The 70,149-nt window shown below is 43.9% G+C and overlaps 6 protein-coding genes across 8 annotated transcripts; 2 read left to right on the plus strand and 4 right to left on the minus strand.

Annotated features, from left to right (window-relative positions):
• Positions 1-14,799: 14,799 nt before the first annotated feature.
• LOC126373931 (uncharacterized) lies at positions 14,800-17,135 on the plus strand. Of its 2 annotated transcripts, none has more exons than XM_050020285.1 (4): positions 14,800-15,030; positions 15,254-15,552; positions 16,357-16,513; positions 16,671-17,135. In XM_050020285.1, the coding sequence occupies exons 1-4, from the start codon at positions 14,954-14,956 to the stop codon at positions 17,032-17,034; spliced, it is 897 nt and encodes a 298-aa protein (XP_049876242.1). In that variant the 5' UTR covers positions 14,800-14,953; the 3' UTR covers positions 17,035-17,135. The 2 variants fall into 2 exon arrangements, with proteins under 2 accessions (XP_049876242.1, XP_049876243.1); XM_050020286.1 differs by having other exon boundaries at positions 14,915-15,030; positions 15,316-15,552.
• LOC126373932 (uncharacterized) lies at positions 17,126-18,886 on the minus strand. Its single transcript, XM_050020287.1, has 3 exons — positions 18,348-18,886; positions 18,100-18,259; positions 17,126-18,006 (listed from the first exon to the last, which is right to left on the minus strand). Exons 1-3 carry the CDS (start codon positions 18,616-18,618, stop codon positions 17,571-17,573), a joined length of 867 nt encoding a protein of 288 aa, XP_049876244.1. The 5' UTR covers positions 18,619-18,886; the 3' UTR covers positions 17,126-17,570.
• A 3,748-nt stretch (positions 18,887-22,634) lies between these two features.
• On the minus strand, positions 22,635-25,962 carry LOC126373744 (uncharacterized). Its single transcript, XM_050019982.1, has 2 exons — positions 25,759-25,962; positions 22,635-23,877 (listed from the first exon to the last, which is right to left on the minus strand). Exons 1-2 carry the CDS (start codon positions 25,886-25,888, stop codon positions 23,255-23,257), a joined length of 753 nt encoding a protein of 250 aa, XP_049875939.1. The 5' UTR covers positions 25,889-25,962; the 3' UTR covers positions 22,635-23,254.
• Positions 25,963-28,201: 2,239 nt separating this feature from the next.
• Positions 28,202-28,804, minus strand: LOC126373745 (uncharacterized). The gene is made up of 3 exons (XM_050019984.1): positions 28,764-28,804; positions 28,545-28,715; positions 28,202-28,496 (listed from the first exon to the last, which is right to left on the minus strand). Exons 1-3 carry the CDS (start codon positions 28,802-28,804, stop codon positions 28,202-28,204), a joined length of 507 nt encoding a protein of 168 aa, XP_049875941.1.
• On the minus strand, positions 28,652-32,579 carry LOC126374061 (kelch-like protein 3). Of its 2 annotated transcripts, XM_050020503.1 has the most exons (4): positions 32,473-32,579; positions 32,215-32,322; positions 29,611-30,969; positions 28,655-29,462 (listed from the first exon to the last, which is right to left on the minus strand). In XM_050020503.1, the coding sequence occupies exons 2-4, from the start codon at positions 32,301-32,303 to the stop codon at positions 28,892-28,894; spliced, it is 2,019 nt and encodes a 672-aa protein (XP_049876460.1). In that variant the 5' UTR covers positions 32,304-32,322; positions 32,473-32,579; the 3' UTR covers positions 28,655-28,891. The 2 variants fall into 2 exon arrangements, with proteins under 2 accessions (XP_049876461.1, XP_049876460.1); XM_050020504.1 differs by lacking the exon at positions 32,215-32,322 and having other exon boundaries at positions 28,652-29,462.
• A 624-nt stretch (positions 32,580-33,203) lies between these two features.
• On the plus strand, positions 33,204-39,460 carry LOC126373746 (microsomal triacylglycerol transfer protein). Its single transcript, XM_050019985.1, has 7 exons — positions 33,204-33,593; positions 35,773-35,967; positions 36,046-36,444; positions 36,664-36,875; positions 37,058-37,821; positions 38,373-38,746; positions 38,777-39,460. The coding sequence occupies exons 1-7, from the start codon at positions 33,348-33,350 to the stop codon at positions 39,218-39,220; spliced, it is 2,634 nt and encodes an 877-aa protein (XP_049875942.1). The 5' UTR covers positions 33,204-33,347; the 3' UTR covers positions 39,221-39,460.
• Positions 39,461-70,149: the final 30,689 nt, after the last annotated feature.

Raw genomic sequence — 70,149 nt, forward strand, 5'->3', positions numbered from 1 at the left:
TAACACCTAACACCTGATCAAAACGTATTCTCTATTCTGATGGAGGAAGGTAGAGTTCTGTTTAACAATGCGCATGAATATCTGAGAGAGTCAGCTTCAATCTAACCACACTGACTTATCTAGCATGTGTAAACCAAAATGTTTAAGTTGTACACAGAGAAGATAACAGAATGTATTTAGTGTTGCGGGGCGCAGGCGCAGGACCGGTCGCGACCGGTTCCGACCGGTTACGACTGGATGCGACCGGCTGTGGCCGCGTGCGTCTGCGCATCTCGGCACGTCGGAGATGCTCTCTGTCGTGCATACAGCGCAGCCGCAAACAGATAAGTTCTAGGTGACTAGCGGAACATTATTGATCGCCAATAAACACCCTTATAGATGGCTGGCAAGGCAACACAATTGTACTATTAAAAATGCAGTTTGTAACGGTGATTTCCTTTTGTTCTTCAATCGAGAAGGAACGAGCTGCCTCAAACACCCTCTCAAGGAGGGTGTCTTTTTCTTAAAAGTGGATGTAGTCAATAATACATTCAGGTACCTAATGGTTCAACTAATGCAGAACTTTCATACAGTTCGTAAAACTTACTCAACGGAATCGAATATTATTCACGTGAAACTCAATTCCGAAGTAATATCACAGGACACAGTCATATACGTATACTTAGTAGCTACCACGTAGTGATATAACATGACATTACCAGCATCAACGTCCGGGGTTGTCTCGTCACCAGCAGCGGCATGTCCGCACCGGAGTAGGCCGGCTCTACATATAGACATTATTAGCGATAGCTTCCTGGCGGGCAGGAAGTGAAGGCTTCCTACTGGCGCCGGCATCAACTATGTCGATGATTCCTTCCCGGTACAGCGCGGACGCACGCTTGCATCTATTGATTGCACTTTATCTCATACATCACCAGTAGTTTGAAATGCTGCTGTTTATACAGTGACGAATGTTTTGTTTTTCTTTTTTAATGGCATTGCTAAAGCAGGAATCGAATGATAAGACGTCGGTAAGCAGGTAAGTATTAAATTGTATCAGGTACGTAGGATATTCTTCTTGTTGAACTTACCCCGTGATATTAATTTAATTAGTATTTGTTCATAGTATAGCCTGTACTGCAATGTGTTGAACCACGACAACCGATAGTAACTAATTAATTAATCAGCTGCTACATTTAGATCTACATCACATAAAATGCCTAATTTACTTTTTGAGACGACAAAAGAGTACCCGCGTAGTGAAAGTTATTTTAAGAAAAAGGATTTCAAATAATGTAAAGGGCTGGCTTAGTATAGTCAACGTTTGAGGATGAAGGCTGTGGGCGCGGGGGCGGGGGTGCGGCGCGGGGGAGGGGTGGAGGGACTTTTAATCAAATCCGGATAGCGAGCTCTGCACTGCTCCATCATTATCCTCCTGCTCCATAATAAACGAACAAGTTACGAGTGGAACCACATCATGTCCTTGTAACGCAAGGAGGTGTTCCAACGCTAACAACCGAAATTGTACAGTGCGTGCCGAGGGTATGGAAGTTCATTTACTTAACATGTATAACAACTGCATCACGCCTGTGTCTCGAAGGGGTAGATAGAAATATACAGAACCCACATATAGGTATATCCGCTCCTTGCCAATTATGTAAGTCCCATGTAATAGGTGTTGTTCATTTGATTCAATGTGAAAAACAGCTGAATACTGAAGTTGTAAACCTTGTAACATGAGCTGTGAACACCACACAAGAATCCAGACACTACTCACTTACTACAGAACATCAGCATTTGTTGATGCAAGTGGCGGTTTATTTAATATCTAAGAACACTTAATTATTCCGTTAAAATAACAAAGTTTGCTTAAACAGCCTCACAATTGCCAAAAAAGGTCAAAGCCCTCACAAAGGAGTCACAATCCAACCGCAGTGAACAAAGACCCCCGACACCAGCAGGCCGCCAGGCATGGAGCAGCACCAACCACACGCAGAACAAAAGTATTTTCCAACAAAAACCTGCGGCCGCCGGGACACGTCGGCCGACGAATACAACTTCCCCGTGATTACAGCCAACAATAAAAAGAATAGCCCCAACGATTAATTCCTTTGTTGAGAACTTTCCCTGCGATGTAACTTGCTGAACCACTGCCGAGGAAGTAATGTTGTCAAATAATGACCACAGCATCATTTACCTTGCCACAGGAGCGAGAGACGTGCGTCGTAGACTCAGGACTCTCTGAGATGTTGTACACCAAAGCATGTTCATAATATTGATACTGACAAGAATACCTTTAAAAGAATGATAAAGTCAGATATTAATGGATGTATCCACTGCTTATACCACGAAAAATGCCTCTCTAACCGAGTTATCCCCGTAATATTGACACGAAGCTTATCTACCCCACGTTACCCAACGTAGGTATATAAAGATATGCTATACATAACGTATAATACGAGCGTTGTTTAAACGTGTGGATTACATTATTATAAAAGTGTCGCCCCCCGCGCGGGCGCAATTACGTGAATTTATGAACAATAAATTGTTTCGCCCAAAAAACGAAGGGCCCGTTTTTGTTCTCGCCGTGAAACTCGCCGTTACTGCTTGGTAATAAGGTCGCGGTGGTATAATTGCCGGATTATGCGGAGCTATGCAGCTGGCTACATGTGGCTTGCCCAAATTTATGGACAAGTGAGGACCCTTTCACATGGAAATTATTAGAGGACTGTGGCAGTTGCTGTTGCTAGGTGAGTGTTTCAGGTCACTGGCCCGACCGCGGGGCATTACAGAACCCTTTACCGACTACTTACACAATAATCCAAGAAGCCATACAACTAATACTAAGTAGCCTAATCCCGAATTCTCGCCGAACAACTGAAATACGTAAGATAGCGAAATAAATAAGCACCTAGGTACTTCTAGCAATTATGGGCAAAGCCCTAAACTACGCCAATATACCTAATTTCATTATTTATTACAATGTAATTGATGGAATCACTTCTGTAATAGTGTGTGTGGGCAGGGTTAGGTGATATTGTGCTCAGGTAATGAGTGTGTAGTGACCCGTGCTGCGATTATTTCGGGCAGCGACCGGCGAAGGTGCCGCGCTTGTTGGCACGGCACACCAGCCACACCTTCGTCAAGACCATCTACGTAGCATACATAGCTACGTACTTACAAGTAATAATACGAAACAACTGCCTTTTACATTGATTACAAAACTACGTAAGAAAAAAGTAATTTATTTATAGGGTAATAATATTTTTTTCAATAAAGAGACAATAATATGAGAATTGATTAAGGAAGCGGCGATGATCGAACCATCTTTATTGTTAAATACGGAGACAATATAAGTTAGAATGCGGGGCGTTCCCGGCGCAATAAGTCGCGCAACGCTGCCGGCCCGGGCGGTCGGGACGTGTTTATTTATCGTCCCGGGACCGCCGGCCGCGACCCCGGGACACATTTCACGGAGCCTGGAAAAAACTAAGGACTCAATGCGATATGGTGATTTTACGAGCACATCACAAAAGTAAAAGCCGAGCGGCTCGGGGCTATTACCCTTATCGCCGCCGTCAAGTTAAAATTGAAATTTCTCTCCGCGCGAGATATCGCCACATCTAGCCGGTCGGCGGAGTCGGCGCGGACGGGGGATCCGTCCTTCAAATTAACTCTAACATAAAGCATTTTCCGTCAGTGAGCTGTGCCCGCAGTTGAAACTTCGCTGAAAATTTGCATTAAATGGCGGAGGGCGGCGGCGACCACACCGCGATCATGGTCGCAGCTTTGATATTTTATATTAACGGCCTCGCTAGGTGTAGATAACTCTGTTGAATATAATGAACGAACATACCACAGTACGCATACAGTTTCAACTCAAAAATGTATTTATTCATTTATTTGAATTTGAGTATTTTTGTTTGGTGGTTATTAACGACTGCTAATGCAACCGGGACCAACGGCTTAACGTGCCCTCCGAAGCACGAAATCATCTTAATTTTTCGGACAATCAGGTGATTCAAGTCCTTGTTTGGTAAGGACTTTTCAGGCTTAAATACAAAGCATGCAAATAAAGAATATTGAACATTAAATCTACTACAGCTTCACAACCTATATAAAGCCGAGGAAAAGTAACTTCAAGATAAACCTCGGCACAGGGCCCTAGGTTCCATATTGCTACTCTGTAATCTTGCTGGGCTTGTAAGAATTACATATATTATAGCAAGTATAGATTTAGCGCCTACCTACTTACTACAGTTCACTATTCCGAAATCAATCTCTTACAAGATATACGTTGTATACTTAGTGCAGTGGAAATAGGCGTCACCCTCCCCGCGTCGTGAGGGGGGGGGGGGTCCGCTAAGCTGATTACTGCGACGTCCTTCGTTAATGTGCTCGCTAAGTAATGAGGAGTCTACAGAGGATCACAGCAAATCCCTCGCTGCAGCCTCCAACACTACAGCTGTAAACACCGAGAGTGGAGTGGCCTCTTTGAAGCCCGGACTTGTTGTCATCTGTCAAGGAAACGTAATTCTTTAATTAATAATTCTTATTTAAGAAGTGTACAGGTTTAGTATTAGGCAAAATAGGGAAGTAAGTTACATGCACAACTACTCGTGAAAATCAAACGGCTGAAGAGCTGCTGTTTCTACACCCACAGGATGGTTAACTTGACAAATAATAAAAAGCGTATAGAGTACGATAATACTTGGTATTTGAGGAGGAAATAAGTGATATGTATGTAGGTATGTACATGTAGATCTGATTATTATAAATTGGAGATAAATTGGAGATGTCCTCAGAAAACGTTCAATACGATCTACTCTGAACCGGCGCACGTATGTGAAGCGATTGATGAATGTGGAGGAATGAAGAGAAGTGTGTCAGAATCGAAGCAAATGGAATACCATAGCTTCTGCTTAACCCGGTGGGATATAGGCGTGAGTTTATGTATGTATGTAGGTATGTTAGTTGCGTATTTGTTGTCTTGTGACAGCAGCCAGGTCCCGCGAGGCGGCAGCCGCCGGCGGCCCCCGCTGAACACCTGCCGCCGCACACGGTGACGTCATACGTTGCTCGTAGGTATATATGTACAGTCATGAGCAATATAATGTACCCACTTTAGGACTCTGTCGCACTAACATATCTGACATTTAGTGAGACTTACAGTTCAATTTGTCAAAAAAGTTAATGTGACATGGTGCCAAAGTGTATACATATTAATGCTCGTGACCGTACATGTCGTCTGGATTTTCTTTATACCAAAATGTACATAAAATGAGCTGTGCAGCAGTGTCCACAGGTCTCCCTCGTGTCGATACATTGCTCACAACACGCTGATAACTTCTTTAAGAATTTTGACTGCTTTCTCGCTCTTTTAACTTTGTTGAGCGTTTGGTATATATAAGATATCAAAATCGCTTTGAAATGGTGTAAGCTTTAGCCGTTAATCTTATTAGGTACGTAAGTACACATTATATTTTTTCGAATAGCTTTGCCTATTACCTTGATAAAATCAAGATAAAGCCTCCGCTATGTGTTTACTGCTCCCGCGAAAGCTGGAGGGTTACCTCATTAGATGCGGTCCTTATCGATACGTGCTACCGTAATCTGAGAGGCTCCATACAAAACATGTGTGTTGTATGGAGTGCTGGCAACACACACCCCCCCCCCCCTCTCCCTCCCCGCGCCCCCGGCTTCTCCCCCGCCCCCTCACATCAGCTGAGCTCACTGGCCTTACACAAGCGACCCGCCAGCCAAACCAAACTCTTTTCTAACAAGTCAAAGTTTCATTTCATTTACACAATCCACACCATTTTTTACTAAGTTAATTTAAACGCATACTTCTTTTGAATATTCAACCATAACTTTAGAGAGAAAGATTTGATGTTGGTTTGAAAACCGATACGCATGTTGTGATGCGTGGGCGCAGGTAGCGTGATAACCGCTGGAGGCAAAAACTGTTGATTTATGTTTGTTTTTGTGAAGAGAAAGAAAAAATGGGCTAAGTGTTTATATTGAAGGTTTTTGTGGAGTTAACATGTGTAACCGGAGATGTGATTGTTTTTGTGATGGCCTCATGCAGCCAGCTCGCGACCTGGCCTGCTCGTCACCTACAGCTTCAATATTCTACTATTGTCATTACTGTGTCATCTATCTGTAAAGCTCCTCCGACATCTCATTTTTCTAATTGCAGAGATAGAATAATAATATACCTACGTTGGTTGGTTCACTTTATTAATTTAAGTGACCGACAGTTTAGTGACCATTACATGGGAACTAAGATAATAAACCGCACTTAAGTCAATTCTCACGTAATTACTTAAACCCACCTTGCAAATAGGTATCTTCTAATCTTGGTGTCGCGTCAACAAAGTTTGTACACAAATATTTACAGCGTTTGTTGCTCTTTTCCTTTACAAAGCTGAAAAAAGTGAAGCGTGAAACTTACCCGAAGGAAAGAAGAAAGTTTCCGTAGTGTTAGGTGAGGAGGAGCTGTGGAGTGGAAACTAGCTGCGCGCCGCCATAGTGGGGTGGTGACGTGGAAGATCAAAGACTCGGCAGGGACCGCGGGCGGGGGGCGCGCGGGCGGGGGCGGGGCGGGGCCCGGAAGATGGTCGCTCGCCCTTCACCCGGCTGCTAACCACACCTCGGGCACAGATTACATACAAAATGTAGTACAAAACAACTTTTAAAGTAAACAAACGGGTATCCGTCATCTGCTTGGCTAAATGTACCTATCTCATCCCCGGTGTGCTGGGATGATAGAAATCAAGCGTTTGTCGATATGTCCTGTAGTCTATTTGTCTTTATTTTCAGCCATGTGTACAATAAACTATTAACATAAATAACCAAATAAATAAACGAAATTAAACTAATCTCCATACAAAGCTATAAGTTTAAGCTCTTTACTACAAAAGGTAGTAATGAGAACTTAGGACCAAGTACGGCAAAGCGGGCCCCTGTCGCTGTGATGTCGTAAAGTAGATAGCAAGTCAGTCAAAGGTTTACGATGCGACCCAAACTTGCCCAATCAAATTCTCTACTGACCCGTTGGAGAAGCTTCTCCTTCTGATAGCCCAGGGGTGAGGTGCCATATCTCTAAAGTCACGTTCTAGAAGAGACTGCAGTCGTCACATTGGTCGCATCTTGCTACGTTTATGTACATCTATGAACTTGCCAATTTTGTTAAAACACATAGAGAAATATTTAAAACTTCGAGAGAAACACATGATCGAAATCTTAGAAATCCTAGCAAATTTGTTTATGAAATAGTGCCTAGAACAGCTGTGTTTTATAAAAATTGTTACTCAGTATGTGTGAGGACGTACAATGCCCTCCCCAGCCATTTAAGAGAACTTCCTTTAAAACATTTCCGTATAAAGCTAAAGCTGTGGCTAAGAGAGAAGGTCTTTTATTCTTTGAACGAGTTATTGCACCCTAATAATGTTATGTTAATTTGATGTAAATATAACTAGTTAATTTAGAGTAAGATTAGGTTAATAATATAATAATTACCTATTGTATGTCAGAATATGACTGAATGTGCTGAACCATAACATTTACTTCCATCACTATGTATGACCACATTTACTACAATAAATTTCAGTTCATTTCATTTCAATTCCTCTGCTGTAGAGGTTTGAGATGTTCAACAACAAATGCAAAATGAGGATACAATGGCCGTGATTCCTGCAGACACCTCTAAATTTATTTATAAGTTATACCCGTCATTTTCTTATCCGCCGAAAAGGAAAGGGACGGATGATTGACAATTATTAATTTTAAAATGAATTTTTTTGCTGTCAACTTAATTCTGTCGGGTTATTGACCAATGTAAAATTTTTAAAGGGTTGTTTTAGATTTCTGCCTAAAATTTACGTGTGTTCCATAAATTTCATGCCTGTCGATTACTCGTCCCTTTCCCTTTCGGTGGATAAGAAAACGACAGGTATAAGTTAAAATAAAATTAGATGGTTTTTGCAGGAATCAACACCAATGTTGAAGTTGGTCTAAGAGAAAGCTCGGCAAGGTGTAGGTACATAGTTCATTTTGCGAAAAACGTACCTCTGACTACCCCATTGGGATGTAGTCGAGAGCTTATGTTGATTCAAAGTTTACTACTGATTAAATATATTTTTGAGTTTGTGTTCGACGCGGTTGCATGTAGCGTCCAGTATAACTCAATGTGATGGCCAAAAATAAAAGCCGCGAACAAAGGAGGGCTCGCCTGTTGTACATTTCCATCGGAGAGCGAGAAGGCGGCAGCCGTCCCGCTCACTGCATGCAATGATGACGCCACAACGACAAGAAACAACTGATGACATGACGTGGTGACGGCCGCAAGAGCACTAGCAGACAGGTGATTAAAAAAAACACCACTTAAAAAGATGTTACTGAAAAGTACATGAGCTTCTATGCTGGGCTGGGGGCGAATAAAACACATAGAACACATTCAGCTGCTTGTCTTCCCGGGAGTCACGTAAAAATCCGACAGAGGAATTATGTCTAATGATATGGGCGTCGGCTGATCTTGACATCATAAGGTTTAACATATCCACCTTAGGTCTTCGTATCAACAGTGGCATGTCGTCTTTACTTGTGACTCTACCCATCCCGTTAGGAATTACAGGCGTGAGTTATTGTTTGTTTGTTGTAATTGTTTATAAATGTGTAGTGTTATTTGTATGTAACATGAAAGAATGCTGAAACATACACCTACCACTCGCTCTACTTACATCGTACAGTATGTAACACGTAATGTAGGCAGGTGTAACTGGAAAAAATCTCGCGTAAATACAGCTCGATTGTGCCCATAACGTTGAATTATGTGCTCTTTCAGGAAATATCTCTGTACAGGGTGGCCCAAAGGTTCACGTTCAAAATGAAAGAGAACAGAGAGGCTCATTGGCTACCAGAAACACCCCCACGTATGTTCAGCGATTATTTACGGTTTATGAGATAATATGTATGACCAATTTTGTGCCTTTTTCAAGATTTTTTGCCATACTTCGGAAATCATTATTTTCTATATCTTTATTTTATTTTACTTCATACCTATTCCCAAGGGAGTGGATCACTAGCTGAAAGAATAAAAACAGCCAAATCAAAGATACAAAAAGCCATTGGAAGTCAAAGTGAGAATTTGATCTAAATTGTTACAGTTACTAATTAAATAAACACATGGCAGTATTTTTTTAAACTGCTCTATTTAATAAGCTTTTAGAAACATCCTACAAAAAGTACTCTTAATAACATAGTAGACATAGCAATAGTCTGAATACAAAACTTGCAGTCACTTTTGGTATTTGTCAGTAAGTACTTCAAACTTGAATAAGTCTTACCTTACATTGACACAAAGTACTTCTACGATACACCAAGGAGGATCGGCAACGTGGTATATTCTACATCTTAATTTTGTACATCAATGCAATTCTCATAAGTATAAATAAGATCCAAACTGCTACCAGTAGCGCCATCTGTTAACATCGTGTGAAACTACAGCCAATAACAAAGTATTGCTAGAGTCTCACGAAAATAACTCGCAATTCACAATGGAATACAATAAAACATTCGTTTATCATTTCTACTTGTTCTAATTGTAATAGAAATAATGACATTTATGTTGGTACATCTCATATATTACACGTTACATGCTTTTTAAACCTATTTCATTGCTTCCAACGTTATACATAAATATAAAAGCAATGGTTGTGCGAACAATGAAGAACAATTTTAAACAGAACAGCGTTCCGTCGTAATCTAGCACGGTACACAGATAGGGTCCCCTTGCTGCCCTCTAATCTTAGGGGCACGAGTTACGGCCCATTCTGTCGGAACGATGCGTGGGTGCACAATACACTCCACGATGTATGTCCATGTTAATGAAACGTTTCTTGGCCGGGCGCGTAATGTGGCCGCCGCAACCGCGCGGCGGTGATGCTGCTCGCGTTACGAGGCAGAATACCAATAGACGATAACTTGTGATTGTAATAATTAGTAAGGGAAGCGTAGAAATAGTCGAAACTCGTTCGAGGGAGAAAGAACATAATGTAGGTAATTACTTGCCGCTTTGTTAGAATTCAACGATGAAACTTTAGATTTATATCTTGTTGGAAGGAATTATTGCGTTGACAGCGAGTCCCGAACGGCGATTCCCGGTACGGTGAGTATCTTTACGGCGAATGGCTTGACGTCGCGCGATTTTTTTATTCCTTACCTAATTCAGACAATGTAAGTAAATATACAGTTAATCTATCATTATTAATCATAAAATCTATAGTGAGATGAACCATCTATGGAGGCCAATAATACGCATCTTGCGGTCTAGCGTGTGGTGGCTCTGCCCCCCCAAATACAGATTGCGGATGTGAGTCGATGGCAGCAAAAGTGAAGGCAAAATCATGAAAGATAATCATAATTCAGATACAAACTGCAGCGCGCAACACCGGGGGCCCTGCGAGCAGCACACGTCGGGCGACAGCTCGGCTGACGGCGGCGACTAGTCGCCCGACTGGTCGACAGGGCCCACTGGGCACCCGGTATGAATGCGGGCTATTGTTGCTGTTATGCTATTGGATCTGTATCGAGTTATATTCAAGACAGGTATCCAGCAACCTGACTTGAGAAGCTTGAATATCACTATTTTTATGTCTTATTAGTTACAGACGCTTCCTGTACGCTGAAAATAACATTATAAGTAGGCAATATGTAGGTATAGGTAATTACTTACATCTTACATAAGTTACCTGAGGTTTCCCAGATATTGCTTACGCAATAAAGCCTAGTGCATACCTTATTGTAAGGCACTTATGTTTGGATTTAAACTGTGCAATGAAGAGTTAGTACATGTATTATGTTTGTATGTTTCTTCAGAACTACTCACTTGTCTCATAGAGTATACTAGTGTTATGTTCTAGCAATGTTCCTTCATTTTAAACAGAGTGTAGGGTCGAGCCCGGCGAGTCAACTCTACATCTACGTAATCTAGGTAACTGCCAACTTCACCATTTTATAGCAAATTTATTGTATGTAAGGTACCGCGTGTACATGACTAATGGGTTATAATTATATGAATCGTATTTAAAAAAAACTTAATTCAAAGTGTGGGTTGTAAAGTGGACGACCAGCCCTATTTTCATTTTATCTTCATATACAAAATAATAAATTGGTAGTTGAACAAGTTTGCATGTTATGTTTTGAGTGGATAATGTATTAATGACCACTGAAGGCTGAGTGTAGTGTAAGTACTTCCAATCCGACTAGGTAAGCGGTCCAATAACAAACAAAGCCTCAACCCGGGCGTAACGACTCCAACAGGCGCTGGAGTTATGTACCTACTATGATAACGATATATATATACATAATATATAGGTAGGTATTATATTTTCAGGACAATATATACATTATTTTAGTTCACTGTCATGCCATGCCAATAAATTTTGTTTTTGCATTGTAATGCAATTTAGGTTTATCTTTGAATTTATTTCTACTCTGAACCGAGTAATAGAATTATGCTAGAATCGAAGCAAATGGAATTCCATAATCTCTGTTTACCCCGGCAGGGACTAGGCGTACCTTTATGTTCTTTGAATTTGCTGGCAATAGGTAACAGAAGTAAAAGTGTTACACCTGCTTAATAGATACATTATTGTAGATGTTAGGCTCCAATTGCTTTAGTTCGGCAGCTCCAAGCTTAAACTGTGATGCGATGTAAATAAAGCAAAGGCAAACTTTCGCAGCTCGCCGGCAATCAATCCTAGCCCCCCCCCCCCCCTCGCGCGCGCTCTCCCCACCCCCCGCTCAACCCGCCGCGCCGCTCGCACAGCTGATGCGATCTGTTGCTATGTGCACTTGCACCACAGAGACGCGGACATTTTCTATGTAACTTTGCTATGTCAACATTTAAATACCTACTACTATAGTAAGTTTGTGTCCGCATTCTAATAGGTGTCGGTACTTCTCTAAGCTTGCTTTACAAACTTAAAAACATAACGTGCGTGTGCCTATCTTTACATACCTACTTAACCATTAAAAGCATTAAATCCAATCATTAATGATCATAAATTTGTAATCCAACATTTTAAACTTCTCAAACAAAGAACTGAAGCGTACCAAAATGTCCTGAAACCTGTTGTGTGTAGTGCTGCTAACCGAGCCTACGTGACCGCGCGGCGAGGCGCGAGGCACACGCGCGCAGGCGCACTTACACGCCTCACACACACACGCTCGCCCGCGGACGCGCCGCGCGGAAGGACGTAACTGCCTTCGACCTTCACAAAGAAAACTCTGTACCCGTCAACCTTATGGGCTCACGAATAAAGCCTGTTTCGTTCCCTCCAAGTTTGCACCGTTTACGTCAGTTCGACATGGAGAGCCGTAATAGCTCCGTTGCGCTAGAGAGTGCATTTATGGCAGCGCACTTGAGTTGTAAACCGTTTTTTGTCGACTGAAGTTTTTGTAAAAATAACTGTAGCGTTGAGAGCAATAAGTTCGGCATTTGATTGACGACGCTTGTCGCTGCAGGCCGCCCCTAGACCAGGGACACTTTCCACTACGCCACCACGTCCCTGCGATCAGCTGTTATCTTGAAGTACCTGTCGCGGCTATAAAATGTCGTTGCTTTGTATGTTATGTTGGTACTTACACCCACGTAACACGTACGGCGCAAACACGCAGTCTGATGCGATGGTTGTATACATAGGACGGGTCGAGAGGGTCCGATTTTTACCCGACTGCAGCGAAGCAAAATAAAGGGTTATGTGTTTGCCCGCTATGTATGTATCCTGTATACAGCCATACCCACTTGTAAGGCTACCTGTATGTACTTGTACGGGGTGTTAGTGACATCGTAACGAATACTGACGGTGATGATTCAGCTCATTATTCTGAGTTAATATCAAATGGAATCCTCCGTCGCAAAATTCATGACATTTTTGTGTTTTTTTAAATTATTTTCAATTCTATACTTTTGTGATGGAAAATTCCACTTGATATTTACTCAGAATAATGAGCTGAATCGCCCCCCTCAGTATTCGTTACGATGTCACTTACACCCCGTACAAGTACGTACAGGTAGCCTGCCAATCGAGCGAATTGGCATACGACCGAGCGCGATTTTTCCGTAGGGGGGTTTCCGTTCTTATTTTTCTTGATTGTTAACTTGCTAACATAGGTATAATATTCTATTACACCCTCTAAGAAACGCACCGTGAAGATAAAAGTAGAGATAAGAAGGAACCTGGTTTGTTTTTATCTCCCGTATGTTTAAGTCATGTCATTGTTTTCAAGCTTTTGCCAGATGCCTGACAGTGATACGAGATAACATTTATGTCTTCAATTGGTTCAACTCCGAATTGTAAGCTTATCAAACCGCCTCAATATGTATAGTAGGTAGGTATATACTCACAACGTTAAGAAGAGGCAGGTAGGTACCTACTACATAGTCAAGATACCTACCTACTTAGCCAAAGTTCTGCGAAGATAAGCTTACCAACTTCCTGTTCAATTCCATTTTAGAAAGGCTTCAAACAATTTGGAATTATATCCTAGAAATTGAATTCAGTGAATAATTCTGTAATAATTTTAGAAATATTTTTTCTGTGGAATTTATTTTTTATTTATATTGACATATTTTAAAACTGAAAACGTATTTAATATTTAAGTTATAATGGTTAGTTCTAATAAAAAAAATCACAATATCGGTGGGAATTTTTCATTCCATAAGCTCACTATTTTTCAAGAGCTTTCAAATTCAAAAATAACTCTATTCAGTAAGCAACATAGGTACCTAGTTAAACTTTGAATCGTTTTTTTTACATAACGTACATCTCATCCGCCTTAAATATATTCTTACCTACAAACAACAAACTGGCGTGCAACGTTGCCTTTTGCAAACATTGTTATTCTTTGAATATTGGTAGGTAGTATCTATTTTCAGGTCGGTAAGGAGTCTGGAAAACATCCTGAGAAAACCCACAACCCAGCAAAACATTTTCAAGTAAAATGTTGCCAAGATTGAATTGAAAAAATTCTACACACTTCAAAAAGTTGCGTGTAGAATTTGTAAACTTAAGGTTTCCAAAGTTGGCCTGTGTAGAGTGAGATGCTTGGCTCTACATGAGATCTGATGACTTTTTGAAATTGCGATCGATATCATCTCGTCTTGGCAACATTTTACATGAACATGTTTTTGTTGAGATTTCACTTCTTTTTGTTCGATGCTTAGACACAGCAACCGCGCCGCGCGCGCTAGCGCGACATATATCGAGGGTTTTGACCAATAGACCAAGCGTATGCTAATGCATATAAACGTCTCTACTCCAAGTGAAACCACTGCACAATTCTTAATCAGTAAGTAAAATTGTAAATACTGCTAAATAGATGGTTTCTCCATTACCCTAAACGCTAGGACGAATTCGAGCGGCTAGCAAGCAATTGTTCGACCCTCTAAACGCCTAAAGTGTATGCGAGCATGCAACAAGCAAATTTTGCTTAACTGCGTACCCTTTTAACATCCTGGGCGTGTAAATCAGCAATTTACTAAAAGAAGGTTCGACTTTTTCTAAGCACTGTCAACCAAACTATGACGCGACAAACTTATATTTTCATTTCGTCTATTGTATTCGTCCATACAATATGTTTGAAACAAATACTCGTACCCGAGAAATGTGTTTTGGATATGTCCTAACCTAGGCAGGCTGGTTTACTAACTGGGTTTACTTGAGTATAATAGGTAAATAGGTATGTTAGTTTAGTAAGTACAGTCGTAGTTTGCACTGCACCTTGCTGTGCTGTGGTGTGGCGATACCGAGCGATGTCACGTGCACTGCTTGGCAACGTCGCGCGACCTGTATGCGATGTTCCGCTACCGGAGCGGCAACACCGCGCGAGTGCGAGCGCTATGTTTGCGCTATACTCGCCATACCGGCACCGACCGGCGTCCTGCGCGCCGCGACCCAGCGCTAACTGAATGCTGACATTTATCGTGATCGCTCGCTCGTTGGCTACACACTGCACTCGATTACCACAGGGAAAGTTACTTAAAAGGTAGGTAGGAATTTGATTGGCATTTAAATTCATAAAGAAGGAGAGGAAAATATTATACATATAGCTACCTACCTACATCTAATAATCTTATTATAGGTTATTGTATTATACCTACTTACGTAAGCACTTCCGTATGCGGTTAGTTACACTTATTGATAAATATTTATTACCTATGCAAATGAACATAGTATGTTTAAAATAAAAATAAGAATTAAATTCGTAGATATTCGTGCGTGACATTCGGTTATGTAAACCTGTTGGTATCGGTACGGCGGCATGCGCTAGCCTCGCTTCGTGTAGCGCGGGATAGCTCGCGTCGCGCCAGTGTCGCGCGGCCCCGGCCCGCCTCTCGCAGCGGCCCCGGCTCGGCTGGCGCCATGGCGACGCGCGAAGACCGCGAGCGGCTCATCGACGAGGTGAAGAAGTTCCCGGTGCTGTACGACACGCGGCACGAGCACCACCGCGACATCGACGTACGCGACCGCTGCTGGACCGAGATCGCCACCAAGCTCGGCGCCAACAGTCAGTAATCTTACATACAATACTAGACCAAAACAGATGCCAACTTTTCATTAAAATTTTTACCCGACTAAACAAGGTTATAAATTTTTCCCGTAGTATTTTTGGAATCGCATAATATTTGTAGGGTATATGTATATTACCTATGTGGGCTCTGAACACTGTGTATGTATATTATGTTCGTCCACGTATTTCTCGGTAACTCAAAATCGTATTGCATTTTTTTCTGTGTTGTATTAAGTATCGTTCAACTAAGGGAATAAATAGTGCAAGTTTCATCAAAATCGGCCGAGTAATTTTAAAGTTATGGTCAAAAATTATTATTATGGAACTATTACAATGAACCCGTTGATGTCTTTTGTATCCAGAAAGTCCTTATCAGTGTTAGTAGGCAACGTGAAGGCGTTAGAAGTAATTTATCTATTGCAATATATTTTTTAACATCTTGTAACAACCATGTATCCAAGCAAATAAAATTATTCTATTCTATTTAATTAGGTAAGTATTTTTAACAAATTTAAATATTCTTGGTAGGTAAAGTTCCCAATGCAATGGAGATCGTTACTTGTTACATACCTACATACATACATAAACTCGCGCCTATTTGCCACCGGGGTAAGCAGAGACTATAGAATTCCATTTACTTCGATCCTGACACACTTCTCTTGCTTCCTCCACATTCATCAATCGCTTCATACACGTACGCCGGTTAAGAGTAGATCGTATTAAACCTTTTCTAAGGACATCTCCAATTTGGTTACTTGTTCCTATTTCTAATAGCAGCACTGATAATTGTGTTTATTTCAGGCGAGGTTCTAAAGCGCGAATGGAAGATCCTGCGCGACTCGCTGCGGCAGTCGCTGAAGAAGGCGCGCGGCGGCGCCACCACCAAGGCCGGCGTGCCCTGCAAGAAGTGGCGCTTCCAGGCGCGCATGGCCTTCGTGCTGCCGTACATGACGCGCCGGTATACACGTCGCCTCCACTCTACCACTACCTGGGGCGTAGTGCTTTCAAACTTCGCTAATCATTATATTATTATTATCGTCCCAATAGACAAATGAAAAGATGCGAAAGAACGCTTGAGCCGGTTTTGCATTAAGATTTTACGTGGTAATCGGCAGGAGCCAGCAGGCACTCAGGCAGGATGACATCAAGTCGGACGCGGACGCCGAGAGCGGCCTAGCGGGCGAGGCGGGCGAGGTGGGCGAGCCAGGCGACGCGGGCGAGTACCAGCTGAGCGGCGGCGGGGGCGGGGGCGGCGGCGCGGGCGCGGTGGGGGGCGCGGCGCCGGACGCGCTGGAGCTGTTCTTCGCGTCGGTGTGCGCCAGCGCGCGGCGCCTGCCGCGGCCGCTGCAGCGCGCGCTCAAGCGGCAGGTGCTGGACGCGCTGCTGCACGCCGAGCAGCGCGCCGACGACGCCGACCTCGCGCCCCTCGCGCCCGACCACGCGAGAGACTCCAAACCCGTGCTCTACAATGACTTTTAATATCCACTTGCGACCGATTTTTGTATCGATAAATTACAGATCCAACATATAACATTATAGACGTTTTCATAAATTAATAAATAAACATACGTACGTTTTAATATTGTTTTTATTATAATATGTTCATCGACTCTCTCTCTCTCTCTATAATGTCATACCCTTCCTACCGAAAGAAAAAGATACCTACCTACCTACCTACTAGGTAACCTGAACCTTCGTAGGTAGGTATTATTCCCTTTAAGCTTTTAGGTAGGGTGGAAGAAGTTTTCCAAACTAGTAGATTTAACACTAGGTACCCAATAACGAAGTAGTAACTAAACAGTTAAGTAGGTAAATCTCTTACGCGAAAATTCTACAAAAAAAAAATAGGATTTACGAAAAGAAGTGGCATCTATAACCTCATAATTCTGTTTTTAGCACCTATCTATTGGTTGCGCAGGTGAAGAGACAGAATATAGGTTGTCTTTATTTAATTTTTATAAGCACTTTGTTCTGGATACTTGAAATAAGAACGTTGTAATATATATAATACATAATCAGTCGTTGGGTAAAATACTGTCCGCGGATAAGGGGGTGGCATGGGGCGACTGAGGTGGACCGGCCAAGTGGGGCGTGAGTGCGTGGGTTTCCTCGCCGGTGGGGCTCGCGTCACCGCCGGCCGCGTCCTGCTCGTCCAGCAGCGCATGCAGCGCATCGAGGCAGCGCCGCTTGAACTGCCGCCGCCGTCGGCTCGACAGTTCCTGGTAGTCGTCATAGATGCCACGGAAGAACTGAAAGAAGGACGAGTTCTCGTCTGAAGCGAACGCCTGCGAGCTGGAGCTGTCGTCGGCGACCTCCGAGTGGACGTCGGATATGCGCGGCATCGGTGTCAGCCACGAGAACCCCAGCAGCGGCTTCACGTCCTGCTCGGCGGCATGCGCCTGCTCGCCCATCTCCAGCATGGAGGGCGCGTACCCCGTCGCCGCTCCCCGCCTGCAACAACGCAGCGTCTCAGTGGGTACACACCCGTACAGTGACATTGCAGCGCAGCTAGCACGACACAGTAAACCAGTGCGGGATACTCACGTGTCGGTGGCCATGTGCTCGCGCAGGAAGTCCAGCTCGTCGGCGAGGTACCAGCGGCTGACGGCCCGCCCGCGGCCCGTGCGCGCGCCCCCAAGCTCGTTGCGCAGGTGGCGCGAGTACGAGTTGCGAATGTGCGACCATTTGCGCCGCACGTCTCCCACTGCATAGAGACAAACATACGAACATAATATCGAAACAGTTCGATTTGATAATTTCACCATTACCATACATGGATAATAAGCACGCACCAGTCCAGCCCATCTCAATGGCAACCTCCTCCCAGAGACTCTTGACTTGGGCGTAGTAGCTGGCGACGGGCATGTTGTTCCGGGCGTAGAGCAGGCGGCGCTCCCGCACGAGGCGGATCATGCGCCGGTCGTCGGCCTGGCTCGAGTCCACCAGCCGCCCGACCGCCGCCGCGCCCGCGCCCGCGCCCGCGCCCGCCTCCTCCTCCGAACACGGTTCACGGACGTACACCGTCTGCAACATTCGCGGTTCTGCGCTCTTTTTCACTTTCATTTCATTCTAGTGAACCCCCTATCGCGAGCAGAAAATATTCGTTACGATTAGCACGAGATAGCTAATGGGTAAAAGAAGGGGGCACGTCGCTCGCCGGCGAGAGCGAGTGGTAAACACCGTCAATCAAACACGTCGACGCGCAAGACGGCAGACAGACACGCGCAGCTAGAAGCAGACAAGCACGCGGCCGTCTCACTCAGACGCGCGGCGCGGGCCGACGAGCGAGCAGGCGCGCTGCGGCACGCACGCCGCCACGCCGGCGGGCGCAGGCCTCCGCCCCGCCCCGCGCCGCCGCCGCCGCCCGGCCCCGCAGCTGGCAAGCGAGTTCTACGACTGAATATCGATCTCGCGGCGAGCTCTGACCGCTGCCGACGTGCGGTGCGACCTTCCCAACTTTTCATTTGAATATTTTGAATAACTACATACCTAGGTTGGTAGACATCATTTCACGAACCGTAGCCGCTGCTGTTATTAAGTAAAATGTATATCTTTACTACTTATACACAACACAACACATTTAATGCTAGATTGTTAACACGAAGCGCCTATTTGTATTTATTAACGATCTATCTATAAGTACCTACGTTACTAATAAACTACTAATAAAACTTGGCAATAAAAATTGATGGGAACACTAAACAAAAAATCTCGAGAATCTTGGTGGGGAGTTTTGATCATATTCCAGATATCCCCACCGGCGCGCGGCGCCGCGCCGCACGGTGGGTTGAAATCGGCTTTCATAGACTTAAGTATTTCAATTTTAAAACTAAAACGAAATCTTTTAAACTAATTTAGGGAATTAATAAAGTAACATAACAATTCTGATTGAAAAAAAAATACATTTCGAGGATTTTTTTTGAAAAAAACAGCATCAGTAATCGTTCTATGAATTATGGCAAAAAACATTAATAATTAGTACTACAACCATTTGTACGTGTATTACGGTTTTTCTTGCCATTTCGTAGATAATTGGATTTTTCATACCAGCTCCATACAAATTTTTCGTAAAAAAAATATAATTCCTTTGTTTTTGTGCAGAAATGACTCGGGTGTATTTTTTGTGTATAAGTAGTAATAGTTAATAGAAGCAATATCCGGCATAAAAACCTGCACTTGAAAATTAAAATTCCTAAGTGAAAGCCGATTTTCAGCCCACCGTGTGACGGTAATCTGAAATTTTGGCAAAAATCTCCACGAAGTGTGTCTATTTAGTGAAAATCGTAGTTTAGGTCGATACCTTTTTTCTTATCCTTTTTAACCGACTTCAAAAGAGAAGGAGATTATCTATTTGACCCGTATGTATGTAATATTGTTGGATTTGCATAATTTTCGTATACCTACTTAGGATTCTAAACACGTGTGTTTGTGTGTATATATGTATGTTTGTCCATGCATTTCTCAGAAACTTCAAATTGGTGCCGATTCCTGCAGCAACCTACTCATTTTATTTTAAGTTATAGCCATTTTCTTATGCGCCGAAAAAGAAAAGTACGGATGCGGATGATTGGCAGATGTTAATTTTAAAAAGAATGAGTGAATGAATGAATAACCCGGGCGAATGAAATAGCTGTCAAATTAATTCTGTCGAGATTTATTGGCTGACGTAAAATTTACATAAATGAGGTTTGTTTAAATTTATGCATAAAATTGATGTGTGTTTCAAAAATTTTGTGCGGATAAGAAAATGACAGGTATACCTTAAAATAAAATTAGATGGTGTCTTTTTTTGGATTAAATATCGTCATAGAATAAGAAATAATACTGTATCGTCCAACTTAAAAAAATAGTGCATGTTTCATCCAAATCGGATAAGTAATTTTTAAGTCATAGGTAAAAAAACATTGTTATGGAACATTAACAGTGGACTCGTTGATGTCTTTTGTATGAAGGAAACCCTGACTAGTATTAAAAGGCAACATAAAGCCGCTGGAGGTCGTTGAAGTATCACTGGTAATTAATGATTTGAGCGTAAATTAAAGATAAATTTAAAATGGTCAAGGGTGTGTCTGGCATACATTAAACGAATTATAATGCCTGTATTCGAGTGTTTTTTAATTATGTACCTACCTATTTACGGACGTCAAAATATACCGCGGAGAAGCATTTGCAGGAATTGCAGGTAACGAAAGTTGCTGGTTGCGCCTACTCTAGAATTTAGATTCTAACAGTGTATTCAACAAAATATTATTTCTTACTTTTTATTACACCGATTTAGAATTTGGCATTTTTTTTTAAATTAAGTACTTTTTCCTTATGTAGTGAGTAGATCGAACTAAGGGACCGATTAGTTCTACCGTCGACCTACCTACCTTAGTGAGACGTTTTTCGATCTGCTGGACTAACATGCGCAACGTGATGAAATTATCGATCGATTGAATAAATTTTGTCGAAATCGATAAGTTTATTTTTTCCCTAACATGGGTGCACGTAATTTTGTTCGTATTTTAACAAAACGACATGACTTATTTGGGTTCACATATTATAATATTAATAATAAAAATGACAAAACGACATAATTATACTGTCAGAAATCAGAATTGATAAAATAACCGTGACAAAATTTTATCAAGTTGCGCATTATTAGCCCTACTAACAAAATAATGCGAACAAACGCATTGCCGCGGGGCCCGGCCGTTGTAGGTCTGTTGACCACATTGTCGTCATGTATACCTCGGATTTAATGTGTAATGATGCGGGATATCTTTACTTTAGATGATAATAAGTCAGTATTGATCTTGTTTTCCTATGTGTGATATATTCGTCATCGGAACTTTCTCCTTCGATAATATTCATGAGGAGCACATCGGGCAACTTGAACTTCACAGCATTGACGAGTTATTCCGTTCTAATACCAAAAACGAATACCATTTGGTATTAGTTAATTTCCGAACTTATTTTCCATTCCCAACGAGTACCACGTTTTTTTTATAAAAAATCTATTACTCACGAATACCAAAACGTTAGTGTTTGTAAGCTTAGCTTCACAAAGATTTATTTTATTTTCTAAGATTTATTATGTAAATCATAATATCGTAATTGATAGGTACTAAAAGTCTTAAAACTTAATTTACTTCGATCCACGATATAAAAAAAAATGTCCCATAAAAATACAGAAAAAAAACCGAAAAGTATTCCATCGTTTAATCGTTTTCATTGTTAGATTGTAAGTATTCGCAATTTTTGATATTTTTGTCAAAAACATTGTTACATTGAAAGTTGATTGTCTGTGATATTTTATAATTTTGTAAGATTGTAAGTAATTACTATTCATATTCGTTTTTATGCCAAATGTTTACGTGATTTATTATTAAATACGCATTTATGGGTTAATAAGTACTGAAAATGGCTACTATTTGTTTGTACATAGGTAGGAAATATTATAATTTTGTTGGACTTGGAATGATAACAGATAACTATCTGATATTTTTTAATCTCTAAAAATGACAAATTAGAGGAAAAGTATGTATATCAAACCCTAATATTGATTAAACATTACTTGAAATCACAACTGAAAGCATTTTAATTTTACTGAACCTGACTGTACCTAATTCCTTCATACTTGTTTTGGTATCGGTTTTAAAATGTGGTACTCGTTCGGAATGGAATATAAATTCGGAAATAAACTAATGCCAAGTGGTATTAGTATTTGGTATTAGAAAGGAACAAATCGCACTGTATCTATATGCACGGGACATAGGCAGGTCCTATTATATAGCTAACAGCTAAGCTTAGCTGGCTCAGTTCAAACCCTTCTTACATTAAATCGATCGGGCCTGCTTGCCAACACTGCGTCGGGTAGAATGGGCCACTGACCAATTGCATAAAGTAATAAGGCCTTTAGCTTTAACATTTCTTCGTTCTGCAACCGGTGCGTACCTAGTAGGTAGGTACCTGCCTATTTCCTAATCTGTGACCGGGCTTCTAATCTTCTAGTTTTGATAGTATTGCCAATTTGAAAGTTCATTCACCAAGTAGGTAACTAGTTAGTATCTATAAAAAATATCACAGCATTCAAATTCATTTTCTAAAATCTTTATTGTTTTTCTCATCGCATTTTTTTTAAACCTGGTTAGTGCCTTAATATGTAATTATTTCAGCAACTTCGTAATAAAAAAATAATTTGGTAGGTATATAATATTCTTCACAATAGCTAGATAGGTACATCTCAGTACAAGGAGTCCTCAAGTACCCTCCAGCACCGAGCCTGTTACTCGAGCCGCTGCAGCTGGTGTACTGAACCTACACTTTCAAGTTTAGTATAACATGTAGGCATGTTGTACTTTAGTATTATTGTTATATACAATGGATCTGTTATGAAAAACATTATGTTACAAGATAAAATTATGTAAAATACAACTATTCTTAGCGAATAACAATCCAAATATGACAGGTGTCCGCCCGTCGTGGACGTCGTCGGTGGTAATCAGTAATCAATCACATCTTCAGTCAACGATTTAGGTACCTCTCATCACAGTCACAGCCCACGCACCAACCGGTAACTTCACCATGTACTAGGAACTCGGTCGAACTAAAGGTAAAGCGTCCTGCCGCTCCGCAGTCACTCGTCCCGAGAGGAGCGGGAGGAGGAGGAGGACGACGAGGAGGAGGAGGAGTCCTCCTTGGGGTGCGGGGCCGGTCAGGCCGGGCGCTCCGGCTCGGGCGGCTCGCTGGACGAGCGCGAGCTGGGCGGCCCGCGCGCCCACAGGCTGGCGTAGCTGAGCTGCTCGGCCGCCAGCGCCTCCTCCGCGCCCGCCACCGCCTCGAACAGCGTGCGCTTGATGCGCAGCTGCGTCTGGTACGGCAGCCGCTTGGTGGCCTGGCACATGCCCTCGAAGAACAGCTCCAGCGGGTCCGGCGCCGCGGCCGCGCGCCACGTGTACTCCGGAAGCCGCAGCGGCGCCGGCGCCGGCGGCGCCGCGGGCGGCGGGGCGGCGCGCCGCTTGGGCTCCGACGGCGCCTCGCTGTCGCTCGAGTCGCTGGAGCGGCGGCTAGCGTGGCTCACGTGGGCGCCGTGTGCGGCGTGGGCGGCGTGGGCGCCGTGGCCGTTGGCCGGCGGCTCGAAGTCGTCGGGCGGGCGCGCCGGCTCGGGCCGCTTGCGCGCGCTCATGTGCGGCTGGAGGAACTGCATGAGCCCCATGTACTTCCAGGGGTAGGTCTTCTTGGCCTGGCCCGGCTCCTTGGCCAACATCTCGCTCTGCCTCTTCAGCGCGTCGCGGTAGCTGTCGCGCAACTTCTTCCACTTCAACTTCACCTCCTTCACTGCAACCACACCAACTAATATAGATTAATATTCTATGTATTCCCACAACTGACATATATATTCAACTAATATCAGATTGTTGTATTAAAATGGATGTATAGGCCTGGAATACCTATAGGTGAGGGGAGAAATTATTATTTAATTATGCTTATTAACTCGCTTTGTGCCCACGACCATAACTAGAAAATAAATGCCCGTTCCTTAAAGTACCTTAAGTGCGTTCTCCTACTGAAATAGTACGTAGCTAAAAATAAAGATAAAATTACCCAATAACATAGAATAAAGATACTACTAGTACCTACAGTAACGTGTCAAAATATTCGCATAAATAATAGGTAGCTACCAGAGTTGAGATGCGGCAAATAGTGATTTAACCTAACCTAACTAAATATTCGGCCGAACTATTCGGCTTCAACTTACGTCTACGGTAAATCCCCAAAGAGTGCGATTTTGCTGCAACCATCTGAGGAAGTAAGCAACCAAAATAACTAGTTATATCTATTAATATCTACATAATACTTTTTTTTTATTAAAACTTGCTTTTATTGGTGCTGATTCCTGTATACACCATCTAATTTTATTTTACGTAAGTTATACTTGTCATTTTCTTATTAAATGCTGAAAAAGAAAGGGACGGATAACGTCAAACGGGTAGCATATGAGCGAGATGCCTATTTTATTCGCCCGGGTTATTCATTCATTTTAAAATTAACAGTTGTCAATCATCCGTCCCTTTCCTTATCTACGGATTCGAAAATGACAAATATAAGTTAAAATAAAATTAGGATATGTCTGCAGGAATTGTCCTAATATAAATTATCCTAAAACTCCTAATTTAAAAAAAAAGTAGGTACTTATAATAAAAATGTGGTTTATTTCGGACTACAAATGATCCATAGGTGTCAGTAAGTACAAAAAAATTTAACCTACGACACGTTTATTCGACAAAATTATGGTAAGTATACATATGTATAATATTTATTTTACGAAGTATTTTTTTACGAAGTACATCTATTTATCTATACCAAAATTCTGCCAAATAAATATGTCGTACTAACATAGGCTAAGATTTTTTTCCCTTTTCTATTCACTAACATCCACGGTATAAGAACACCAGGTATGCTCAAAACTGCTAGCATTTCAAGGTTAGCCCAGCTGACGTCATCCGACCCTGCGATATTTTGTAAAAAATAAGTTACCCATGTCCAATGTTTTTAATTTACTTTGTAAGGAAATTTTGTACTTTTAGTAAAAGGTTTACGTACAGTTTTAATGATTTTTGTATAAGTACGTGACAAATATTAGTAATTAATTGTTGTCCGGAATAAACCATATTTTATAACAGTACATACGTTTTTTAAATCAGGCTCATTGTTTTTTACGTCAATTTACATAAGGACAAAAAAAATTACCTGTTATCTCTAGTTTTTAAGATTCCAAAACTGTAATGTTATTATTAATCCAACCTACTATAAACTATAATTTTACACTCATATGCGACATCGAAACCGGATATTCGGTTTTGAGGCTGAATGTGCCGAGTACCGAATATCAAACCGCTTCTCTAATAGGTTACTTACCTAATAATAAGGCTCATAGAATTAAATGAAAGAATATGATAATTATATTGGCAATGTGTATTATTAGCATGTTAATCTCTGAATCAATTGAAATGTTAGATTCCAAGCGTAGTTTTTTTTTTTAAACTGCCTGAAAACTGCGAGACATCGAGTGAGATTATTGAGCGTGCGCGTGCGCGGTTATAAAGGTATTGTGGAAATACAGTAGGTAGGTATAGTGTGGAATAGTATAGTCGGCAGCGGCCCGAGTCGACCGGCGGCAGTGGAGCGCGGCCCGAGGGGTGCGGGGCGAGGGCTTACCCGAGGACAGGTCGGTATCCTTCATGACTTCGGCCCACGCCGCGTCCTTCAGCTCCTGGTCGCGGTACTCGATGGCCGTGGTGTTCCACAGGCACGGGTACTTGCGCACGCTCTCGATGAAGTGCTCCATGGCGGGCGCGGGCGGCGCAGGCGGCTCGGGTCGGGCACAGCTGCCGGCGCGGGCTGGCGGCACACTGACGGCGCCCGCCGCCCGCCGCCCGGCCCCGGCACCCGCGGCCCCGCACACAGCTCGCGCCGCCCGCCGCCGCGCCACGCCGCTCGCCACAGCTGCTCTGCGCCCGCCGCACCCGCCGCACCCGCCCGCACCCGCCCGCGCCCGTCTATTCACGTCCAACCCATTTCGTCTACCTACCCATTATTAATGTCCGTTAAAATACCACGACGGTTATGTTTTAAGAAAACTTCTAACACTCCCGTAATTGATAAACGATAGGTAGATACTATGTTAAGTTCTAAGTTTCCAACCCATGAGCAAAGTGCTGTAGGTAAATATCTAATTAATTCCCTGATGAGCTACCTACTTGAGAACTGTTAAACTAAACAAAAAAAAAAGGTAAGCAGATATAATAAAATGACATTTGTATCCGTCTGTATCGGACGGAACTACATACCTATACGTAGGTAGGTATTATTACCGTACGATAATAACGACATAGACATTTAGCAACAATCAAGGCAATTGAGATTTCTTTTCAGAGCGATTACCTTCAATGTTTTAGATCTTGAAAGATAGTGACTGAACTGTTATTGATATACATGTTTTCATCACGTCGGTATCTTCAATAGACAGCAGAATGAATTAATAAACACTATTGCTCCGAAACACACATCAGACAATTGCTGTTTAAATGTAGTATGTGTGTTGTGTGGATACCCTGGCGTCGTCGCATCTGGACGGTACTTCGTCTCGCCCCGCGCGGCAGCGGCTATTGCGGCTGAGTCCTTGAAGAGGAGGAAGTACTCGGGTCTGGCGGGATCATTCCTTTTTGTCCCATTTGCAGTTGAAACGATGGGTCCTTGGGGTCCAGAAGCAAAAATATTTGTTAAGGATCTCTCAATGCGTCTTATTGGGGCTTCGGGAGATACTAGGGCTGGTAGTTATTTCTGTCAGAGAATTAGCCTGGCGATTCAGAGGGGTAATGCTGCCAGCCTGTTGGGCACCTTGCCTCGATGTGACGCATTGGAGGAGGTGTTTTATTTATAAGATGTGTTTGTTTTGTTTTTAATTGTTTGAATAAATAAATTTGAGTACCTACCTAATTTTTTTACTAATATTGGGCGACTTTGTTCCAGTGGCTTTCGCATATCTCTTGTCCTGCTGAAGAAACTCACCAAGAGAACTTGAACCATAATACATACTCACGTATAAACTCAAGCCTATTTCCCACCGGGATAAGCAGGTACCTACTATGGAAGCTACTTGGATCCTGCACATTCCTCAAGTGTTTCACACCTACCGACCTCACTACATTCTTCGTAAGGACGTCCCTAAAGCAATGAAGAGAACTTGCATTGCAACCTAGACATTAATCAATTGTTCTCACTTCCTGTCGTTGTTGTCGTACTTGTAGATACTTACCTAAGTATTTAAAAAAAAAACATTACCATCCATAAAATGTATCATTTCCAACGCGTGGCGACGCTGCTTAGTCAACAAAATAAATATAGCGCCTGTTACTTTGAATAATAATACTTGTTAGTAGCATCTTTGCTATGAAATTTTATTCAGGGGCTGGAAATGTTTGTATTTATTATTGAAGGGGATACTAGTAGTGGAGAGTGAATAAAGCCGGAGCTTCTTAACTACTTATTGATGTACCTTCCGGTAGGTTTAGGGAATGTTGCGCCACTTGCTGACATCTCACTCGCGTGTGTCGTAGGTAGAGTGAAGCTGTCTGGCAGGTATTATCGTGTGGTAAAAACAGGGCCCTATTTATTGGAACCATCAACCCGTTCTGGAGCAGCTGCACCGTGGGGAGTACGTTCCCCTCCAGTCAATGGAGGCGAGGCTGTGCCACATCACGACCATTGTTGGTAGTGTTATACCATCTATATACTAATTATTATAATTATTAAAATTTGTAGGTTGACTACTACTGACGATGAAGAAGGATCTAAATAAACTCCGCCCTAATTTCTATCGTGTTTTACGTTCAAATCAAGGTGCCTATTCTATTTATTTGTAATTTGAAGGAATTAAATAAAATGCGTATAAAATAACGAGGCTATAATCTTACTACATACTAAAATACAATCACTAAATCTCTAATACAATGCATCTAATTTACAAATAGTAGTAGAGAAATAAACCAGTCTCTGCAGTGGAATGTAACAATATATTATTCTGTACAAGTGTTCAAGAATCGTAAGCGCATACGTAACTATAATCTATCACGAGTGTTGACGTTGGACAGCGGCGAGGCTAGCGGCCCGCCTCGTCGTCCGAGTCGTCGTCTTCGTCGTCGTCGTCGACGGGGTCGCGGGGGTCGCAGTGGTCGCGGGGGTCACCGTGGTCGCGGGGGTCGCCGTGGTCGCGGGGGTCGCCGTGGTCGCGGGGGTCGCGGTGGTCGTGGTCGCAGGGCGGCGCGCGGCGGCGCGGCGGCAGCAGGCGCGCGCGCTGGCTCTCGGGCAGCAGGTGGTAGGAGCAGCTGGCGCGCGGCGCGTGCAGCAGCAGCAGGCAGGCGGGCGCCGGCGCCGGCTCCGCGATGGAGCCGCAGCTGGCCGACAGCGCGCCGCCGCCGCCGCCGCCGCCGCCGCCGCCGCGCCAGCGCGCCGCGCGCGGCATGGTGCCGGCTCCGGCGCCGCCCCCGCCCCCGGCGCCGCCCCCGGCCCCCGCGCCGCCCCCGCCCCCACGCCGCCAGCGGCACGCGACGGCCCCCGCGCCCGCGCACGCGCCGCACGCCACCGCGCCGCCGGGGCCGCTGACGTTCGCGTACCTATAATTACAACATTGTTTATCTTTACGAGGTTGATTTCACACCGACCTCTGACCGTCCGACGGTGGAGCTAGCCGTCCCCAGTCCATGTAACAACGAAGTACTTAAGTAAGTACTGACCCCGGCTCGAGGTCGGCGGGCGGGCGCGGCGCGGGGGGCGCGGGGGGCGCGGCCCGTCAGGGCGGCTGCGGCCGCGCCACCACGCACACGCCGGCGTAGGAGCGGCCCACGGCCATGGCGGCGGGCAGCGGCGCCCAGGCGTCGGCCGCGGGGTCGTACACCTCCACGGTGGCCAGGTTGGCGGCGCCGTCGTCGCCGCCCACCACGTACAGCTTGCCCGCGTGCGCCACCACGCCGGCGTTGCGCCGCGCCGTGGCCATGGGCGCGGCCGGCGTCCAGCCCTCGCCCTCGCGGTAGCGCTCCACGGAGCGCCGCACGGCGGGCCCGTCGTGGCCGCCCACGGCGTACAGCGCGTCGCCCAGCACGCCCACGCCGGCGCCCGAGCGCCGCGCGGCCATGTCGGCCACGCGCTCCCAGCGGTCGGCGCCGGGCTCGTAGCGCTCCACCGACGCCAGGCACTGCCGCGACGCGCCGTCGTAGCCGCCCACGGCGTACAGCCGCCCGCCCAGCACGCCCACGCCCACGGACGAGCGCCGCGTGCTCATGCCGGCGATGGGCCGCCACACGCCCGCCGCCTCGCGCGTCTCCAGCACCTCGCCCGAGCTCAGCCCCGTCGCGCCGTCGAACCTGCACACGCCACGCTGTAGCTTGTGGAGCTGTACGCGTCAATTCACTTTTATTACAGCTTCACAGAGTGCCTTTTCAGGGACACCTGTATACTGTTATAAGAAGAAACGAAGAGAAGTAAAGGTAATTAGAATCAATCGGAACGTACCCGCCGACGGCGTAGATGCGGGTGCCGATGACGGCGACGCCCAGCGTGGAGCGGCGCGCAGCCAGCGCCGGCCCCGCGGCCCACGAGTCGCGCGCCACGTCGTACACGTCCACGCTGCGCACGCGCAACGTGCCGTTGAAGCCGCCCACGGCGTACACGCGGCCCTCCAGCTGCGCCAGCCCCGCGCGGCAGCGGCGCGACGGCAGCTCGGCCGCGGGCCGCCAGCGGGCCCGCTCCAGCGAGCAGGCCTCCACGTCGCGGATGGCCTTGGGCGCCTGTCCGCCCACCACCAGCAGTTCGGCCGGGGCCCGCGCCGGGGCCCGCGGCCGTGCCCTGGGACACGCCGCCGCCGCCGCCGCCCGCCGCGGGCCCCGCGCCAGGTGGAAGGCCAGCGCCTCGATCACCAGATCCTTGACGCGCAGCCCCGCGCTGGCCAGCGGCTCGGCCTGCGCCCGAGCCACCAGCGTCTCCTGCGCCACCAGCGGCAGCCGCACCCGCTCCAGCACAGCGCCCAGCGCCGCGCGCCGCGCTTCGGCCGCGTGCGCCACCCAGCGCAGCACCGCCTCCAGCACCACCTCCTCGCTCGGTACCACCAGCCGGTCCGATTCCAGCAGGCTGGCGAGCGCGTCCGCGTCCAGCGCCAGGAACTCGTCGCCCTCCACCACCTCCACGAAGTGCGTCTCAAGGTAGCCGCGCGCCAGCCGGGCCAGGTCCTCGCAGGCGTGCAGCTCGGCGAAGGCGCGGATGCCGAGCGCGTTGTCCGGCGCCAGCGCGGCCGCCAGGAAGGCGCAGCACGCGGCCCGCACGCCGCCCACCTGCAGCAGCGACGCGGCCGCCAGCAGCGCCTGCACCGAGCCCTCCGTCACGCACAGCGCCTCCGGCTCGTACACGTACGCCACGATCGCCTCGAGCGCCGCCGGCTCCACGCCACGGATGCGCACCGTCTCGCGCGTGCGCTCTTCGAACTGCGTGAACATGGCGCGGAAGTAGGGCGAGCTGGCGGCCAGCACGGCGCGGTGCGCCCACACGCCGGCGTCGCGGTCGGCGTCGGCGTCGGCGCCGCCCGCGGCGTCGGCGGCGTCGCCGGCCAGCAGGCGCACGTCGCACAGCGTGGCGGCGCGGCGCAGGCGCGCCAGCGCGTCCAGCAGGCGCGCCGCGTGCGCCGGCGCAGCGGGCTCCTGCGGCTGCGGCCGCTGCGAGCACTCGTCCAACGACGACTGCGAGGCGCAGCGCGCCAGCGCGTAGCGCGCCTCGGCCTCGCTGGCGCCCGCGTCGCCGCCCGCGCCCGCCTCCGCCTCGGCCACCTGCTCGGCCGCGTGCTCCGCCGCCATCTCGGCGCCCTGCTCCGCTTCGGCGCCTCTGTAACGTCAAGTACAACACGTAGTAAGCAAAAGGTTTTCAAGAATTTATTTTCCCCAAAATTCTCTATTCAAAGGTTGTGAAATTTGGTTGAAATTTAGGTGTTACTTATTTATCTTGCCTGCACAAGCACAACATTGTGTTCATTGTTCATTGTGTGCCTAAACTGAGCAAGTGTTATGAAAAGAAATTTCTCTCCTAAGATTAAAGACTCTTTTTGTCTTTAATTTAAAGTTGTAAAGAAACATATACAGGTAAATTTCCCATTAATCAAACCAGTTTAATCATTCATACCAATTTGTACATTTATATGTTTTCTTCTTTTAATTAATTCCAAACCACATTGGTACCAACCACAGAGTAGCAATGAGTTTGCAAGTTTACTCTATTTAACAAAACCTGCGTTCAGTAGTTGGTGGTGTTACAAAAAAAGTAATAAAATAATTATTGTTTTATTTCATCATCACAAGGAAATAGGTACCTAGTAATATTATGATATGATGTTTCTGCATTTGTGGAAGACATTGAACATTTCAACTTGTCATATTAGTTAAGTACCTAAACAGATTTGGAACTTTGATCTTAAGTTAATAAACAAGTTTACTATAATCTGTACAGTACAAGTTGGACGGTGACCTTAAATGCCCTGACAAATTATCGGCTCTCAATTGAAATGTGGTATGAGGTGGGACCATGAGGGGCAGCAGGTAACCATGACATCACTACAGTTTTCATTCAACGTACATGCAACGGACTGTACAAGATAATAATAGGTTTAATAGGAACATGAAGCTCAGTAATGGCACAAAAGGAATTCTGTCCTATGTATGTTTGAGCTGATCTAAAGTACCATCTAAAGTAAAAATAGAAATTGAAGCTAAGGCAAGTTGAATCATAATAATATATGATGAGTTGAATCATATTATAGTGATATAAATAAATAACAAAATGACAATACAATTTGCCAAAGATAAATTCATATATTAAACAAATTACTTTAAACTTTTGAAACACTATGTCTCCATGAGCTGTGAAGCCAATAGAATAGTGGTGAATATTTCTACTGTATGAAACATCTTACAGCTGATACTTACCACAGTTCTCTGATCTGTGGCAGCTACCTACTATATCCACTGACAAAAAGATTCAAGTAGGTACTAAACAAATATGATCTCTTGATATTAAGCATGAATTGAGCGAAATGTATGAAACTGTTGGATGGAAATGTAGTTAAGAAACACTGACAGCGGGTCGGGCGGCGCAACGGCGTCCGGGCGGTCCAGCTCGTCGCGGTGCTCCACCTCGGCGCGCTCCAGCTCAGGGCGCTCCTCCATAGCGCCCCCCGAGTCGCTCCTAGCACACAAGCTGCTGCCTCATCTACCCTATTCACTCAACACCACTGCACTAATATGCACACCACCACACGCTGACGTACTTTTGTAGATGTCTGCTTGCCTATTCACCACTATTACACAAAACATAAAGTATATCTTGTTGGAATACCTTACGCGGACAGTAAGTACAATGTCTATAAATAACTGTAATAAACAAAATAAACAACATCCACCATCCACCCACCCAAAAAGAACGAATGAATGTTTTAAGAACAAGGACCAGGGCTGCCAGATGAAAAAAAGGCATGATCGTACGTCAACTACAAAAAAATCGTATTCCAAGGAAATTTTGAAATGAAAAGATAATACAACTTAAATTTAGCTTCGATCGCCATCGACTCGCAAAGAAGAAGACTTAAAAGTTCAAAGTTTTTATGAAAAATGAGAATAATTCGTTAAGAATCAGAAAAATAATGCAATAAAACTGTTTATTAGACTTATACTAATTTTCTGAGGTTAATTTTTTTTTATTCGGAAAACTGCGCTATTCGTCATCTATCGCCTGCATCACTTGCATGTCCTCGGGTTTTATTATTCTTGGAACCAGTATCATGAGTGGCAGTAACGTCGGTACTTTTTACTGTAATTACTGGAAACAGCATTGGTAGGTTCAAGACAGTCCAGTTCCGATAGAATGGCGCCATCTAAATTTCCTTTATTTTCCTTTAGCGGGCACCACATTGCTTATAACCACCGGACAATGAGGGACTTTCCAGGCTCCGTTCCCCAAAAACAATATAGATGGCGTTGCACAGATTTAACGTAGTAATTAACGTAACATGGGGATATGGGACGCACCAAGAACGCACTCATTCCGTGAAATGTAAAAAATGGCAACACTAAATAAAATGTCAAACAAAAATGACAAATGAAAAGTTTCATGTTGTGTAGAGGGAACGGAAGTTAAGTTTCGAACTTATCAAAAGAGGTATTCTAAAGATAAAAATTCAGTCGTCTGAGTGACGAGGTGGACGCCGGTTTATTATGGAGTTGCGGATGTGGGCAGGGTCGGCGTTTTGCCTCGCGCTATTGTGTGCGGGTGCCCTGGGTGCGGCGCGGGATGACTTCGTACGGTTGTGGACAGGCGGCGCCCTGGAGTACGAAATAGACAGCGCGGCCGTGGTGTACCCAGCGGCAGCGCCCGCGCAGCAGGCCGGTTGGCGGCTGCGAGCGCGTCTCGGCCTGAGCCCACTCGCCTGCGCGCCCGACGAGGCGCTGCTGCAGCTCGAGGTAACCGGCATTGCCAGGAAAACTTATTATTAACAGCTGTAGGAATAAATGACAGCTTAACATGTTTCAGATAATCCAGTTACTTAAATGCCTCATTAAAAATTATTCCTTCTATAGCAACAGGCACATGGACAACTTTAAACATGGAGACAGTATAATTATATTTTAATTATTATTAACTATATAACTTTTCAAAACGTGCTTTTGTAGTTGTTAGTTAGGTAGAAACAAACTAGTTTTTTTTTAAGTTTAACAGTACTTATTAAAATAAAATACTACTTTAACTCTTTGTTGCAATAAAAAAAATATCAGACTTTTGATATTTATACAATATAATGTATTAAATTTAATTTTTTATTTATATGTAGAAAATACATTTATTTATATAATGTAGAAGCAATACAAGCCTTTTATTACTATACATTTTAAAATATTTTTTAATCACATTTTGGTAATTTCTTCTGAAAGGAGGCAAGTCAACTGGCAAATAAGGGATATTTCTATAAAAATATAAAATTGTAGTTAATGTTATATTTCTAAATAAAGATTTTAATTGACTAAATCTATACATATAAAGACGAAATATCTGATTTACCTATATTTTTTATGTAGTAAGCTACAACAACTCTTCTTATTAATAATTTTGTTATAAATAATGCAAACAGCAAGGCAATGTCATAGAATAAAGCAATACAATACAAACACTTTCTATTGCACTTAAAACTTGCTCTTTAATGCACTTCTTTTTTAATCATCTCTAGAATAATGCACTGCTTTTAGAATATCAAGGTATAATAAAATAAAGTTTGGGTCTACCAGAATTGGCACCACTATAATGGGTATGGGGATATTTTGTCAGTGATCATGAAAGCTAATACTAGTCATGGATGCTGGTTGTTATCATATAATTGTTATGGTAGCCATCTTCATGGCGTGTAGGTATTTACTGAACACATAATGTATTTATACATAAAGCATGTGACATTATTCATCATCATTTATATGTATACTTAAATAACATTTTCTGCTGGGTTGTACTTCTGGGGAACAATGAATAACAATATTGCAATTCAATGTTACTTCGTTTAAACACACACTCTCTTGGTGTAACCCTGTTTCATCAAATAATGCTCCCAAGCAACATCACAACCTTAATACAACCTTTAAACTTGTAAGGTTGTTTCTGTTGTTCCTCATCGGCTCCCTCCCCTCGCCATCTTAACATCCCTAAAGACGTATTCTTTATATCAATGAGTTCTAGAACAGAAGATAAGAAACTAACTCCTTACGTCAGCTGCTGCTATATGTGTCCACTGCGCTGCTTATTTCTCAAATATAATTAGCTAAGTCAAACTGATATTTGGCACATGATCACCATGATCTACAACAATACAGCTAATTGCTATACCATTGGTAATCAATGACCACTTGTAAATGTTCTGTTTATGACATACAAATAAAACTGTGGTGTGTTCTAATATTTGCTATCCATCCTGTAAGTGATTACTTGATTAGTTAGTACATAATAAAGTTCATAAAGTAATATATTCTTGAAACACTTTAATACTGTTGACAACTATTGTTTAAATAATAATTCAGGTGTCTTGTCTACCTATTATTATTTATATTGAATAAAATAGCTTTTAAAAATAAGTACATTTAAAATACTGCATAATATTTCATTACTTCTGAGATAATATTGTGCAATATTATCTCAGAATGTCTCAGACTCTGATAATGATGTCATATTTTTAAATGCTTAAGTTTTATAGGTAAAATATTATTTGTTAAAATATTTTTATTTGCATTTGTTACAATCGTAAATAAATATTAACACTAGTAATCAAAACAACATCATTGTAAAGATGATATTCATTTTCTTAATGAATACAAGTTATGTAGTATTACTGTAGTAATAAAATCCACCAATGGCTCTTGTTAGCGTGAACACACAATGTGCTAATGAATGGTGGACATGAGACATTTGGAACCACTCTCGGGATTAAATTATTGACGCAGCTAGTACGTACAACATAATGCCAATATTGTTTACTTTTTAACTTGTCCAAAAAGATCTTGATCTTAACGCGCCACTATTTGTTCATTGTTTCGTCCAACTGACACCGACGGAAGTATCGTGCGTTAGTCCCGATCCGATGTAATACCGTGTCCATGCCAGGTGCGGGCGCCGCGGCTGGAGCTGCTGGGCGGCGCGCGCGGGGCGCAGCTGGGCCCCTCGCTGTGGGACGCGCCCGCCGCGCGCCAGCCCTTCTACGTGCACTGGCACGCCGGCGCCGTGCGGGCGCTGCTGCTGCCGCCCGGGGACCCGCCGGCGCTGCAGGACTACAGGCGCGCCATCGCCTCGCTGTTGCAGGTGACACCTCGCCTCCCCGCCACCCGCCACCCGCCACCCCCGCGGCCGAGGAGCACCACGCGCTGACCCCGTCTGCAGTTCCAGATAATGGACGGCGAGCGCAACGAGACCGACGCGTCGGGCACGTGCTCCGTGCTGTACGAGACGCTGTCGCCGCTCGAGTTCCGCAAGCTGAAGCGCGCGTGCCGCTGGGAGGGCGCCGACGAGGGCGCGGTGGAGTCGCGGCGGGTCACGCGGTACACGCTGAGCGCGGCGCGGGACGCGCTGGAAGCCGTGACGGCCGAGGAGGAGCACCGGCTGGGCGCGGCGCCGGCGGCGGGCGCGGCCGACGCGGCCGTCAAGGCGCGCGCCTGGGCGCGGCTGCGGCGCGCGGCGGCCGAGCGCGGCGCCTGCGCGCCCGCCGCGCCCGGCCTGCGGCCCGCCCTCGCCGCGCTGCCCGCCGCGCTGGACGCCGTAGCGCTGCCGCTGCGGGCACAGGCACGTCCTTATCGCGGGTTATCGCGACCCGACCTTTGCTATGTACGCCCGCGTCGCTTTGCGTTCAATGTTATGACAAGTTATCTAACTAAGATTATTGGCGACGCCGAGTATGACAAATGCATGTCATTTATAATTATTTTAGATGAATTTACGTAGTATGGAGATAGTTTAAGAAATTATATCTACTTTTAACATTTTTCTCTGGTGGAAGTACAGGAGGAAGACGACGATTTAGAAGAGGCGGAGGCGGAGGAACGGTGGGCGGCGCTGGCCGCGGCCGGCGCGGAGCTGCAGGACGCGGGCACCGCGGGGCAGGGCGGCACCGAGCACGTGGCGCAGGTGGCGCTGCGGGCGCTGGAGGCCGCGCGCCTCGCGGGGGCGGAGCGCCTCACGCGGGTGCTGCAGGACCAGGACACCGAGGCCAAACTGTACGTTATGGATTCCGACGACTACTTATTTATTTACTTGCGAATGAGTATAATTTTCGACGTTCGGCTAGATGACACGTGATCGGTTAACCTTCCCATATTATAATCTAGTTATTTCAAGTTCAAGTAACAGACATGCGAGCAGTACAGTAGAGCCACTTTCGATGGTATTATCCCAAAAGGGTGGAGGTGGCGCGCATCGTGGGCGCGGCGGGCACTGAGGCGGCGCACGAGGCGGCGTGTGGCGCGCTGCAGCTGCGCGGCGGCGCCGCCACGGCCGCCGCGCTGGCCTACCTGGCCGCGCTGGCCGGCGCCGCGCCGCCGCCGCCCGTGCTGCGCGACCTGCTGCGCCTGGCCGACGACGCGCGCGACCCCGGCGTGGCCGCCGCCGCGCTGCTGGCCGCCGCCGCCGGCGTCCGCGCCGACGACGCGGCCGGCGCCGACGACTCGGCCCGCGCCGACGTCGCCGCCGCCGTGCGCGAGCACGCCACGCGCCGCCTCGCGCGCTGCCGCGACGCCGCGTGCCGCGACGTGGCGCTGCTGGCGCTGGGCGGCGCGGCGCACCCGTCCTCGGCCGCGCTGCTGCTGGAGCGCGCCGAGGCGGGCCAGCTGGAGGCGCTGCGCGCGCTGCGCCGCGTGCCGGCCGCGCTGGGCGCCGCGCGCCTGCACCGCGTGCTGGAGCTGGCCGCCGACGAGCGCCGCCCGCTGGAGCTGCGCGCGCAGGCGCTGGAGCTGGCGGTGGAGCACAGCGTGCGGGCCCCGCTGGCGCTGACGCTGACGGCGCGGCGGCTGCTGCGCCAGCGCGGCGCGGCGGCGGGCGAGCTGCGCCGCGTGCTGTGGGCGCGGCTGCGCCAGCTGGCCCCGCAGCACGAGCCGGTGCAGCAGTTCCTGCGCGCCGCCGCCGCCGACCCCGAGCTGGGCAGCTGGCACGCGCAGGCGCACCCGGGTACTGACTCTCATACATTATGTACTTCTAATCTGTCAATAATCACCGATTCAATATCGAGTAAGAGAGACGTAATAATAGTTTCCAAGACTCTATTACTTGAAACTTCGCAGTCCAAAAGAGAACAACTTTTAACTCAAACTCAACTCTCGTGTCTTCTGAGTTGGCATGCTTTTGACGAACCATGTCTGTTTTTCTTTTGTCTTTCGGGTTCATCATCGTGTACTGGCAACCGTCTTTAAGGGCTAATGTTGAGTCCAAGTCATCGATAGTATTCAACGTGTCATTTACTCTCGGCAACGAATTGAATCGAATTTTCTCTTTCGACATGTTCGATATAATAAAATTCAAAAATCCCGATTATCTTTTTAAAGTGGGCATGAGCCTCGAACTTTACGTCCCCCTTTAAGTGTACATCGATCCATGAGGTGTGTATTGTCGTTTTGTATCGTACGATGTGTGACTGTAGACCAGATAAATGATTTATCTATCGATCTATCTCCTTTTTTGTGCTAATTTTTACTCGATTTGATTCCGTGAAACCACGACAGGCACCTCGGACGTGGTGGTGCGAGCGGCGCCGTGGGGCGGCGGCGGCTGGCACGCCGAGCTGGACGCCGTGACCGTCGCCAGCCACGCGCTGCTGCGGGACGCCGCCGTGCAGCTGCGGCTGCGGGGGCCCGCCGGGCCGGCGCTGCCCGTGCTGGGCGTGGGGCTGTGGACGCGCGGGCTGCAGGCGCTGGCGGGCGTGGAGGGCGGCGAGGAGGGCGAGGACGCCGCCGCCGGCCTGCGGCTGACCGTGGGCGGCGCCGCGCTGCCGCCGCTCACGCTGTTCACCGGCCAAGCGGAGCTGCTGTCGCACGTGTGGGCGGGCTCGTGCAGCACGGCCACGCCGGCGCTGCGCGCGCTGCTGCCGCTGCGCGGGGCGCGCGCGCGCGTGGCGCTGGCGGCGGCGGGCGGCGCGGCGCGGCTGCGCGCCACCGCGGCCGGCGCGCTGGCGCTGGACGCGCGCGCCGCGCTGGCGCTGTGGGCGCGCACGGCGGCCGCGCGCCTGCGCCTGCGCGCCGCGCTCGCCGCCCGCGCCGCCGCCGCGCTGGCCGCGCCCTGGGCGCGCGCCGCCGCCGCCAGCCGCGCGGGCGCCGCGGCGCGCCTGCGCGTGGCCGCCGACCTCGACTTCTACTCGGCCGTGGCGCTGTGCGTGCGCGTGGACCTCGCCGACCACGAGTACCGGCGCGCCGAATCGGCGCAGGCGGGCGCGCCGGCGGCGCGGCCTCACGCGCGGCGGCGGCGACTGCGCGTGCCGCTGGCGGGCCGCTCGCTGGCGCTGGGCCGCGCCAACCACGCCGCGTGCCGCGCGCTGCCCGCCGCCGCCGACGACGACGACGACGACGAGCCCTAGCGCCCCTCGGCCGCGAGTCGAATCCGTTCAGGGTCTACCAAATAATAGTCATACCTGACCTAATATTTCTAACGTATCATCTTGGACGATCTACGAGAATGTTGCTATTAGATATTAAAAATAATTTCGAAGATCTGTAAAATACGTGGATATCGAATAAACGTTTATTTTATATAGATTAATTTTATCAAAAATAAAATAATTTATTTACGCTCTCTATTAATTCTTAAACGTTCAAAACGCTTTTTATTTCACCTACATATATCCACCTCCCACTTTTAGTAAATATGTGTGGTATTTTATTTTAAAATCTAGACACGCGGTAGCGTGTAAGTTAAGTACCTAAACAATAAATATGGATGTTTACAGTTTTTTCCTAACGTGTCTGTTTCTCGAAGATATACTTAAATGTAGCGATAATAATTTTACCATAATACATAACCGAGGAATATCCGTCGGGTGAGTAGTAAGATGTAAAAATCAGTAAGTAATCAAAACTCATAACAGCCGGTCTTTAACACGTTAACAGTCCCCATACAAGCGTTTCAAAACATGCCATATGTCCAAATGAGATATTATATTTTTTGGCTTTCGTTTGTTATTCAATGTGACATGTTTTTGACTTTTTCTATTTATAAGGTCTTTGGCTACAAGTCCTTTATGAAAATATCAACAAATTTTACGAGTCCGTGATTTGACAGCCCATAAAGCTGCACTGGTCTCGTGTACCTCATAGGGTACACGAACTCGGCGGAACCGCTCCCCGTGTGCCACATACGGTACACCGGACTGTTAACGTGTTAATCCCCGAGTAGTAAGTTTGGCCTAAGAATGCTGTCGACTCCTTCCGCCAACCTTCATGAATCGATCATTTCTACAATTTTCTACGAGTTGCCACTCAAAATTAATACATTTCCATCAATTTTATCCCCAAGTAGTAAGTTTGGCCTAAGAATGCTGTCGATTCCTTCCAACAACCCTCACGAGTCGATCAAATATACAGTTTTCTACGAGTTGCCACTCAAAGTTAATACATTTGCATAAATTTTATCCCCGAGTAGTAAGTTTGGCCTAAGAATGCTGTCGACTCCTTCCACCAACCTTCATGAATCGATCAAATATACAGTTTTTTAAGAGTTGCCACTCAAAGTCAATGCATTTGCATCAAATTTATCCCCAAGTAGTAAGTTTGGCCTAAGAATGCTGTCGATTCCTTCCAACAACCCTCATAAATCGATCAAATATACAGTTTTCTAAGCGTTGCTACTCAAAGTCAAACCACTTGCATCATTTTTACTCCTAAGTAGTTAAGTTTGGCCTAAGAATGCTGTCGACTCCTTCCGCCAACCTTCATGAATCGATCATGTTTACAGTTTTCTACGTGTTGCCACTCAAAGTCAATGCATTTGCATCAAATTTATCCCCAAGTAGTAAGTTTGGCCTAAGAATGCTGTCGATTCCTTCCAACAACCCTCATAAATCGATCAAATATACAGTTTTCTAAGCGTTGCTACTCAAAGTCAAACCATTTGCATCATTTTTACTCCTAAGTAGTAAGTTTGGCCTAAGAATGCTGTCGACTCCTTCCGCCAACCTTCATGAATCGATCATTTCTACAGTTTTCTACGAGTTGCCACTCAAAGTTAATACATTCCCATCAATTTTATCCCCAAGTAGTAAGTTTGGCCTAAGAATGCTGTCGATTCCTTCCAACAACCCTCACGAGTCGATCAAATATACAGTTTCTACGAGTTGCCACTCAAAGTTAATACATTTGCATAAATTTTATCCCCGAGTAGTAAGTTTGGCCTAAGAATGCTGTCGACTCCTTCCACCAACCTTCATGAATCGATCAAATATACAGTTTTTTAAGAGTTGCCACTCAAAGTCAATGCATTTGCATCAAATTTATCCCCAAGTAGTAAGTTTGGCCTAAGAATGCTGTCGATTCCTTCCAACAACCCTCATAAATCGATCAAATATACAGTTTTCTAAGCGTTGCTACTCAAAGTCAAACCACTTGCATCATTTTTACTCCTAAGTAGTAAGTTTGGCCTAAGAATGCTGTCGACTCCTTCCGCCAACCTTCATGAATCGATCATGTTTACAGTTTTCTACGTGTTGCCACTCAAAGTCAATGCATTTGCATCAAATTTATCCCCAAGTAGTAAGTTTGGCCTAAGAATGCTGTCGATTCCTTCCAACAACCCTCATAAATCGATCAAATATACAGTTTTCTAAGCGTTGCTACTCAAAGTCAAACCATTTGCATCATTTTTACTCCTAAGTAGTAAGTTTGGCCTAAGAATGCTGTCGACTCCTTCCGCCAACCTTCATGAATCGATCATTTCTACAGTTTTCTACGAGTTGCCACTCAAAGTTAATACATTCCCATCAATTTTATCCCCAAGTAGTAAGTTTGGCCTAAGAATGCTGTCGATTCCTTCCAACAACCCTCACGAGTCGATCAAATATACAGTTTTCTACGAGTTGCCACTCAAAGTTAATACATTTGCATAAATTTTATCCCCGAGTAGTAAGTTTGGCCTAAGAATGCTGTCGACTCCTTCCACCAACCTTCATGAATCGATCAAATATACAGTTTTTTAAGAGTTGCCACTCAAAGTCAATGCATTTGCATCAAATTTATCCCCAAGTAGTAAGTTTGGCCTAAGAATGCTGTCGATTCCTTCCAACAACCCTCATAAATCGATCAAATATACAGTTTTCTAAGCGTTGCTACTCAAAGTCAAACCACTTGCATCATTTTTACTCCTAAGTAGTAAGTTTGGCCTAAGAATGCTGTCGACTCCTTCCGCCAACCTTCATGAATCGATCATGTTTACAGTTTTCTACGTGTTGCCACTCAAAGTCAATGCATTTGCATCAAATTTATCCCCAAGTAGTAAGTTTGGCCTAAGAATGCTGTCGATTCCTTCCAACAACCCTCATAAATCGATCAAATATACAGTTTTCTAAGCGTTGCTACTCAAAGTCAAACCATTTGCATCATTTTTACTCCTAAGTAGTAAGTTTGGCCTAAGAATGCTGTCGACTCCTTCCGCCAACCTTCATGAATCGATCATTTCTACAGTTTTCTACGAGTTGCCACTCAAAGTTAATACATTCCCATCAATTTTATCCCCAAGTAGTAAGTTTGGCCTAAGAATGCTGTCGATTCCTTCCAACAACCCTCACGAGTCGATCAAATATACAGTTTTCTACGAGTTGCCACTCAAAGTTAATACATTTGCATAAATTTTATCCCCGAGTAGTAAATTTGGCCTAAGAATGCTGTCGACTCCTTCCACCAACCTTCATGAATCGATCAAATATACAGTTTTTTAAGAGTTGCCACTCAAAGTCAATGCATTTGCATCAAATTTATCCCCAAGTAGTAAGTTTGGCCTAAGAATGCTGTCGATTCCTTCCAACAACCCTCATAAATCGATCAAATATACAGTTTTCTAAGCGTTGCTACTCAAAGTCAAACCACTTGCATCATTTTTACTCCTAAGTAGTAAGTTTGGCCTAAGAATGCTGTCGACTCCTTCCGCCAACCTTCATGAATCGATCATGTTTACAGTTTTCTACGTGTTGCCACTCAAAGTCAATGCATTTGCATCAAATTTATCCCCAAGTAGTAAGTTTGGCCTAAGAATGCTGTCGATTCCTTCCAACAACCCTCATAAATCGATCAAATATACAGTTTTCTAAGCGTTGCTACTCAAAGTCAAACCATTTGCATCATTTTTACTCCTAAGTAGTAAGTTTGGCCTAAGAATGCTGTCGACTCCTTCCGCCAACCTTCATGAATCGATCATTTCTACAGTTTTCTACGAGTTGCCACTCAAAGTTAATACATTCCCATCAATTTTATCCCCAAGTAGTAAGTTTGGCCTAAGAATGCTGTCGATTCCTTCCAACAACCCTCACGAGTCGATCAAATATACAGTTTTCTACGAGTTGCCACTCAAAGTTAATACATTTGCATAAATTTTATCCCCGAGTAGTAAATTTGGCCTAAGAATGCTGTCGACTCCTTCCACCAACCTTCATGAATCGATCAAATATACAGTTTTTTAAGAGTTGCCACTCAAAGTCAATGCATTTGCATCAAATTTATCCCCAAGTAGTAAGTTTGGCCTAAGAATGCTGTCGATTCCTTCCAACAACCCTCATAAATCGATCAAATATACAGTTTTCTAAGCGTTGCTACTCAAAGTCAAACCACTTGCATCATTTTTACTCCTAAGTAGTAAGTTTGGCCTAAGAATGCTGTCGACTCCTTCCGCCAACCTTCATGAATCGATCATGTTTACAGTTTTCTACGTGTTGCCACTCAAAGTCAATGCATTTGCATCAAATTTATCCCCAAGTAGTAAGTTTGGCCTAAGAATGCTGTCGATTCCTTCCAACAACCCTCATAAATCGATCAAATATACAGTTTTCTAAGCGTTGCTACTCAAAGTCAAACCACTTGCATCATTTTTACTCCTAAGTAGTAAGTTTGGCCTAAGAATGCTGTCGACTCCTTCCGCCAACCTTCATGAATCGATCATTTCTACAGTTTTCTACGAGTTGCCACTCAAAGTTAATACATTCCCATCAATTTTATCCCCAAGTAGTAAGTTTGGCCTAAGAATGCTGTCGATTCCTTCCAACAACCCTCACGAGTCGATCAAATATACAGTTTTCTACGAGTTGCCACTCAAAGTTAATACATTTGCATAAATTTTATCCCCGAGTAGTAAGTTTGGCCTAAGAATGCTGTCGACTCCTTCCGCCAACCTTCATGAATCGATCATTTTTACAATTTTCTACGTGTTGCCACTCAAAGTTAATACATTTGCATAAATTTAATCCCCGAGTAGTAAGTTTGGCCTAAGAATGCTGTCGACTCCTTCCACCAACCTTCATGAATCGATCAAATATACAGTTTTTTAAGAGTTGCCACTCAAAGTCAATGCATTTGCATCAAATTTATCCCCAAGTAGTAAGTTTGGCCTAAGAATGCTGTCGACTCCTTCCAACAACCCTCATGAATCGATCATTTCTACAGTTTTCTACGAGTTGCCACTCAAAGTTAATACATTTCCATCAATTTTATCCCCAAGTAGTAAGTTTGGCCTAAGAATGCTGTCGATTCCTTCCAACAACCCTCATGAATCGATCAAATGTACAGTTATCTAAGGGTTGCTACTCAAAGTCAAAATATTTGCATCATTTTTACTCCTGAGTAGTAAGTTTGGCCTAAGAATGCTGTCGACTCCTTCCGCCAACCTTCATGAATCGATCATTTCTACAGTTTTATACGAGTTGCCACTCAAAGTTAATACATTTCCATCAATTTTATCCCCAAGTAGTAAGTTTGGCCTAAGAATGCTGTCGATTCCTTCCAACAACCCTCATGAATCGATCAAATATACAGTTATCTAAGGGTTGCTACTCTACGCTACGCTAAACTTTGGCAACTGTATCGTCGGTAATTTAACGAAATTATGTTGATTAGCGGAATTACTGGCACAGCTGTCCTTTTCAGCTATTGGTTTGTTATACTGACACAATATGTCCTGGGCACGTACTAAAGCCTTGTAATATTGTGACTCAAATTCTGCACGTTCAACAAACTGCGCTTCTGCGCTTTCAACAACACATTCCAATTGTAATTGCACCGTGTCATATTGGTCATATAACTGTTCGATCTTACCAATGCGTAACTGTAGTTCTCGTGCGTCGGCGACAGACAATGGACCCCTTTCACATAATGACTGCAAATAATTATTGAAGACAGTAATTCGACCCTTAAAACTGCCCCTTTTTTTAATTAGTTCTTTCTCATCGGTCATTTTGGGAGATCGGATGACTTCGACCTGAAATGTTTACAATTATAACATGTAAATACACTAATTACACTGTATACTTATGTGAAAATGGAAGAAAGTTGATCATGAAACAATTGTAAGTAATAAACAACAGATTCACAAACGTTGTTTACGCGCACCGTCCTTAATATCTATTACGGACAGTGGCCCCGATTCCTGGAGACACCGTCTAATTTTATTTTAAGTTATATCTGTCATTTTCATATCCGTCGAAAAGGAAAGGGACGGATGATTCACAGCTCTTAATTTTAGGAAGAATGAGTAAATGAACGTATCGGATTATTGACTGATGTAAAATTTTTAGACGGTTGGTTTAGATTTGTGCTTAAAATTGACGTGTGTTCCATAAATTTTATGCTTGTCGATTACCCGTCCCTTTCCTTTTCGGCGGATAAGAAAATGACAGATATAACTTAAAATAAAATTAGATGGTATTTACAGGAATTAGCACCAGTATATAATCAAAAATTACGCAATAGATTGCAATTTTCGTTTTAACTTCAAGTTAATAACAATAAGAAGATGCTTGACAACAAATTTATATGTAAATAATTACGATTAACTTATGTTTTACAAGTTAAATCTTGTCTAGAACAATATAGCACTAGATACCTATTACACGACGTAATAACGTGAATAATTCGTTTAATTAAGTTAAAATAATTTTGCATTCAATGCTTACTGTACCGAAATAGATACATTTTAACTTATTTACTGAAAAACATAACAATAATTGGCAGAATTATTCACAATGCAATAAGTATCTTAAGTTAACTCAATACACAGAAAGTATTTACTAACCTTATCGATAGTAATCCTATTTAGACACTATATACTACCTGTTTTGAGTGCTGGGCTATAGTTTTATAATGAATTCTAGACTTAACACTGCTTATTTTATGTACTCGAACCGCATTCCACGTTATAGATCATAACCTCCAATCCCGTGTGAATCTTCTATTGACTTTAATTTTACTAATTCTTAATACTTCTTCAAAATAACAACTGGTCCTTATTATCTTCGTATCCGGCTCGATCTTGGGCCAAATGTTGGGAATCTTGCTAAGGGTTTTATATGAATTAAACCAAGAAGTACGGCAGACTATGTAATCAAGTACATGTTACAGTGCTTAATGACTAAGAGGACGATAATCCTCGTAATAATGAGAAAAATCGGCGACAAGCGACGGCTTTGCATTATGAAGGCATCAGGCGCTTGAACATGGGGTATGGTAGTAAGTACTTGGGGTATGGTAGTAAGTACTTGGGGTATGGTAGTAAGTACTTGGGGTATGGTAGTAAATACTTGGGGTATGGTGGTAAGTACTTGGGGTATGGTAGTAAGTACTTGGGGTATGGTAGTAAGTACTTGGGGTATGGTAGTAAATACTTGGGGTATGGTGGTAAGTACTTGGGGTATGGTAGTAAGTACTTGGGGTATGGTAGTAAGTACTTGGGGTATGGTAGTAAATACTTGGGGTATGGTGGTAAGTACTTGGGGTATGGTGGTAAGTACTTGGGGTATGGTAGTAAGTACTTGGGGTATGGTAGTAAGTACTTGGGGTATGGTGGTAAATACTTGGGGTATGGTGGTAAGTACTTGGGGTATGGTGGTAAGTACTTGGGGTATGGTGGTAAGTACTTGGGGTATGGTCGTAAGTACTTGGGGTATGGTGGTAAGTACTTGGGGTATGGTGGTAAGTACTTGGGGTATGGTCGTAAGTACTTGGGGTATGGTAGTAAATACTTGGGGTATGGTGGTAAGTACTTGGGGTATGGTCGTAAGTACTTGGGGTATGGTAGTAAGTACTTGGGGTATGGTGGTAAGTACTTGGGGTATGGTGGTAAGTACTTGGGGTATGGTCGTAAGTACTTGGGGTATGGTAGTAAATACTTGGGGTATGGTGGTAAGTACTTGGGGTATGGTCGTAAGTACTTGGGGTATGGTAGTAAGTACTTGGGGTATGGTGGTAAGTACTTGGGGTATGGTGGTAAGTACTTGGGGTATGGTGGTAAGTACTTGGGGTATGGTGGTAAGTACTTGGGGTATGGTGGTAAGTACTTGGGGTATGGTGGTAAGTACTTGGGGTATGAAAGTAAGTACTTGGGGTATGGTAGTAAGTACTTGGGGTATGGTGGTAAGTACTTGGGGTATGGTGATAAGTACTTGGGGTATGGTGGTAAGTACTTGGGGTATGGTGGTAAGTACTTGGGGTATGGTGGTAAGTACTTGGGGTATGGTAGTAAGTACTTGGGGTATGGTAGTAAGTACTTGAGGTATGGTGGTAAGTACTTGGGGTATGGTGGTAAGTACTTGGGGTATGGTGGTAAGTACTTGGGGTATGGTGGTAAGTACTTGGGGTATGGTGGTAAGTACTTGGGGTATGGTGGTAAGTACTTGGGGTATGGTGGTAAGTACTTGGGGTATGGTGGTAAGTACTTGGGGTATGGTGGTAAGTACTTGGGGTATGGTGGTAAGTACTTGGGGTATGGTGGTAAGTACTTGGGGTATGGTGGTAAGTACTTGGGGTATGAAAGTAAGTACTTGGGGTATGGTAGTAAGTACTTGGGGTATGGTCGTAAGTACTTGGGGTATGGTAGTAAGTACTTAAGGTATGGTGGTAAGTACTTGGGGTATGGTGGTAAGTACTTGGGGTATGGTGGTAAGTACTTGGGGTATGGTAGTAAGTACTTGGGGTATGGTAGTAAGTACTTGGGGTATGGTAGTAAGTACTTGGGGTATGGTAGTAAGTACTTGGGGTATGGTGGTAAGTACTTGGGGTATGGTGGTAAGTACTTGGGGTATGGTCGTAAGTACTTGGGGTATGGTAGTAAGTACTTGGGGTATGGTGGTAAGTACTTGGGGTATGGTGGTAAGTACTTGGGGTATGGTGGTAAGTACTTGGGGTATGGTGGTAAGTACTTGGGGTATGGTGGTAAGTACTTGGGGTATGGTAGTAAGTACTTGGGGTATGGTAGTAAGTACTTGGGGTATGGTGGTAAGTACTTGGGGTATGGTGGTAAGTACTTGGGGTATGGTGGTAAGTACTTGGGGTATGGTGGTAAGTACTTGGGGTATGGTGGTAAGTACTTGGGGTATGGTGGTAAGTACTTGGGGTATGGTGGTAAGTACTTGGGGTATGGTGGTAAGTACTTGGGGTATGGTGGTAAGTACTTGGGGTATGAAAGTAAGTACTTGGGGTATGGTAGTAAGTACTTGGGGTATGGTCGTAAGTACTTGGGGTATGGTAGTAAGTACTTGGGGTATGGTGGTAAGTACTTGGGGTATGGTGGTAAGTACTTGGGGTATGGTGGTAAGTACTTGGGGTATGGTGGTAAGTACTTGGGGTATGGTAGTAAGTACTTGGGGTATGGTAGTAAGTACTTGGGGTATGGTAGTAAGTACTTGGGGTATGGTGGTAAGTACTTGGGGTATGGTCGTAAGTACTTGGGGTATGGTAGTAAGTACTTGGGGTATGGTGGTAAGTACTTGGGGTATGGTGGTAAGTACTTGGGGTATGGTAGTAAGTACTTGGGGTATGGTAGTAAGTACTTGGGGTATGGTGGTAAGTACTTGGGGTATGGTAGTAAGTACTTGGGGTATGAAAGTAAGTACTTGGGGTATGGTAGTAAGTACTTGCGGTATGGTGGTAAGTACTTGGGGTATGAAAGTAAGTACTTGGGGTATGAAAGTAAGTACTTGGGGTATGGTGGTAAGTACTTGGGGTATGGAAGTAAGTAAGTACTTGAGGTATGGTAGTAAGTACTTGGGGTATGGTGGTAAGTACTTGGGGTATGGTGGTAAGTACTTGGGGTATGGTGGTAAGTACTTGGGGTATGGTAGTAAGTACTTGGGGTATGGTGGTAAGTACTTGGGGTATGGTAGTAAGTACTTGCGGTATGGTGGTAAGTACTTGGGGTATGAAAGTAAGTACTTGGGGTATGGTGGTAAGTACTTGGGGTATGGTGGTAAGTACTTGGGGTATGGTGGTAAGTACTTGGGGTATGAAAGTAAGTACTTGGGGTATGGTAGTAAGTACTTGGGGTATGGTCGTAAGTACTTGGGGTATGGTAGTAAGTACTTAAGGTATGGTGGTAAGTACTTGGGGTATGGTGGTAAGTACTTGGGGTATGGTGGTAAGTACTTGGGGTATGGTAGTAAGTACTTGGGGTATGGTAGTAAGTACTTGGGGTATGGTAGTAAGTACTTGGGGTATGGTAGTAAGTACTTGGGGTATGGTGGTAAGTACTTGGGGTATGGTGGTAAGTACTTGGGGTATGGTGGTAAGTACTTGGGGTATGGTGGTAAGTACTTGGGGTATGGTGGTAAGTACTTGGGGTATGGTGGTAAGTACTTGGGGTATGGTGGTAAGTACTTGGGGTATGGTGGTAAGTACTTGGGGTATGGTCGTAAGTACTTGGGGTATGGTGGTAAGTACTTGGGGTATGGTGGTAAATACTTGGGGTATGGTAGTAAGTACTTGGGGTATGGTAGTAAGTACTTGGGGTATGGTGGTAAGTACTTGGGGTATGGTGGTAAGTACTTGGGGTATGGTGGTAAGTACTTGGGGTATGGTGGTAAGTACTTGGGGTATGGTCGTAAGTACTTGGGGTATGGTCGTAAGTACTTGGGGTATGGTGGTAAGTACTTGGGGTATGGTCGTAAGTACTTGGGGTATGGTCGTAAGTACTTGGGGTATGGTGGTAAGTACTTGGGGTATGGTGGTAAGTACTTGGGGTATGGTGGTAAGTACTTGGGGTATGGTCGTAAGTACTTGGGGTATGGTAGTAAGTACTTGGGGTATGGTGGTAAGTACTTGGGGTATGGTAGTAAGTACTTGGGGTATGGTGGTAAGTACTTGGGGTATGGTGGTAAGTACTTGGGGTATGGTAGTAAGTACTTGGGGTATGGTGGTAAGTACTTGGGGTATGGTGGTAAGTACTTGGGGTATGGTAGTAAGTACTTGGGGTATGGTGGTAAGTACTTGGGGTATGGTGGTAAGTACTTGGGGTATGGTGGTAAGTACTTGGGGTATGGTGGTAAGTACTTGGGGTATGGTAGTAAGTACTTGGGGTATGGTGGTAAGTACTTGGGGTATGGTAGTAAGTACTTGGGGTATGAAAGTAAGTACTTGGGGTATGGTAGTAAGTACTTGGGGTATGGTGGTAAGTACTTGGGGTATGGTAGTAAGTACTTGGGGTATGGTGGTAAGTACTTGGGGTATGGTCGTAAGTACTTGGGGTATGGTGGTAAGTACTTGGGGTATGGTAGTAAGTACTTGGGGTATGGTGGTAAGTACTTGGGGTATGGTGGTAAGTACTTGGGGTATGGTAGTAAGTACTTGGGGTATGGTGGTAAGTACTTGGGGTATGGTAGTAAGTACTTGGGGTATGAAAGTAAGTACTTGGGGTATGGTAGTAAGTACTTGGGGTATGGTGGTAAGTACTTGGGGTATGGTAGTAAGTACTTGGGGTATGGTGGTAAGTACTTGGGGTATGGTCGTAAGTACTTGGGGTATGGTGGTAAGTACTTGGGGTATGGTAGTAAGTACTTGGGGTATGGTGGTAAGTACTTGGGGTATGGTAGTAAGTACTTGGGGTATGAAAGTAAGTACTTGGGGTATGGTAGTAAGTACTTGGGGTATGGTGGTAAGTACTTGGGGTATGGTAGTAAGTACTTGGGGTATGGTGGTAAGTACTTGGGGTATGGTCGTAAGTACTTGGGGTATGGTGGTAAGTACTTGGGGTATGGTGGTAAGTACTTGGGGTATGGTGGTAAGTACTTGGGGTATGGTCGTAAGTACTTGGGGTATGGTAGTAAGTACTTGGGGTATGGTGGTAAGTACTTGGGGTATGGTAGTAAGTACTTGGGGTATGGTGGTAAGTACTTGGGGTATGGTGGTAAGTACTTGGGGTATGGTAGTAAGTACTTGGGGTATGGTGGTAAGTACTTGGGGTATGGTGGTAAGTACTTGGGGTATGGTCGTAAGTACTTGGGGTATGGTAGTAAGTACTTGGGGTATGGTGGTAAGTACTTGGGGTATGGTGGTAAGTACTTGGGGTATGGTGGTAAGTACTTGGGGTATGGTGGTAAGTACTTGGGGTATGGTAGTAAGTACTTGGGGTATGGTGGTAAGTACTTGGGGTATGGTAGTAAGTACTTGGGGTATGAAAGTAAGTACTTGGGGTATGGTAGTAAGTACTTGGGGTATGGTGGTAAGTACTTGGGGTATGGTAGTAAGTACTTGGGGTATGGTGGTAAGTACTTGGGGTATGGTCGTAAGTACTTGGGGTATGGTGGTAAGTACTTGGGGTATGGTAGTAAGTACTTGGGGTATGGTGGTAAGTACTTGGGGTATGGTAGTAAGTACTTGGGGTATGAAAGTAAGTACTTGGGGTATGGTAGTAAGTACTTGGGGTATGGTGGTAAGTACTTGGGGTATGGTAGTAAGTACTTGGGGTATGGTGGTAAGTACTTGGGGTATGGTCGTAAGTACTTGGGGTATGGTGGTAAGTACTTGGGGTATGGTGGTAAGTACTTGGGGTATGGTAGTAAGTACTTGGGGTATGGTGGTAAGTACTTGGGGTATGGTGGTAAGTACTTGGGGTATGGTGGTAAGTACTTGGGGTATGGTGGTAAGTACTTGGGGTATGGTGGTAAGTACTTGGGGTATGGTCGTAAGTACTTGGGGTATGGTCGTAAGTACTTGGGGTATGGTAGTAAGTACTTGGGGTATGGTGGTAAGTACTTGGGGTATGGTGGTAAGTACTTGGGGTATGGTGGTAAATACTTGGGGTATGGTAGTAAGTACTTGGGGTATGGTGGTAAGTACTTGGGGTATGGTGGTAAGTACTTGGGGTATGGTCGTAAGTACTTGGGGTATGGTAGTAAGTACTTGGGGTATGGTGGTAAGTACTTGGGGTATGGTGGTAAGTACTTGGGGTATGGTGGTAAGTACTTGGGGTATGGTGGTAAGTACTTGGGGTATGGTAGTAAGTACTTGGGGTATGGTGGTAAGTACTTGGGGTATGGTAGTAAGTACTTGGGGTATGGTAGTAAGTACTTGCGGTATGGTGGTAAGTACTTGGGGTATGAAAGTAAGTACTTGGGGTATGGTAGTAAGTACTTGGGGTATGGTGGTAAGTACTTGGGGTATGGTCGTAAGTACTTGGGGTATGGTGGTAAGTACTTGGGGTATGGTGGTAAGTACTTGGGGTATGGTGGTAAGTACTTGGGGTATGGTGGTAAGTACTTGGGGTATGGTAGTAAGTACTTGGGGTATGGTGGTAAGTACTTGGGGTATGGTAGTAAGTACTTGGGGTATGGTAGTAAGTACTTGGGGTATGGTAGTAAGTACTTGGGGTATGGTGGTAAGTACTTGGGGTATGGTCGTAAGTACTTGGGGTATGGTAGTAAGTACTTGGGGTATGGTGGTAAGTACTTGGGGTATGGTGGTAAGTACTTGGGGTATGGTGGTAAGTACTTGGGGTATGGTAGTAAGTACTTGGGGTATGGTGGTAAGTACTTGGGGTATGGTAGTAAGTACTTGCGGTATGGTGGTAAGTACTTGGGGTATGAAAGTAAGTACTTGGGGTATGGTGGTAAGTACTTGGGGTATGGTAGTAAGTACTTGCGGTATGGTGGTAAGTACTTGGGGTATGGTGGTAAGTACTTGGGGTATGGTAGTAAGTACTTGGGGTATGGTGGTAAGTACTTGGGGTATGGTGGTAAGTACTTGGGGTATGGTGGTAAGTACTTGGGGTATGGTGGTAAGTACTTGGGGTATGGTGGTAAGTACTTGGGGTATGGTGGTAAGTACTTGGGGTATGGTGGTAAGTACTTGGGGTATGGTGGTAAGTACTTGGGGTATGGTCGTAAGTACTTGGGGTATGGTGGTAAGTACTTGGGGTATGGTGGTAAATACTTGGGGTATGGTAGTAAGTACTTGGGGTATGGTGGTAAGTACTTGGGGTATGGTGGTAAGTACTTGGGGTATGGTCGTAAGTACTTGGGGTATGGTAGTAAGTACTTGGGGTATGGTGGTAAGTACTTGGGGTATGGTAGTAAGTACTTGGGGTATGGTGGTAAGTACTTGGGGTATGGTGGTAAGTACTTGGGGTATGGTAGTAAGTACTTGGGGTATGGTGGTAAGTACTTGGGGTATGGTGGTAAGTACTTGGGGTATGGTAGTAAGTACTTGGGGTATGGTGGTAAGTACTTGGGGTATGGTGGTAAGTACTTGGGGTATGGTGGTAAGTACTTGGGGTATGGTGGTAAGTACTTGGGGTATGGTAGTAAGTACTTGGGGTATGGTGGTAAGTACTTGGGGTATGGTAGTAAGTACTTGGGGTATGAAAGTAAGTACTTGGGGTATGGTAGTAAGTACTTGGGGTATGGTGGTAAGTACTTGGGGTATGGTAGTAAGTACTTGGGGTATGGTGGTAAGTACTTGGGGTATGGTCGTAAGTACTTGGGGTATGGTGGTAAGTACTTGGGGTATGGTAGTAAGTACTTGGGGTATGGTGGTAAGTACTTGGGGTATGGTGGTAAGTACTTGGGGTATGGTAGTAAGTACTTGGGGTATGGTGGTAAGTACTTGGGGTATGGTGGTAAGTACTTGGGGTATGGTGGTAAGTACTTGGGGTATGGTGGTAAGTACTTGGGGTATGGTGGTAAGTACTTGGGGTATGGTGGTAAGTACTTGGGGTATGGTAGTAAGTACTTGGGGTATGGTAGTAAGTACTTGGGGTATGGTGGTAAGTACTTGGGGTATGGTGGTAAGTACTTGGGGTATGGTGGTAAGTACTTGGGGTATGGTGGTAAGTACTTGGGGTATGGTGGTAAGTACTTGGGGTATGGTGGTAAGTACTTGGGGTATGGTGGTAAGTACTTGGGGTATGGTGGTAAGTACTTGGGGTATGGTGGTAAGTACTTGGGGTATGAAAGTAAGTACTTGGGGTATGGTAGTAAGTACTTGGGGTATGGTCGTAAGTACTTGGGGTATGGTAGTAAGTACTTGGGGTATGGTGGTAAGTACTTGGGGTATGGTGGTAAGTACTTGGGGTATGGTGGTAAGTACTTGGGGTATGGTGGTAAGTACTTGGGGTATGGTAGTAAGTACTTGGGGTATGGTAGTAAGTACTTGGGGTATGGTAGTAAGTACTTGGGGTATGGTGGTAAGTACTTGGGGTATGGTCGTAAGTACTTGGGGTATGGTAGTAAGTACTTGGGGTATGGTGGTAAGTACTTGGGGTATGGTGGTAAGTACTTGGGGTATGGTAGTAAGTACTTGGGGTATGGTAGTAAGTACTTGGGGTATGGTGGTAAGTACTTGGGGTATGGTAGTAAGTACTTGGGGTATGAAAGTAAGTACTTGGGGTATGGTAGTAAGTACTTGCGGTATGGTGGTAAGTACTTGGGGTATGAAAGTAAGTACTTGGGGTATGAAAGTAAGTACTTGGGGTATGGTGGTAAGTACTTGGGGTATGGAAGTAAGTAAGTACTTGAGGTATGGTAGTAAGTACTTGGGGTATGGTGGTAAGTACTTGGGGTATGGTGGTAAGTACTTGGGGTATGGTGGTAAGTACTTGGGGTATGGTAGTAAGTACTTGGGGTATGGTGGTAAGTACTTGGGGTATGGTAGTAAGTACTTGCGGTATGGTGGTAAGTACTTGGGGTATGAAAGTAAGTACTTGGGGTATGGTGGTAAGTACTTGGGGTATGGTAGTAAGTACTTGCGGTATGGTGGTAAGTACTTGGGGTATGAAAGTAAGTACTTGGGGTATGGTAGTAAGTACTTGGGGTATGGTGGTAAGTACTTGGGGTATGGTGGTAAGTACTTGGGGTATGGTAGTAAGTACTTGGGGTATGGTGGTAAGTACTTGGGGTATGGTGGTAAGTACTTGGGGTATGGTAGTAAGTACTTGGGGTATGGTGGTAAGTACTTGGGGTATGGTGGTAAGTACTTGGGGTATGGTAGTAAGTACTTGGGGTATGGTGGTAAGTACTTGGGGTATGGTGGTAAGTACTTGGGGTATGGTGGTAAGTACTTGGGGTATGGTGGTAAGTACTTGGGGTATGGTGGTAAGTACTTGGGGTATGGTGGTAAGTACTTGGGGTATGGTGGTAAGTACTTGGGGTATGGTGGTAAGTACTTGGGGTATGGTCGTAAGTACTTGGGGTATGGTGGTAAGTACTTGGGGTATGGTGGTAAATACTTGGGGTATGGTAGTAAGTACTTGGGGTATGGTAGTAAGTACTTGGGGTATGGTGGTAAGTACTTGGGGTATGGTGGTAAGTACTTGGGGTATGGTGGTAAGTACTTGGGGTATGGTGGTAAGTACTTGGGGTATGGTCGTAAGTACTTGGGGTATGGTCGTAAGTACTTGGGGTATGGTGGTAAGTACTTGGGGTATGGTCGTAAGTACTTGGGGTATGGTCGTAAGTACTTGGGGTATGGTGGTAAGTACTTGGGGTATGGTGGTAAGTACTTGGGGTATGGTGGTAAGTACTTGGGGTATGGTCGTAAGTACTTGGGGTATGGTAGTAAGTACTTGGGGTATGGTGGTAAGTACTTGGGGTATGGTAGTAAGTACTTGGGGTATGGTGGTAAGTACTTGGGGTATGGTGGTAAGTACTTGGGGTATGGTAGTAAGTACTTGGGGTATGGTGGTAAGTACTTGGGGTATGGTGGTAAGTACTTGGGGTATGGTAGTAAGTACTTGGGGTATGGTGGTAAGTACTTGGGGTATGGTGGTAAGTACTTGGGGTATGGTGGTAAGTACTTGGGGTATGGTGGTAAGTACTTGGGGTATGGTAGTAAGTACTTGGGGTATGGTGGTAAGTACTTGGGGTATGGTAGTAAGTACTTGGGGTATGAAAGTAAGTACTTGGGGTATGGTAGTAAGTACTTGGGGTATGGTGGTAAGTACTTGGGGTATGGTAGTAAGTACTTGGGGTATGGTGGTAAGTACTTGGGGTATGGTCGTAAGTACTTGGGGTATGGTGGTAAGTACTTGGGGTATGGTAGTAAGTACTTGGGGTATGGTGGTAAGTACTTGGGGTATGGTGGTAAGTACTTGGGGTATGGTAGTAAGTACTTGGGGTATGGTGGTAAGTACTTGGGGTATGGTAGTAAGTACTTGGGGTATGAAAGTAAGTACTTGGGGTATGGTAGTAAGTACTTGGGGTATGGTGGTAAGTACTTGGGGTATGGTAGTAAGTACTTGGGGTATGGTGGTAAGTACTTGGGGTATGGTCGTAAGTACTTGGGGTATGGTGGTAAGTACTTGGGGTATGGTAGTAAGTACTTGGGGTATGGTGGTAAGTACTTGGGGTATGGTAGTAAGTACTTGGGGTATGAAAGTAAGTACTTGGGGTATGGTAGTAAGTACTTGGGGTATGGTGGTAAGTACTTGGGGTATGGTAGTAAGTACTTGGGGTATGGTGGTAAGTACTTGGGGTATGGTCGTAAGTACTTGGGGTATGGTGGTAAGTACTTGGGGTATGGTGGTAAGTACTTGGGGTATGGTGGTAAGTACTTGGGGTATGGTCGTAAGTACTTGGGGTATGGTAGTAAGTACTTGGGGTATGGTGGTAAGTACTTGGGGTATGGTAGTAAGTACTTGGGGTATGGTGGTAAGTACTTGGGGTATGGTGGTAAGTACTTGGGGTATGGTAGTAAGTACTTGGGGTATGGTGGTAAGTACTTGGGGTATGGTGGTAAGTACTTGGGGTATGGTCGTAAGTACTTGGGGTATGGTAGTAAGTACTTGGGGTATGGTGGTAAGTACTTGGGGTATGGTGGTAAGTACTTGGGGTATGGTGGTAAGTACTTGGGGTATGGTGGTAAGTACTTGGGGTATGGTAGTAAGTACTTGGGGTATGGTGGTAAGTACTTGGGGTATGGTAGTAAGTACTTGGGGTATGAAAGTAAGTACTTGGGGTATGGTAGTAAGTACTTGGGGTATGGTGGTAAGTACTTGGGGTATGGTAGTAAGTACTTGGGGTATGGTGGTAAGTACTTGGGGTATGGTCGTAAGTACTTGGGGTATGGTGGTAAGTACTTGGGGTATGGTAGTAAGTACTTGGGGTATGGTGGTAAGTACTTGGGGTATGGTAGTAAGTACTTGGGGTATGAAAGTAAGTACTTGGGGTATGGTAGTAAGTACTTGGGGTATGGTGGTAAGTACTTGGGGTATGGTAGTAAGTACTTGGGGTATGGTGGTAAGTACTTGGGGTATGGTCGTAAGTACTTGGGGTATGGTGGTAAGTACTTGGGGTATGGTGGTAAGTACTTGGGGTATGGTAGTAAGTACTTGGGGTATGGTGGTAAGTACTTGGGGTATGGTGGTAAGTACTTGGGGTATGGTGGTAAGTACTTGGGGTATGGTGGTAAGTACTTGGGGTATGGTGGTAAGTACTTGGGGTATGGTCGTAAGTACTTGGGGTATGGTCGTAAGTACTTGGGGTATGGTAGTAAGTACTTGGGGTATGGTGGTAAGTACTTGGGGTATGGTGGTAAGTACTTGGGGTATGGTGGTAAATACTTGGGGTATGGTAGTAAGTACTTGGGGTATGGTGGTAAGTACTTGGGGTATGGTGGTAAGTACTTGGGGTATGGTCGTAAGTACTTGGGGTATGGTAGTAAGTACTTGGGGTATGGTGGTAAGTACTTGGGGTATGGTGGTAAGTACTTGGGGTATGGTGGTAAGTACTTGGGGTATGGTGGTAAGTACTTGGGGTATGGTAGTAAGTACTTGGGGTATGGTGGTAAGTACTTGGGGTATGGTAGTAAGTACTTGGGGTATGGTAGTAAGTACTTGCGGTATGGTGGTAAGTACTTGGGGTATGAAAGTAAGTACTTGGGGTATGGTAGTAAGTACTTGGGGTATGGTGGTAAGTACTTGGGGTATGGTCGTAAGTACTTGGGGTATGGTGGTAAGTACTTGGGGTATGGTGGTAAGTACTTGGGGTATGGTAGTAAGTACTTGGGGTATGGTGGTAAGTACTTGGGGTATGGTGGTAAGTACTTGGGGTATGGTGGTAAGTACTTGGGGTATGGTCGTAAGTACTTGGGGTATGGTAGTAAGTACTTGGGGTATGGTGGTAAGTACTTGGGGTATGGTAGTAAGTACTTGGGGTATGGTGGTAAGTACTTGGGGTATGGTGGTAAGTACTTGGGGTATGGTAGTAAGTACTTGGGGTATGGTGGTAAGTACTTGGGGTATGGTGGTAAGTACTTGGGGTATGGTGGTAAGTACTTGGGGTATGGTGGTAAGTACTTGGGGTATGGTAGTAAGTACTTGGGGTATGGTGGTAAGTACTTGGGGTATGGTGGTAAGTACTTGGGGTATGGTGGTAAGTACTTGGGGTATGGTAGTAAGTACTTGGGGTATGGTGGTAAGTACTTGGGGTATGGTGGTAAGTACTTGGGGTATGGTAGTAAGTACTTGGGGTATGGTAGTAAGTACTTGCGGTATGGTGGTAAGTACTTGGGGTATGAAAGTAAGTACTTGGGGTATGGTAGTAAGTACTTGGGGTATGGTGGTAAGTACTTGGGGTATGGTCGTAAGTACTTGGGGTATGGTGGTAAGTACTTGGGGTATGGTGGTAAGTACTTGGGGTATGGTAGTAAGTACTTGGGGTATGGTGGTAAGTACTTGGGGTATGGTGGTAAGTACTTGGGGTATGGTGGTAAGTACTTGGGGTATGGTCGTAAGTACTTGGGGTATGGTAGTAAGTACTTGGGGTATGGTGGTAAGTACTTGGGGTATGGTAGTAAGTACTTGGGGTATGGTGGTAAGTACTTGGGGTATGGTGGTAAGTACTTGGGGTATGGTAGTAAGTACTTGGGGTATGGTAGTAAGTACTTGGGGTATGGTGGTAAGTACTTGGGGTATGGTGGTAAGTACTTGGGGTATGGTCGTAAGTACTTGGGGTATGGTAGTAAGTACTTGGGGTATGGTGGTAAGTACTTGGGGTATGGTGGTAAGTACTTGGGGTATGGTGGTAAGTACTTGGGGTATGGTGGTAAGTACTTGGGGTATGGTAGTAAGTACTTGGGGTATGGTGGTAAGTACTTGGGGTATGGTAGTAAGTACTTGGGGTATGAAAGTAAGTACTTGGGGTATGGTAGTAAGTACTTGGGGTATGGTGGTAAGTACTTGGGGTATGGTCGTTGATGGGTTATGAGCCAAATAAAAGAGATATTTAAGATTAATGCGGATTTTTATTTGGTAACTCAAAATTACAACCGGCGGCCATACAGTGCAAGGAGCAAGAGAACGAGTGAGGTTATGAATGTCAATGTCAGATCGACAATGACACTGACAGATGCGTTTAACGTTCCATTATGCTGAAGTTTATTATTCTACTAAATATATCTAAACATATATTCCAACACTAGCCCTTAAACTAATACATAATGGAATCCAAACATTAAGTATCATTAACATCTCAACAATATGTATGACACACTACACACATTATTTGAAATTACACTTAAAGTATAAACTAAGTTTCTTACAGTACAAATACTAAGTTCAAAAACCAAACACATCATAAATAACAATATCTACTAATAGCAAATTTATATAAACAATTGAGATACAAACTTAAAATGTTTCTCTTTTGTTAAAGACTTAGTCAAGACATCAGCTAACATGTCATCAGTAGGAATGTAACATAACTTAATGAGTTTCTTATTTACCAAATCTCTTATAAAATGATGCCTTATATCTATATGTTTTGTCCTGGAATGAGATACAGTATTGTTACAAAGTTTCTGTGCTGATTGATTATCATTATATAAATTAATCTCACATGTAATTCCAATACATTCATTAACAAAAGTTTGTATAAACAATGCTTCCTTACAAGAGTCAGAGATTGCCATGTACTCAGCCTCAGTACTCGAGAGTGCTACTGTGCGCTGCTTACGACTTTCCCAAGAAATTATAGAGTTACCAAGACTGAATACATACCCAGTATAAGACCTGCGATCTAGCTGATCACCTCCCCAGTCAGCATCTGTGAATCCTGCAATTTCAAATACACCTCTTTTAAAAACAAGTTTGTAATGTTGTGTACCTTGTAGATAACGTAAAATTCTCTTCGCTGCTTTCCAATGACTTTCACCATAGCAGTTATTGAATTGGCTTAAATAGCTCACACTGTGTGCTATATCAGGCCTGGAACAAACAGCCAAGTACATTAGATAACCTATAAGGCTTCTATAGTCAAAATTACATTGTGATACTTCTTCCTTCTGTAATTTCAGACCAACTTCCATAGGAGTCTTGATTGGTTTACATTCTGTCATCTTGAATTTTATTAGAATACGCTGAATGTAACTTGATTGATCCAATGTTATTCTACCATCTTGTAATTTAGTAATTTTCATACCCAGGATAGAACTTGCTGGACCTAGATCCTTCATCTCAAACTCTTCCATAAGTTTCTTCTTGATAATATTCTTCTTTTCTGATGATTTTGATGAAAATAATATAATGTCATCTACATATAATGCAATGATTATTATTTCATCATCATGGTTATAGATAAAAACACATGGTTCAGAAGATAACCTTTTAAATTGCAATTTATTGATTAAAACATGCTTAATTTTTTCATACCATGCTTTTGCCGCCTGTTTTAGGCCATAAATTGCTTTATTCAGTTTGTAAACTTTCTTTTCATTGCCTGGAAGAATGAATCCTTCCGGCTGTTCCATGTAAACGGTCTCTGTCAAATTTCCATTCAAAAATGCTGTCTTTACATCTAGATGTTCTATAGACATGTCCAACTGGGCAGCCAGGGCTAGCAAAATTCGTATGGTCGAATACCTTACTACAGGCGCAAAGGTTTCATGGAAATCGATTCCATATTTTTGAGTGTACCCCTTCGCTACTAACCGTGCCTTGTGTTTGAGTAATTCACCATCCAGCCCCCTCTTTTTGCTAAAGACCCATTTACATTTTATTGGTCTCTGTCCTTCAGGCAAATCCACTATAGTCCAACATTTATTTGCAAGAAAAGAGTTATACTCATCGTCAATAGCTTCCTTCCATTGTATGGCCTCTCTGCTGTCCAATGCCTGTTTCACCGTAGTTGGAATGCCCTCCTCATTCAATATTTCAGCTAGCCCCGCTAACAGAGACTCGTCACTGACAGCGTCCTCGAAGGTTGTCGTGGTCTCCGATGTGGTATCTGGAACGTAAGTTAAATCGGACGAATCATCTGCACTTTCACTGTCTGCTGAGTCATCCAGCTGAAACATTGTCTGTCTACGGTGATTTATTGTGCCATCAGACTGTGTTTTCTCATCTACAGATGAATCTAACGTTATAGAGGTTTCATCTACAATGCTATCTGGATTAGTTTCATTTAAATCCTCATTGCTATTCTCATTAGATGAGCTTTCTGGCAATATGGCAGTATCTTGCCTTTTGTTATCATCATGTGACACATTTTTGTAAATAAACTCATTTTCCATAAATATAACATGTCTAGCACTGACACATTTCCTTGGACATGCTGGATCTATTAGCCTGTAGCCTTTACAATTTTCATAATAGCCTACGAAGACCATCTTCTTACTTCTAGTATCAAGTTTACGACAATTTTCTACTAAAGAATATGCTGTGCAACCAAAAATGCGCAAATGACTCACATCAACTTTCTTGGACGTCCACACTTCTTCTGGAGTGGCCCCTCGCACTGCTTTTGTTGGTGACAAGTTCTTCAGGTACGTAGCCGTGTTAGCAGCTTCGGCCCAAAACTTTTTACTGAGACCAGCATCCTCCAACATACAGCGAGCTTTGTCCATGATCGTACGGTGAGCTCGTTCCGCTACACCATTCTGTTGACTACAGTGTGGCACCGTGGTTTGATGTATTATTCCGCATGTCCTCATGTATTCCTGAAATGCACAGTTAATATATTCTCCTCCATTGTCACTCCGTAATATTTTTATTTTCTTACCAGTTTGATTCTCTACTAAAGCTTTGAATTCTTTAAATTTTTCAAATACTTCACTTTTATTTTTCATGAAATATATAAAAGTTTTTCTAGAGAAATCATCTACAAAAATCACAAAATACCGAGCACCATTATAAGATGGTGTCTGCATAGGACCACACACATCTGTGTGCACCACCCCTAATAATTCTGAGCTTCTGCTCTGACTTTTCTTAGGAAAAGGTAACTTTGTTTGTTTACCTAAGACACATGCAACACAGGACTCGAATGTAGTAGGATCAAAATTCATACCTGTTGCTAATCCATTTTTCATCAGATTCATGCTTCTTGAGTTAAGGTGACCCAGCCGTCTGTGCCAAACATCTTGTGAAGTCCTGTTCTCCGCAGACACTAGTGCAGCCGGTTCTACACCTTCCTGCATTACCGCACCTGCTGTAGGACTCTCACACACCGAGTTCATGGCAACCTCACAACTCATAGCATTCTTTACAGTATCTAACTGATAAATACCATTACATAAAGTACCTGTTGCTATGACTTCACTACCATCATAAATTTTACAACCATCAGATTTGAAAACAACACTATATCCCTTCCTATTTAGTTCACTCACTGATAATAGATTTGCAGAGAGCTGAGGAATGTAATAAACTTTACTTATTGTCTTTAAACCTGTTTGTAACATGACTTGCACACTACCTTGTCCGCTAGTCATCACCTTGTCACCGTTAGCAACGTTCACCTCTAACTGTTTTGAGCACTGAATGTCAGACATCAAATGTTTGTTGTTGCACATATGATTTGTTGCACCGGAGTCTATATACCACACATCATTCCGTACATTCACTGATAATGCTGTCAACAAAGTCTTGTCCTTGGGCGGAGGAGTATTCTTTGTGTTGCTCTTCTGGTTCTTTGGACAGTCCTTCTTCATGTGTCCAGCCTTTTTGCACCTAAAACACTTGAAGATCTTCTTTGTGACTAAAGCATTCAAGTCAGAATGTTCAGATTTGTCGTCTCTCCGCTGTTGCTCCTGTAAAAGTTTTGTCTTCACAGTTTCACAAGTCAATTTCACACTTGAGTTCTCCAGAGCCATGATGAGTGGGTCGTAGTCAGTAGTTAAACCGCTCAACATAATCACAGCTAAAAATTCATCATCAAGTTTTGATCCGATATCATCCAACTGCTGTCCAAGCTCTATGATTCGTGAAATATAGCCTTGCATGCTCTCCGCCTCGCTCAACTTCATCCCAAATAGTGATCTCAGCAAACCCAGACGCCTACAAAGCCCTTTGTCTTCATATGCACGTTGCAAACACGTCCATGCCTCAAAAGCTGTTGTAGCTTTGCGAACATGATGCAATGCTGACGGCCCCACTGACAAGCAAATCTTAGCTAAAGCCTTCTGCTGCTTCTTCTCGTCTTTGCACGCCGCGGCCGACTCTGCTGACGCCACGCAGTCGTACAAGTCTTCATGCATGAGAATCATTTTTACCATGAATTTCCAAGTATTGTAGTCTTCGATCCCATGTAATTTTTCCACAGGAATGCCAACAGGAAATGAAGATGAAGCCATGGTATAACCACAGGGGTATTTGTCGAAGTCACGAGATAGCCAGCCGGTGTCACGCCGATATGATCCACGAGTTTTATAAGTGAATAAATTAACGCGTATTTTACCAAAATAATTACGTTGCAGGGCGCAGTGGAAGCGTGCTGGGCCCATAACCTGATGGGTTATGAGCCAAATAAAAGAGATATTTAAGATTAATGCGGATTTTTATTTGGTAACTCAAAATTACAACCGGCGGCCATACAGTGCAAGGAGCAAGAGAACGAGTGAGGTTATGAATGTCAATGTCAGATCGACAATGACACTGACAGATGCGTTTAACGTTCCATTATGCTGAAGTTTATTATTCTACTAAATATATCTAAACATATATTCCAACAGTCGTAAGTACTTGGGGTATGGTAGTAAGTACTTGGGGTATGGTGGTAAGTACTTGGGGTATGGTGGTAAGTACTTGGGGTATGGTGGTAAGTACTTGGGGTATGGTAGTAAGTACTTGGGGTATGGTGGTAAGTACTTGGGGTATGGTGGTAAGTACTTGGGGTATGGTGGTAAGTACTTGGGGTATGGTGGTAAGTACTTGGGGTATGGTCGTAAGTACTTGGGGTATGGTAGTAAGTACTTGGGGTATGGTGGTAAGTACTTGGTGTATGGTAGTAAGTACTTGGGGTATGGTGGTAAGTACTTGGGGTATGGTGGTAAGTACTTGGGGTATGGTGGTAAGTACTTGGGGTATGGTAGTAAGTACTTGGGGTATGGTGGTAAGTACTTGGGGTATGGTGGTAAGTACTTGGGGTATGGTCGTAAGTACTTGGGGTATGGTAGTAAGTACTTGGGGTATGGTGGTAAGTACTTGGGGTATGGTGGTAAGTACTTGGGGTATGGTGGTAAGTACTTGGGGTATGGTGGTAAGTACTTGGGGTATGGTAGTAAGTACTTGGGGTATGGTGGTAAGTACTTGGGGTATGGTAGTAAGTACTTGGGGTATGAAAGTAAGTACTTGGGGTATGGTAGTAAGTACTTGGGGTATGGTGGTAAGTACTTGGGGTATGGTGGTAAGTACTTGGGGTATGGTGGTAAGTACTTGGGGTATGGTGGTCAGTACTTGGGGTATGGTGGTAAGTACTTGGGGTATGGTAGTAAGTACTTGGGGTATGGTGGTAAGTACTTGGGGTATGGTGGTAAGTACTTGGGGTATGGTAGTAAGTACTTGGGGTATGGTAGTAAGTACTTGCGGTATGGTGGTAAGTACTTGGGGTATGGTGGTAAGTACTTGGGGTATGGTGGTAAGTACTTGGGGTATGGTGGTAAGTACTTGGGGTATGGTGGTAAGTACTTGGGGTATGGTCGTAAGTACTTGGGGTATGGTAGTAAGTACTTGGGGTATGGTGGTAAGTACTTGGGGTATGGTGGTAAGTACTTGGGGTATGGTCGTAAGTACTTGGGGTATGGTAGTAAGTACTTGGGGTATGGTGGTAAGTACTTGGGGTATGGTCGTAAGTACTTGGGGTATGGTCGTAAGTACTTGGGGTATGGTGGTAAGTACTTGGGGTATGGTGGTAAGTACTTGGGGTATGGTGGTAAGTACTTGGGGTATGGTCGTAAGTACTTGGGGTATGGTCGTAAGTACTTGGGGTATGGTGGTAAGTACTTGGGGTATGGTGGTAAGTACTTGGGGTATGGTGGTAAGTACTTGGGGTATGGTGGTAAGTACTTGGGGTATGGTCGTAAGTACTTGGGGTATGGTAGTAAATACTTGGGGTATGGTAGTAAGTACTTGGGGTATGGTGGTAAGTACTTGGGGTATGGTGGTAAGTACTTGGGGTATGGTCGTAAGTACTTGGGGTATGGTGGTAAGTACTTGGGGTATGGTGGTAAGTACTTGGGGTATGGTGGTAAGTACTTGGGGTATGGTCGTAAGTACTTGGGGTATGGTAGTAAATACTTGGGGTATGGTGGTAAGTACTTGGGGTATGGTCGTAAGTACTTGGGGTATGGTAGTAAGTACTTGGGGTATGGTGGTAAGTACTTGGGGTATGGTAGTAAGTACTTGGGGTATGGTGGTAAGTACTTGGGGTATGGTAGTAAGTACTTGCGGTATGGTGGTAAGTACTTGGGGTATGAAAGTAAGTACTTGGGGTATGGTAGTAAGTACTTGGGGTATGTTTCAATGTTTCAATGTATTTATTCAATAACAATATAAATTGTATTTGAAATTTTACATATGTACCTATGAATTTAAACAATCCAAAAATATAACAATTGAGCATCTAAAAGCCAACAACTTAAAGTGAAATCAACATTTATCAATATTTCGACGAATTTAAAAATAGTACATATATTACTAATTAATATCAACGAAACATTAAATTAAAAACAATTTAGTCAATAATTACAATTCAAAAACAATAAATAAAAAATAAACATGTACAAGTCAATTTAAATACAACATTATTTTTTCCTTATAACTTTTAATAAAATACAATAATTTGATGTTACCCAAAGTGTTACTTTCATATCCTTTGTATAATTATGTTAAAATTCGTCAACACTGTAGCAGCACTTTTCCAAAAGATATGCTTTTAATTTATGTTTGAAAGTATTTATATTAGTAATTTCCTTGAATTCAATAGGCAGCCTATTAAATAGTCTTACTGCTTGATGTCGAGCACAGTGTTTTACCACCGTTAATGTGGGTTCAATAACATAGTTTAAATCTTTCCTTCTTGTGGCTAACCGGACTCTCATTTCATTGTCAGTCTCAAATAAATGCCTCCACTTAATAATATCAGTCAAGAGAACAAAAATGTATAAACTTGGGACCGTTAAAATGCCCAAAGATTTGAAATGAGGTCTACAGGACTCCCACTGAGGAATACGAACTATAGTTCTTATGGCCCTTTTCTGAGCTACGAATGCTTTATTTACATTATACGCGTAGCTATTACCCCACAGTTTGATACTGTATCTTAATCTGGATTCAACCAGGGCATAATAAACACCTTTTAATTGTTCTAAAGTCAGTTCATCCCTTAGGCTGCGAAGCGCATAGCACGCAGAACTAATAGAGTTTGCCAATGTGTTAAGCTCTGGTTTCCAGTTTAGAAATTCATCAATATGGACTCCCAGAAACTTAACATAATTTACACTGTCAATCGAGTTCCCGTGCAAAACAATGTCAAGATTATCTTGGTTGCGTGCTGTGGTTTTAAATAGTAAGATGTTTGTTTTACCAATGTTAAGCTTAAGATTATTATACTTGAACCATTCGTCAAAAACACCTAAGGCCCTGTTTACCCTTGAATTCAAGTCCTGCACATTATCGCTTGCTATAATGGCATTAGTGTCATCCGCAAAAACTACCAATTTTATGTCTGGAATAAGGTTACATACGTGTTGTAACATATCGTTAAGGAATATGATAAAAAATATAGGGCCCAGAACTGAGCCCTGGGGAACGCCTCTAGTAACTTTTACCATCTTCGAATTATATTCCCTTTCAATCCCGTTACTAACTTGTCTAACCTCGACATACTGTTTCCTGTTTAGTAGATAGGATTTAAACATATCTAGGGCTTTATTCCGGATGCCATAGTGCTCCATTTTACGGATGAGTATGGCATGGTCTACAGTGTCAAAGGCCGAGCTAAGGTCAAGGAAAACTCCTGCAACCTTTTTTCTTTCATTAAGTAGTTTTGTCATATCATTTATAAGAGTGTCTATGGCGGTATCCGTCCCTACACCTCTCTGGTAACCAAACTGTCTCATATGCAATACGGAATTTTGATATAAGTGGCTCAGCAATCTGGACTTTAACAGTTTTTCAAAGATTTTGGACAAAGAGGGCAATAGCGAAATAGGCCTATAGTTTTTTGGGTCCATTTTATTGTTCTTCTTGTGAATTGGCACCACTTTGGCTATTTTCAATTGGTCGGGAAATAAACCTTCCTCCATACACAAATTAAAAAAATAAGTAAGGGGCTCCGCTAGAATGTCAATGTTATCTTTTATTAAAGTAATTGGAACGTGGTCATAGCCGAAAGATTTTTTCGTTAACATTTCTTTAACGATTTTAGTAACTTCCACCCTGTTTGTTCTTCGACATTCCATATCTGAAGTTACTCTTGTAGTGCTATTTTCTAATAAAGTTGTGGCTCTTTCTAAGTGTAGTAAGTTAAAGTCTGAACCATGGTCGAAAATATCGCTAAAAACACTAGCTATCTCAGCGGGGTCATCAATTATATTATCTTTCTCTAATTTAAGAAGCAGATTTTCCTTGTTATTTGATTTTTTATTTGTGTATGTATTGACTATGTTCCAAATTTCTTTGACGCAATTTTTTGCCTTATGTATACGTGTCTGTATTGATTTTGCCCTTGCATTTCTTAATATCTTTTTGTATAGTGTAACATATGTTTTCCGGTACTCCAACAGGGTATGATCATTATGGGTTTTATCAAGTAAACATAACACCCTTTTCATCTTACTAGAAACACGTATACCTTTTGTTACCCATTTGAGTTTGTTGCACTTCCTTAATAGGATTTTCCTTCTGACTCTCTTAAAGCTAAGTTTAAAAATATCTATAAAAGTCTTCAAAAAGCTATTAATCCCAGTTTTTTCCCAATCAACATTTTGTATTTTCTGCCTAAATGTGGCACAATTTTTATCATTGAAGATTCGTGTATAAACATAGATTACTTGTTGTTTACCAATTTTCGCAGTATCATTATGCGTACTTTCCACCTCAACCTTGCTAATGATCGCACCATGCCCGTCAGATAAGCCATTTTGGTCTACAATGACATTTTTTACATCCCCTTCAGGGATGTTAGTAATAATGTTATCAATACACGAATATGATCCGTTCCGTTCAAAAGTTTTAATATTAACAAAATGTCTAAAGTTATAACTATGTATTAAATTCAAGAAATTATATTTATTATTATGAGTTTTCAAAATGTCAACATTAAAATCACCACAAATTATACAATATTTTTTGAAAAAGTGCTGTAACAAAGATTCTAGTTTGTCAAAAAACACGTCAATATCCTTGTTATTTTGGTAAATACAAAATATGTTCAGATTTGTATTCAAATCTTTTACACCACAAACTTCAAAATACTCCAATTTGCTCAACGTTTTGCAAAACACTAGAGGTTCTACTTTTCTATCTTTGCTAACAAGTATTAATGAACCTCCTGTGATTTTATTTGTCCTAGTATAGTATGAAGCTAAGTCATATTGTTCAAAGTTTAACACGTTAATTGCTTGTTCATTTAGAAAGTGCTCACACAAACAAACATAATCAAGTTTCCATTCTGAGCTGTCTAAATATAATTCTAGTTGGTCTTTCTTTGTATTAAGACCACAAACATTTTGGTAGAAGATATTTAAAGTTACATTTGGCAATATAATTAGTGGCTCAGGTATAAGCAAATCATTAACAGTATTTATTTTAGAATAGTTATTATTATTTGGGGTAGGAGCGTCAGAAGCATGCAAATGACTGATGTTTGTATCAAAGAAAAAACTGAATCTCAGTAATAGGTTTCACCAGGTGCACCATTTTCATTACGTCATTAAAAACAGTAGACAAACCATGTCCATTTAGTAATCCCGTGTCTGTGTAAAACATAGAAAAATTGTTCTCTAAGTTTTTATTTGAGTCGACTACATAAGCATATTCATGATTCATCGCATCCTCGTAGAGCATGTTATTAAACACTTCAACCCGGCAGTTATACAAATTAAAGAACTCTCCATACTTATATGTAGGTGCACAAATAATAATATTTGTGTATTTGATTACTGAAAGAGTTCTTCTAAAACACGAAACCAGTTCTGGATAATCTCTAGTGGTAAGGAAATCATTTTCACCCAGTAACACGATACAAAAATCTTCTAATGTAAAGTTGCTCAATTTACTTTCCAATCCCGTTAACAATCGGTTAGTTTCGCAATCAGCAAACTTGTAATGACAGAGCTCATATCTTCCCTGAGAAATGTTCAAAGCTGTAGCCAAAACTTTGTTCGACTTGTTTGAACTTACTATGCACATTTTACTACGTCTAGAGGTAGTTCTAATTGTTGTGGGCATTAACGGTGACTGTATTTTAGTAGGTATACCGTCATGCTTGGCTAGAGTCTCCGTAGATCTATCAGTAAGTGGACCTGGATTCGATTGAATTCTACCAGGGAATACGTCTTCATGTTTATCTGCCACAACATTCCCCAAAGTGCACAGTTGATGTTGCTGTTGTGGGAAGTCATCAGCTTCGGGACTCAACGTAGGCATAGTTTTGTTAATCTTATTTTTATTTTTCTTCTTTTTTCCATCAGATTTTAAACAAAATTGCGTCAAACAGTCACTTTTCCTCTTGTAATGATTTAATTCATCAACTAAATTGTACTTTTCCGATAGTAAATTCTCTATTTCGTTCTCCGCAGACTCAAGTTGTAATTCCAGAGTAGAGACCCTTTCTCTTAG

The sequence above is a fragment of the Pectinophora gossypiella genome, chromosome 16 (genome assembly GCF_024362695.1).
Source record: "Pectinophora gossypiella chromosome 16, ilPecGoss1.1, whole genome shotgun sequence".
Classification (NCBI taxonomy): domain Eukaryota; kingdom Metazoa; phylum Arthropoda; class Insecta; order Lepidoptera; family Gelechiidae; genus Pectinophora; species Pectinophora gossypiella.

Coding starts and splice junctions, on each gene's coding strand:
- LOC126373745 (XM_050019984.1), bottom strand. CDS start 28,804: ATGGACTGGGGACGGCTAGCTCCACCGTCGGACGGTCAGAG. Junction 28,716..28,763: donor CCACCGTCGGACGGTCAGAG/GTCGGTGTGAAA, acceptor TTGTAATTATAG/GTACGCGAACGTCAGCGGCC. Junction 28,497..28,544: donor ATGCCGCGCGCGGCGCGCTG/GCGCGGCGGCGG, acceptor GCTGTCGGCCAG/CTGCGGCTCCATCGCGGAGC.
- LOC126373746 (XM_050019985.1), top strand. CDS start 33,348: ATGGAGTTGCGGATGTGGGCAGGGTCGGCGTTTTGCCTCGCGCTATTG. Junction 35,968..36,045: donor CCATCGCCTCGCTGTTGCAG/GTGACACCTCGC, acceptor CCCCGTCTGCAG/TTCCAGATAATGGACGGCGA. Junction 37,822..38,372: donor GCACGCGCAGGCGCACCCGG/GTACTGACTCTC, acceptor AAACCACGACAG/GCACCTCGGACGTGGTGGTG.
- LOC126373744 (XM_050019982.1), bottom strand. CDS start 25,888: ATGGAGCACTTCATCGAGAGCGTGCGCAAGTACCCGTGCCTGTGGAAC. Junction 23,878..25,758: donor GGATACCGACCTGTCCTCGG/GTAAGCCCTCGC, acceptor GTGTGGTTGCAG/TGAAGGAGGTGAAGTTGAAG.
- LOC126374061 (XM_050020503.1), bottom strand. CDS start 32,303: ATGGAGGAGCGCCCTGAGCTGGAGCGCGCCGAGGTGGAGCACCGCGAC. Junction 30,970..32,214: donor GTTGCGCCGCCCGACCCGCT/GTCAGTGTTTCT, acceptor TTGACGTTACAG/AGGCGCCGAAGCGGAGCAGG. Junction 29,463..29,610: donor CGCATCTACGCCGTCGGCGG/GTACGTTCCGAT, acceptor TGGCGTGTGCAG/GTTCGACGGCGCGACGGGGC.
- LOC126373932 (XM_050020287.1), bottom strand. CDS start 18,618: ATGAAAGTGAAAAAGAGCGCAGAACCGCGAATGTTGCAGACGGTGTAC. Junction 18,260..18,347: donor CATTGAGATGGGCTGGACTG/GTGCGTGCTTAT, acceptor GTCTCTATGCAG/TGGGAGACGTGCGGCGCAAA. Junction 18,007..18,099: donor GAGCACATGGCCACCGACAC/GTGAGTATCCCG, acceptor GCGTTGTTGCAG/GCGGGGAGCGGCGACGGGGT.
- LOC126373931 (XM_050020285.1), top strand. CDS start 14,954: ATGCTGACATTTATCGTGATCGCTCGCTCGTTGGCTACACACTGCACT. Junction 15,031..15,253: donor CAGGGAAAGTTACTTAAAAG/GTAGGTAGGAAT, acceptor TTAAATTCGTAG/ATATTCGTGCGTGACATTCG. Junction 16,514..16,670: donor CTGCCGTACATGACGCGCCG/GTATACACGTCG, acceptor GGTAATCGGCAG/GAGCCAGCAGGCACTCAGGC.